At 33.4% G+C, this 55,767-nt stretch overlaps 4 protein-coding genes and 2 long non-coding RNA genes across 6 annotated transcripts; 1 reads left to right on the forward strand and 5 right to left on the reverse strand.

The window, feature by feature from the left end:
* Positions 1–11,404: 11,404 nt before the first annotated feature.
* LOC111380871 lies at positions 11,405–13,018 on the reverse strand. The gene is made up of 2 exons (XR_002700250.1): positions 12,655–13,018; positions 11,405–11,900 (listed from the first exon to the last, which is right to left on the reverse strand). It is a non-coding gene; the product is annotated as an uncharacterized LOC111380871 (long non-coding RNA).
* A 4,553-nt stretch (positions 13,019–17,571) lies between these two features.
* On the forward strand, positions 17,572–18,945 carry LOC111380873 (zinc finger MYM-type protein 1-like). Its single transcript, XM_023004534.1, has 4 exons — positions 17,572–17,956; positions 18,002–18,184; positions 18,516–18,609; positions 18,804–18,945. Exons 1-4 carry the CDS (start codon positions 17,572–17,574, stop codon positions 18,943–18,945), a joined length of 804 nt encoding a protein of 267 aa, XP_022860302.1.
* Positions 18,946–23,353: 4,408 nt separating this feature from the next.
* Positions 23,354–24,517, reverse strand: LOC111380874 (UPF0481 protein At3g47200-like). The gene has a single exon (XM_023004536.1). It carries the CDS (start codon positions 24,515–24,517, stop codon positions 23,354–23,356), a length of 1,164 nt encoding a protein of 387 aa, XP_022860304.1.
* Positions 24,518–36,367: 11,850 nt separating this feature from the next.
* Positions 36,368–38,767, reverse strand: LOC111380875 (peptide chain release factor PrfB3, chloroplastic-like). The gene is made up of 4 exons (XM_023004537.1): positions 38,667–38,767; positions 37,060–37,261; positions 36,669–36,869; positions 36,368–36,451 (listed from the first exon to the last, which is right to left on the reverse strand). The coding sequence occupies exons 1-4, from the start codon at positions 38,765–38,767 to the stop codon at positions 36,368–36,370; spliced, it is 588 nt and encodes a 195-aa protein (XP_022860305.1).
* A 2,493-nt stretch (positions 38,768–41,260) lies between these two features.
* LOC111380876 lies at positions 41,261–43,420 on the reverse strand. Its single transcript, XM_023004538.1, has one exon. The coding sequence runs from the start codon at positions 43,418–43,420 to the stop codon at positions 41,261–41,263; it is 2,160 nt and encodes a 719-aa protein (XP_022860306.1).
* A 9,376-nt stretch (positions 43,421–52,796) lies between these two features.
* Positions 52,797–55,266, reverse strand: LOC111380870. The gene is made up of 3 exons (XR_002700249.1): positions 54,914–55,266; positions 53,774–53,933; positions 52,797–53,112 (listed from the first exon to the last, which is right to left on the reverse strand). It is a non-coding gene; the product is annotated as an uncharacterized LOC111380870 (long non-coding RNA).
* Between the last annotated feature and the right edge of the window lie 501 nt (positions 55,267–55,767).

The raw sequence follows: 55,767 nt of genomic DNA on the forward strand, positions 1-55,767 counted from the left end.
CCCCAAAAAAAAAAAAAAAAAAAATCACTGAGTGAATCCATTAGCCAAATTAACAAAAAACCAATTATTACCTGTTTTGCATACATGCAAATAATTTGAAATTTCTTGAATGCTATAAAATTCAACAATTTAACGTACTGCTCTTTTCTGCAGCTGCATGTGCATTTACAAGTAATTGAGTGTTGAAAAATTGTTCAAAATCAATGGAATGATAATGAATTTATTGTTGGGCTCAATTGTGGAATTGGTAAAATCAAAAGAAATTGAAAAATGCAAATTTTGATTTTTTGCCTATGCGTAATTTTGTGCGTACGCGAGATGTGTTTTGGCAAAATCAAAATTAAATTTTGCTTTTACTATGCGTACACACGGTTTATACTATGTGTACGCATAGTGTTAAAAAATAGCTGTTGCCAGATTTTTCAATTTGAAACTTGGGAGCCGTTTTGGACTAAAAGTTATCACTTTTCATCTTGTTTTGACACCATTTCATGATGCATTGATTGAGACCTATAAATAGGTAATGAATGATTAATACAAACATTATTAGAATCATTGAAAATATCATGAGATCCATATATCATGACCCCAAAATGATTTTGGGATGTTTGCATGGCTCATCATAGATCGCACCATGTCTAACAAATTGTGATTCCTCCGTTCAGATACACCATTATGTTGCGGTGTATATGGCGGAGTCCACTGCGAGAGAATCCCGTTCTCTTTAAGATAATCTAAAAATTTTCCCTTTAAATATTCTTCACCTCGATCTGATCTTAGCGTGAGTATATTTTTACTAGTTTGTTTCTCTACTTCAAGTTTGAATTCCTTGAACTTTTCAAGTGCTTCATGCTTGAATTTCATCAGATATACATAACCATATCTAGAATGATCATCAGTGAATGTGATGAAGTAAGAGAAACCACCTCTGGCAGTTATTGACATGAGTCCACATACATCAGTATGTATTAGTCCCAGCAGTTCTGTGGTTCTTTCTCCTTTTCTAGTAAAAGGGAGCTTGGTCATTTTGCCTAACAGGCACGACTCGTATCTGTCAAATGATTCAAAATCAGTTGACCCTAAGTATCTATCTTTATGTAACTTGAAAATGCGTTTGTCGTTAATATGACACAATCTGCAATGCCACAGGTATGTATTATTTAGATTATCACTTTTATGCCTTTTATTTTCTATATTCATAATAGACGACTCAGTATCAAGAATATAAATTCCATTCTGTAACACACCACAACCATAAAAGATCTTATCTTTATAAAACGAACAACGATTGTTCTTAACATTAATTGAAAAACCACTCATGTCTAAACACGAAATAGAGATAATGTTTTTACTAATGGCGGGAACAAAATAGCAATTCTCTAATTCTAATACTAAACCTGAAGGCAGTGGTAAGAAGTATGTCCCTACAGCTAATGCAGCAACTCTTGCTCCATTTCCCACGCGCAAGTCAACTTCTCTTTTCTGCAGTGCTCTACTTCTCTTTAGTCCTTGCATATTTATACAAATATGAGATCCACATCCAGTATCTAATACCCAAGAAACTAATGAAGTAGATATATTAACCTCGATAACAAAAGTACCTAAAGTAGAAGTTTCAGAAGACTTCTTTCCCTTCAAGCTTGTGAGGTAAGCCTTGCAGTTCCTCTTCCAATGACCTTTCACTCCACAATGATAACATGGGTCATCAGATTTGGTATTGTCCTTGCCTGCTTTGTTATTGCCCTTAGCCTTTTTGGATGTTTTCTTAAAACTTCCTTTGATTTTCCTCTTAGTTCCCTTGGAGGAATGAATAGCTAAGACATGTCCAGTGCTAGCCTTGACATTGGGCTCCACAGTTTTAAGCATATTAAGCAATTCAGAGAGTGTGCATTCGATCTTACTCATGTTAATTATCGTCATCACTGTGTTTATTGTAAGCAGCCACCTCTTCCTAAGTGAAATTTTCAGTAGGCACCACTGGAAAGGACTGCTTAAGAACATATCCAATTTTCTCATGCTCGAGAACGATTCTCAAATTGCGGTGCCAATCGAGAAAATTTGGTCCGGTCAGTTTGTTGGCATCCAGTATGCCTCTCAAATTCATATGATTACTCATGATTCAAAAACTGTAAATGACGAAAAAAAATAGAATTAATATGTATTATAATGCATGTGCATAAATTCAATATGGACTTTAATTAAACGTGCTCCCACTGTCTAAAATAAATTCATGACCCTCATACATAAATTATTTGAATCCACACTTGATTCACAGTGGGCTGGGATCTCATTCGTTGTATCGAGATCTTGAGTGTACTCAACAAATCCTAATAAAATATTTGGGTAGATATTATTATCAATTGTATCTCTATACAACTCTCAGATAATTAAGCCGACAACTCTTTTGTCTTCACACATTTTATGTGTTAGCTTAACATACCTGTAAAACTTATCTCCTTGAGTGTACTCAACAAAAGATAAATTTTAGTTAAGTTAAACCCATCATTCAGAAATATCAAATATTTCATAGTGTCAAACATATCCCTAATAGACCAGCCTTGAGTGTACTCAACAAGTTAAGGTCGATTTAGGATTCTCGTTTTTCACTATAATGATGGAAGGCAAATAATACTAACTTAATAATTTTTAACGAGGGATTTAATGTGCAATGGTCTCATCAAGCAATTATATATATATACATATATTTAAACATACATCTACTATGCGAATATATATGGATGATTATGAACTTGTTCTATCTAGTTTTTCCGAGCCAAAAGGAAAACTAGCTGGTCAATTCCTAAGGGGTACAGTATTTGACCAATACCAATACACCATCTCCATGGTATCCACCTCTTCTTGCGCTTCCAATTAGCCGAACTTGCAACATGTATCCTATACTAGTTGGCACGCAGGCCTAAAAGAAATCGGACTCGCAGGCCCATAATAATAATAATAATAACGGACTCCCAGGTCCAATATTTAATAAGGAGCTCGCAGGCCCACAACAACAATAAGAAGTAAATCAACCATTCAACACATCCATATGGTCGAGTCCATAATCATCCACAAACATTCATCACATAAATATTTCCTATGTATAATATCTAATATTATATGCAATGTCTCATAAATCTAATAATTATGGTCGTCAAAATTAAATCAAAATTTTGGGTTCGAGATAATTAAACAATTAATTAATCATATTAATTAATTAATTTAATTGACGGGCCAATTTAATTAAAATCTAATTTTAACTAAATATCGAATTAGAGTCCAACTCTAAATCCATAACTATTGGGTGAAGTAATTTAATCAAAATCGAATTTTAATTAATTATTAAATTAGAGTCATTCTCTAAGTACTAATTTGCATGGGGAAGTGGTGCTAATTCAAAACAAAATTTAATTAATTTAATATTAGAGTCCAACTCTAATAAAATTGAATTAATATTTTAATTTAGGACAAAATTCCCAAACATAATAAAAATCCAATTAAGGGTCAAACTAAATATTTAAATTAAAATCTAATTTTAACAAAAATATAAAAGTCGTCAAATTTTTAAATAAATTTTTAATTCTGGGTCAAAATAAGGGTATGGGTCAAACCCAGCTTAAAACTCATTTTTAAAATAATTCAAAATTCAAAATCAAAACCCCTTTTGAAATTTTACAAAATTTGCCCAAATAGCAGACCCTTCCAAAATAAAAATTTACAGAACAGGTCCCTGATTTAAAATTGCAAATTGACCCATTTTTTGTAATTGCAACCAGGGGCCCCTAATTACATTAATTGCAACAGAGGCCCCCGTCTCCACCAAAACCCTAAACCTAAAAAAAAAAAAAATTTCTTTCTTTCTGGGGCGGCGTTGCCCGTCTGAAATAACTAGCAGCGCGAGGGGTTGCTGGGCGCTGCCGATTTGCAGCGCCGGTCGCGCCGCGCGGCGGCACCTCCCACCTCACGACCCAAATTTTTTTTTTGTTTTTCAAGAACAGATCCAAAAAGACCAAAAAAGATTAAAACTATATTTGCTAGATTTAGGAATGAACGTGATTAAACTAACGTTTAATTTGATCAACACGTTAAACAGTTCCTAACAAATACAAAGTTGGCTCTGATATCACTGTAGGGAATTTACTTAAACATGCACAGCGGAATTTAACAAATTTCAATTTTCATTCAAGATTCAGCTTTGTATTTAAATAAAAACTGTGATAAAAAATATACATTTACTTGTAATTTGCAAACTCCTTCGCGTTATTCCTTTCCAGCAGCTTGAATCTGCCTCCCACAGCTATCCAATTGTCCAGCCTCCAATGAAATCCACATATAGAATAGACTGCAACTGTTAGAGTTTCTCTCTTGTGCCAGTAAGAATAATGAAAACCTTATGGATCTCAAACCCTAACTATGTATATATATAAACCCAAACGGACCCGATCCGGTCCGGCTCAATATTTAATTAATCCAATTAATTAAATCCGGTCCGTGAATTAATTAATCCAATTAATTAATTTGGGAATATAAATAACAAATTCAATTAATTCAACGATTGTTAAATTAACCAATTGACAATTTGCAATCTTCTAATTCTCTTTTGTGTGCGACCCATTAGATTCCCGACTACGATGCCTAACGTCGTGAAATATTATTTTGATCTAATCAAAATTGATAAATTAATACACCCTTTTAATTTATCGTCAATTCACACTCGCCGTCCCTGATTGACATCTAGCAATGTGTCAGGGCAATACATGTGACGGGAAATGTCACGTGGTATGACAAAATCAAATTTGTTCGTTTACCTTGAAACTATTATCCCTTTGTCAATATGATCCGATCAATTACGAGATATGGAATTGTGTCAATCTCGATCATTGATCATATCTTTCACTCCACTATTAAGTCAATATAAATCGAAAACTCCTTTTCGACTTATGAGTACACCTTGGCCAAGGATTTCATCATCGACTTAATTGAATGAAACGCAGATCATAATCTCCTACTATCTAAGAGTGACAAATCCTTTATTGATCAATCACAACCTTCATACGATTCTTGACGTACCCGAACGATGTCGTATTGCGGCCCCTTTCAGAGCAACATCCAACACCGCAAAAGTATGACTGTCCTCATATAAGGTACCATGACGACCTCAAGTCAAAGGACCAATTCCACTACCGAATGTTAGATATTAGCCACTGACACTCAGATAGTTATCCATGTGGAATCTCTTAGCGGGTTTCCAATATTTTATTCTATAACAAAACATCCACGTGTTCATTTAAGTGTCATCACACTTTAACTCGTGAGATCAGCTACTTACTTCACAAGTAAGAAATGCCACACATGATGGTCTAACTGTATTAACGATATTCACATCTCGTTATTACTTACGACCATGATTTATTCAAGATCCAATTATATGTAATTTGTATCTCACAATCACAACTCCTTGTAATTAACAGATTACCTAAAAATTGGATCTTCGGATTCTATTATTTAATATTATTTATTACAAAATTAATTTAAATAAATAATAGATCTCACCAAAATCAAATGCATTAAATAAATTAAAAGCGTTTACAACCTAAATCGATTGGATCTAGGGCATAACACTTACACAAAAGAGCTTAGTACAATATTAAATTTCGACTTGAAAAAGCAAACATATTGAGGTGCATGTCACAAGTATATTCTTGTTCCAAAAGATCTCTCCTTAAATTTATTTTAATTTCACTATTTAACAAATTGATTACAAATTTTGTGTTCATTATAATTGACATCATATTATATACTCTTCTACATATTTGGTAAGGTAGAAAATATAAAATTAAACAAAATTAAAGAAAAAAGGAAAGTTGAAATTTTGACTATTATCAAATGCAGTCGAGTCTAGTAGTGCTTAATACATATTATTTATATAAAAAATGTTATGGTCTCCTTTGTTCATCTCGTTCGGTTACTTACGAGTAAAAAACTAATGGACCAAGCAATACAAGTAATGTAAGAGTTTGCCAATCCTAGTGTTGTATATGACACAAAAGGAACTATCTTTTTAATATCACAAGTTATCTTATATAAAATATGGTATGGGTCTCCTTTGTTCATCTCTAAACAACTTTAAAAAAGTTTAGAATTGTGCTAGGAACTATCTTTTTAATATCACAAGTTTAGAATATTAACACGCTAAACACGAGGAATTATGAAACCCAATAGACACACCATGAAAATCTAAAAAATTAATTAATTAATTTTTTATTTGATTTAGATAAAAATTAAAATTTTGGCTGATTTTGATAAAACTTGATAGAGAGTGATTGAAATGTTATGAATCCCATAAAATATGCGGTTAAAATAAATTCTTGATTTTGACTTGGATGTTAATCAACTTTTTTAGATAAACCTAATAAGAGATTGTTTTTGATGTTATAATTTCTGCTTTGTATTTTGTCTGAATTTTAAAATCCGAAGTACAATTAGGAATATTTCCTCTATATTATAGGAGGAGGATAAAAAAAAAAAATTTGAGATCTATGAGAATGCAACTTTCATTTATTGATTACATGAAGGTTATTATTAACTATACGTTCGTAACATATTCAGTAAAGTGGAGTAAATAATATTATATATTATTAACACAGAAAAAAAATATAATATTATTTATCGTATAATTTTATTCATATTGTATACCAAACTTGTCATTAGTGACGGAATTCAACAAAAATGGCGAATAAAATGGTTGTATCTTCCTTCAACTTGTTAAAAAAAAAAAAAAAAAGTTAGTTAACAAAATAATATATTGAACTTGAAACATAATGTGTCACAAATTAAATTGAGACCCGGTCATCTCTCTTTCCTTGGGAAGATTGGGGATTAAGTTGACTAGACTTATACAAGTGCATATAATAATGTCTTTCCATCTATAAGTCTAATTTTTTGCACCAATTATGCGACGTTGTTAATAAAGAAAAATAAGTTTAAGTTTTGAGAGGTTTACATGTTTGACAATAAAAACCTGACTAGATCTTTATTCGCCTCTTTACATGGTACTTATAAGTTAGAACGAGAAGATCAAACAACTCATAAATATAATGTAATAATATGTTGAATTTTCACTTGTAAATCCTAGAATTTAATATGTATCACAAAAGAAGTTATTTTAAACAACTTCACGCAAATATCACAAGTTAAGAATACCAACATGCTAAACACGAGGAATACTTTATAGCATAATCAAGTTTTTAGTTATCGCCACTTATTTACTATATCTTCAAAATTTTACAATTTCTCCAAAGTAAATATAGGAATATTGTTGTAACCATAGAAGAACAATAATAGAAATTCTAGATTTATAAGCTTACAATTTTAGTTTATCAAGTGCGTGGATGTTATATCAATGACTCACAAACACATTGAAATGTTTAGAAATGTGAATTTAACAGTATTATTCTAACAAGCATCATGCTTGCTTCGTGCTTTTTCAATTTCTCTTTGACATACCATCCTAATCCAATCCAATTTGGCCGAGAGAATAGGATCTAATCAGCTTCATAACAAGTTTTCGAAAAAGGTTGAAGAAAATTTGTTCTACAATGTTAAGATACAATTCAGAAATCATTAATTCACAAAAGGATTCCCTCTAATGGAGAAAAATATAGGCAACATTACAACAATATAACTATCATGATATTTCCAGTTTAATTAAAAAGTTGATTAAGGAAGATGAGAGTTGGAGTCTTGTTCTCAGTAATTTTCTGAGTAGAGACACGAAAATAATCCACTGTTCCATTCCGTTCGGTTCATTGTTATATCAACACGAAATCCAACCTAACTAGACCATTAACGCGCCCTTCGGAGCATATTCCAGTGGTGCAAAAGATAAGGGTGGAGTATACTCAGCCTTGCTGACAGTCGTAGTTTGGGGGTTCGATTTCTGACACATGGATTGAGACTTTTTGTGGGTACCAGTGTACAGGCGCTCTTGTCCCCTCGCCTGCTGGGGCACATCTCGCGATTAACCTCCCTCACGATACTCCAAAGATGGGGCGGTGGGGGATCCTTAAGTTGGAATTCAATCCTTTTTTTTAACTAGACCATTAACACTGTGGAAAAAGCAGTAGGTACAGGCACAGTGTACCGGACATTTTACAGGAATTTAAAATTGTATCAGGTGGCCCGCAGCTTCTGCGTTGACTAAAAAACCCCATGGAAACCAAAGCGACGCAAAAGAAAAGAAAAAAAAAGGGAAAAACGTTGAGAAAGCGGGAATTCTGTACGGACCAATTTGAGCACAGGTTTATTCTTTGATCCGGCACCCCAAGAATCAATAAAGCCTCCTGTACATAAAGGCTTGACAGAAAATTTCCAGAAATTTGAATTTTAGGAAAAAACGTGCTCCTAACGTGAAGAAGTCAGAGAAGTATTCTTTCCTTTATGTTTCAATTCGGTCATTTATTTGGAAGTCAAGGAACTCTACTCACGTGAAGAAGTCAGAGAAGTCCCGCCAAAGTATTCTTCTTACCCGCCCATTGCTACTCGTGAAATTAAGCCGGAAGTATGATTTGAGGATGAAGTCTGGGGAAGACAAAGTCCCGAAATCTGGTGAAGGTGAAATCGAAGCCCTCACTCCTCTACAGTCCTCGAAATCGAAGTCCTCACTCCTCTACATTCCCCAAAATCGAAGCCCTCACTCCTGGATTGTGAAGATGGTGATGCCCAACTCCGGCAATAGCGTAATCTACATTTTTCCTACACCGGAAAACCAAGGGGAGCCAATCTCAGGTAGCTGTCATTATGTTTTTAATGTTTTATTGTCCACTTAATACCTCTTGTTATTTATACCAGAAATAAGAAGTTTAAAACAACCTTGGCGCATTAGCTACTCTCCATAGAAGACTGTAATTAAGTTGATTTGCATTAAGTTGAACTTATTTGTGAAATCGTTGTTAAGTAAGATTTCAGTGCTTATAGCTTATATATGAGATGTTAGGGAGAAGTCTTTCAGAGTAATTTTTTCAGTGCTTATAGGTTATATATGAGATGTAAGGTGGACCATGTTCCAGTATCAGAACGGGTAATTTTTTCAGTTGTTAAAAAATGATGTGGCTTCTGTTCCTCATTTTGACCGTGTTCTGTTTTGGCTGGTTAACTCCTAATTGAAAAGTGTTTTGCTGAATGTTATTGCTCAATGTGTTACAGTAGAAGAAAATATGGAAGACACCCATGATGAATTTTTGGTGGAGAGAGATGTTGACGAGAATGTTGCGAACAATGTAATATCAGTGGAAGAGCAAACGTTAGGAAAAGATGGCCCGATGGTGTCGGAGGTGGGTATGACGTTCAAGGATGAGAAAAAATTGTGGGACTTCTATAAAGGATATGCATATTATGTTGGGTTTCTAGTTAGGAGAAAGAATTCGAAAAAAGGAGACCATGGAAAAATGAAATATGGCACCTTTACATGTAGTCGTGAAGGCCAAAGAACCACTAATACAAGCGGTTCTTTGAAGCCCCAACCAACAATTCATAACAAAGTTCACCTTGACCACAACCATACAACAAATTAAGAAAGCTCACCTCGACCACAATCATAAAACAAGTCCTTCAAAATCAAGATTGTATCGCTACAATTGGGAGATAAGTTCACATGTGAAACGAAAGCTTAAAGTAAATGATTTGGCGGAATTCCATTGCACAAAAGCTACAACTCCGTAGTGGTTGAAGCAGGGGGTATAAAAATCTTACTTACATGGAAAAGGACTGTCAAAATTATGTTGAGCAAGTGAGAAGATTAAGACTTGGGGAAGGAGATGTCTCAGCAATACAGTCCTACTTTTCCAGAAGGAAAGCCCAGTGCTCGAGATTCTACTTCAACATAGATTTGGACAATGAGTCTCGATTGAGGAATGTCTTTTGGGCAGATAATAGGTGTCGGCAAGCGTACAAAGAGTTCGGCGACGTTGTTACATTTGACACCACTTACTTAACTAACAAGTACGATATACCTTTTGCCCCTTTTGTTGGCGTTAATCATAACAGACAATCTACTTTGCTCGGTTGTGGTTTGTTGTCCAGTGAGGACACAAATTCTTTTTTGTGGCTATTTAGGACCTGGCTCTAGTGTATGTACGAAAAAGCTCTCCATGGAATCATTACCGATCAAGATAAATTCATGCAAAATGCAATTGAGATTACTTTTTCGAATACGAAACATAGATGGTATTTGTGGCATATTCTGAAGAAATTGCCAGAAAAATTTGGATACCATGTCGATAAGTCTTCGATTTTTTCGAGCATACATAGGTTAGTATATGATTCGTAGTTTGTTGAAGAATTTGAAGAGGGTTGGAGAGTGATGATCGACACATATGACTTTCATAGTAGTGATTGGTTATCGGGACTGTACGATAATAGAAGTCGTTGGGTTCCTTGCTATTTAAAGACCACATTTTGGGCAGGAATGTCAACAACCCAGGGCATTGAGAGTATAAATGACTTTTTCGATGGGTATGTTCATGCGAAGATCTCGTTGAAGCAGTTTGTGGAGCAATATGAATGAGCACTGAGGAATAAAGTTTAGAAGGAGTTCCAAGTTGACTTCAAGTCATACTCACAAATGGTACCTTGTACAACAACGTTCAAAATGGAAAAGCAGTATCAGAAGTGTTATATCATTTTGAAGTTCAGAGAAGTTCAAATTGAATTGTCTGGGAAGGTTTATTGTGACATCATATCTACTACGAAGAGCACTACAAGGATGACCTACGAAATATGGGAGGTTGTGATGTGTGATGTGTGATGAGCGATGAATAAAAAAAAATTTCTTCGTCTCATTCTAGAGAGATATTTGTGAAATCGTTTGTAGTTGCCGCTTGTTTGAGTTTCGGGAAATTCTATGCCGGCATGCTATTGTGGTATTGATCCGAAACGATGTCATGTCACTGCCTGAGAGATATATACTATGGCGATGGAGGAGAGATGTTTGTAGAGCACACACCAGGGTCGCAGTGAATTACGATGGTCTGGTAAGTACGCCAGAACAGTTGAGATACGACGATTTGTGTCAGATGTTGCAAATCTTGCTGCCGATTATGAAGTGCAGTCCCGTATTTTTCTCACTATTTTTGAAAGGAAGCGACTAATGAGATGATAAAATTCTTTCTACACGGTGATATGGTCTCCACTTTTCTTCCTTAACCTTGGCCTCCAGCACAAAATAAAAATATTATAAGTTCTGATGGTTTCTTTATCTGATGAAATATGGAGGCTGTAATTGTTGAGCAAAAGGCAGGCCTTTGATAGTTGTCGGTATTCACTGATTCTAACTAAAGAAAAATGCTACTGTAGTTTGATCTTTTCTTGCCAAAGGGAGGAAAAAAAAAAAAAAGTGCAAAACACAAAATGAAAATAAGAACGAAAATGGCATGCTTTCAAAATGAAAATTGTTCTTCTTCGATTTTCTTCATCGTCTCTCGGTATTACAAGCCCAAACACACAACTATTTTGGGAACGAGAATGAATATAACTAATAATCATGTCGGCCCCTTTCTTCTCCATTATCGTTCGAGAGCTCTTTTCCTTTGCGAAAGGTCACGTTCAATAAAATCTTGACGTTTCGTTTCTCGACAATTCGAGCTAGATGTTCGAACATACTTGGCAAATTGTCGACTTCCTCATTAGCAGTAGGATTCATCACTTCCTCATTAATGACACTCGACTCTCCACTTGATTCTTCTGTTCTTACCCAGTCAAAAAATTCGCAAGAGCTACTGCAAGTTTTGAATAGCCTACCTTTGTTACTGCCTTCCTTTTCAACTGCAAAACATTTCTGAATTCCAACTACACACTGTGGACAGCAAACTTTCCTCTTGCAATCTTCAAAGTAGTGCTTTGTGCTTCTACAAACGTGACAAACACCATAATTCCTCTCTCTCATCCTTACGTGGCAAAAAATATTTAGAGGATTTCATTCCAATCTTAAATGAAATAGAGATCCCGAAAAAACAGCTTCATAAAAACATAAGCAATATTTTATACCACCATAGGAATCCAATAAATAAATTCTACCATCCAACATAGAATTCAAAGAACATTCCAGCAACGGACCTTCAAAATCATCAAAATTGATTATGAAAATCATTCCAGCAATGAACATTCCATCACCAGAAAATCATTCAAAGAACATTCCAGCAACGACTTCTAAATTCGATAGGACCAATTCCATCAAAATCATCAAAATTCAAAGAACATTCCAATGTAGAATTGAAAGAAAATTCCATCAAAGACTTCTACTTGCACTTACAGGTATAACCGAAAATCATTAAAATTGAAATGGGATACTATCATCACCAGAAAAAAAGACCATACGAATCACAATTTAAATGTTCTCTCATTTCACTTTCTCTAGCCAAATACAGTGATTTAATACTTCTAAACAAATAGATTATGAAAGTAATTTATCATCTAAACTCGATAAGACCAATTTCAACAAACTATAAATGCCTCTATTTTTTTGTACATATCAAAATAATGAAAATTTCAATAATGAAAGTTTAAGTCGGAACAAAAAAATCCATTGCATACCATGTCATAAGCTGCAGATCAACAGGTTTTCAAGAGCATGAAGATTATATAAAAACCCAAAAAACATACCTTCCCAAGAAATGTGCAAAGGATATGAAACAAATAATAAACTTTACTCGCAAAATGGGATGGAGATAAGATCTGAAGAAGTTGGCCTCTCAATGGAACTGTTGAATGACGCCGGCCGGAGATAGTCACTACTACGATGGCAAAATGGGTAGGAGGTTAGGGTTTATGCAAGAGTAATAGTTATGTAGCTGAAAACCTTGGGCTTATTCACGGTTCAATTGAGCGAAATTTGCTGGAGATGAAAACCAAGTCGACGGCCTAATCTTCATGGGTGTGTTTCTCTCGGCAGCGAACTCTTCATGGGTTTCTTTCTCTGTTTGGCGGGGAGCATTTTGTGGGGTGGAAAATGAGTTTTGGTGAAAGAAGGGGTTTTCATATGGGACAATTGGTCTCTAACTTTTCCAATTTTTTTTTAATATTTTTTTATTACTGCTAGCTCATCTGGAATTTTTCTATGAACAAAAATCTGTACACATAGTATAATTGATTTCTCCATGAGACATGTGAAATTAAGGCCCTATTTATGGCCCTTTAATTTCAAAAATTGTAGTATGGAATAGTGATTAATGTTGAAATGTGTGGTTAAAAAAGAAGGAAATTTTTTTGATTTATGTATAATGTTATTTTAAAGAAGAATGTGTAGTTAAAAATGAGTATTGTAGAAAAAATAGAATGTAGGAAAGTAATTGACAAACAAGGGCTAAAAGATCACTTTACTAAAGTTGATAGCCTTGGGAATGGTGTTCGTTGGTTTGACAATGGATAGAAAGTCAAATTATTTCTTCTTCGATAGAAATAAGGATATTCTAATGCAAGTAAAAAATGTTGTACAAGATGCAAGAATACTTTCATTTGAGGTCAAAACCTGGTAACGACTCAAGACATTCACTTCAAATGATAGACCATATAAATATGCTTTCATACGTATACGTATAAATAAATACAAATATTTTCTAAACTTATTATCTTCACATTGAAAAGTAGAACTGAATAGTCAAAAAATCCATAAAGTGCTAAAATTGTTCTTTTGTCATTTGTGCAAATATATATTGGGCCACACCTTCTGTTAGAGAAACTTTATTGGGCCTCATAATCTTAGACTGGCCCAACCCAGTAAACAATAGCCCTCTCCCTCGTTCTCTCTCGTCTCTCTAAATTCCATTTTTGTAAAACCCGAATTTTACACTATAATTGTCCATTTTTATTTTATCTTTTTTGCATAAAAACCCAGTAAAAGTATTCATGTTCATTATATGGAATTTCAATAGAAAAAATGAAAATTCGCTTGGTCATGAAGTTTGAAGCTTATTATTCTATCTATAGTGAGTATTCTCCTCCCATTTTAAGAAATGAAAATTCTTTTTTTAATTTCTTAAATTCAATTAGTTTTTATTCTAATGATGTTAGCTTTTCCTAATAGTATTTAAATGAACTTTTTCCTTTTCTTTTTCAAATAAAGACTGTTCTATAAATTTTGCCCGATTATGACTAGATGGTTGTTTTGTGAGTTTTTAATACATTTTTTTCATCATTTTCTTGAAGTATTGCAACCCCCTCAATGCTATCACTGATTTACGTTAGAATTTTTAACTTTGAGTGTATGTGAATGTGGGTGAAGGATAAATGGAAAGTAAAGGAATTGAAAATTATAGATAATCCCCACCCAAAAAAACGTTCATCATGGGAAATAAATCCCTCTGATTGAAAATGGAAGATTGATTTGTGTGCTTACTAACACACAGATAAAGGCATTTTTATGTTCTGTATTTGCAGTTTCATATATTTATATCAGCGGTTTTTTAGGTGATATGGTAATAGGTAAATCAAGAAAAGTAATGGTTCTCGGAGAAAAGAGAAATGAAAATATAGTTACACGAGGTAGAATTCCAGGAATGCAGAATTGGATTGCGATTTAAATGTATTTAGTTTTGAAATATGAAAATGCGTGAAAAGTCTTAAAATGATATTTGCATGGTTATTAATTCCTTTATATGTTCCATGGTGGAAAAGTTAACTTGCATTTGCTATATGGTCAAATGTTGTAAATAAGAAATTTTTCTTTCCATGCAAAGGGTAGTGTGTAATTTAAATAGGCGTAATAGGATGCCGAGACACCTTATGAGTAAGCTTGGGAAAAAATAGTAAATAAGTCTCACATGAGGCGTAAGCCTTAGTAAATTGAGGTTAGCGCCAGACGTGAAATGCCCAATCCAAAACTAATTATCCAACAATCCGTTTATCCTTAAATCCCAACCCAACTTATATATCATAATCCAAATCCAATATCCACAACAATCCATTTGCCCAATATCTGAAAAATCAAATACGTATACGCTGCTCATCCTGCTATGTCGTCTCCGTTGCTTCGACTCCGACAGTCCGACTCTCCAGGACCACGATTCCGTCTCCAGTCTCCACCATCAGGTTAGTCCACTGTCCATTCGGCCATTCCCATTCAATTTGGCCTCATTTTCATCACGTTCATTTGTTTTTAGATTGACCTCTTTCCCTTTGCCTTCAAGTAGGGTCCTGAAGAGTATGATGTAATAGTGCCTGGGACGGGTCTCAAGGAATGCATTCTCATCGGTCTCCTCTCTGTTGATGGCTTTAAGGTTGATTTCCTTTTTTTTCCTGTTAATTTAATTATTTATTATTTTATTTTTTTGAGAAATCAAATGTTCGGACTTCGGAGATTATTGTGATTAGGATTAATTGTTATTTATTTATGCTTAGATACCAGGAAGTAGACAGAATGGTGAAAGGGAAATTACTTGGCAGTATTGGCCAATTTCTATCTCTATATTTACCCAGAGAAGTGGAATTGTAGAGGGTTCTAATTGATGGCTGCTATTGTATGCAGCAAAGGTATGGACTATCAATTCTTAAATCAGTTTAATGTGTTTCGATTTGATCTAATGTATGTTTACAGTTTACTCAATTGGTTTCTCATAAAATTCATTCTACTTCATATCCTCTATTCATTATTTGGGTGAAAATGGTTTAAAGATTTGATGGAATTGTTTGATTTCAATGTAAATGTGAAAAGATGGTGAATTTGAGAGTATTCTGGACATGACCCGAGTTATGGACATTAATTGATAGTAATCAGAAAGTGAAATGCATTCAATATCTTCACGTTAATAAAATATAATTAAGTTTTTCTTGTTATTGTTCTGTTACAAGTTGATTGTTTAGGTTGTCTACCATTCTTGTGTTCAAGTCTTTTTGATATTACAATCAATAATATCATCAAGTCTCCTTTTTCAATTCTGTAATTCCAAGATCATTTCTATTCAATTTCTGCTATTACTACTCCCCTATCCGTTGCTGTTTAGTGTGTGTGGAAAAATGGTAGGAGAGTGGAATATTCAAAGATAAAAATTCATTTTTAATGTGAATATTTATTATATTTTTTCTTTTGATATGGCTTTATGCTTATCTTTTGGCATAATGATGATATTAGTTTAAAGTAAACTAATTAACAGTGATAAAGGCGTGATTTTTTCAGGAATCAAGGAATTAGAGGGAAAAACTGGTAATATAGCCTGCAGTTTGTGCATTGAAATGGTGACACCACTGTGCCTCAATCAAAAGATCCAATCATTTCATTAAGCTTTAGTAAGTTTCTTTGGTACTAATTAAAATGGTGTTGTGGAGTGGGGGTAGGCGTGGGGGTGGGGTGAATTTTTATTTTCCTTCTCATTTTCTTGGTTAGCTTAGGTTAGCAAGGTGCTTGTTTTTGTCCTGCACAAAATTTTAATTGAAGATATTATCATGTACTGTGATATCTAGTAGGCTAGGGAAACAAAGTGGTAATTAAATAAGCTATATTTAATCAGTCAAAGACCAACCGATATTTTGGTTCTTTTTGCCATTGGCAAATTCCTAATAAAATATTTTGGAGATCCAATTAGAAATGGAAAAGGTAATGATAATTTTTTTTCCCGTCTAGTAAAGTGGTAATGCACCGCAATAATCTCCTAGATGGATATAAATATAACCAAACCAGGTTGCAATTTGTATCTCTAGCCAGAATCTCTGAATCTGAACCACATGCTTGATGCTTCGTGTTTCACGGTTTATAAATTCTTGTTGTGTTACTTATTGAATATATTGATACTATTATTAGTATTATTTTGACTATATTCTTTATAATATATTGATACTGTTATTAGTATTAATTGAGATATTTTGTAATTATTTTTTAGGTTAATCATTGGATATTAGATATACATTCCTACACTATGCCTCCTAAATATGAGTCTGGTGCTCAAAAGAGGAGAAGGAAACGAAATGAAAATGCATTAATTCAAAGTCAAGCAGGGAATATTAACAAGTACTTCAAAAGCAACCATGTGAATGCGTTGAATGAGGATGAAGTAGAGATTCAATATGCCGATGTTAATGAAGTAGATGATAAAGATGAAGAAGTGAGTCAACCTGCCAATGCTAACGAAGTAGATGATAAGGAAGAAGAAGTGATGAAGCCCCTCCTAATAATGAAGAAGATGATAGGAAGAAGAGGGTTGCTTTTTTCTAAATTTGGATGATCCCGGAAATTGGAAAATCATCGATCAAAGAATAAGAGATTACTTAGTTGAAAGGGGTCCAAAAAGAGTTGATGACATCTCCTTTCCGAAAGACTATACGAATAGACATTTCGATTCTTCACAATATAAGCGATTGCTACCAAATGAGCAAACAGTTAATAGAAGATGGCTAGTATATTCGATGTCTATGGACAGGATCTTCTACTTTTGTTGCAAGCTATTTAAAACACCAACAAATATGACCAAAGTTGGCCAACTAGGTAATGATGGATTCAAAGATTGGCATTATTTGTATCAGTCTATTAAAAGTCATGAAGGAAATGAGGAGCATTTACGTTGCATGACTAGCTAAATTGAATTGGAAAATATGCTGCGAACAAAAACTACAATTGATAAAAGCATTCAATTGTTGATTGATACTGAAAGAGAACATTGGAGACATATATTAACAAGGATAATCGCTATTGTGAAAAGACTTGCGAAAAATACATTTCCATTTCGAGGAGATGATGAGAGACTACATGTTGAGAATAATGACCTATTTTTACAAATGGTGGAAATGGTTAGTAAATTTGATCTAGTAATACAAGAGCACCTTCGGTGGGCTAAAGCAAGAGAGATTCAATATACGTATCTTGGCAAAAAAATTCAAAATGAGTTGATACAATTGTTGGCTAATGAGGTGAGAAGTTCAATTGTCAAGAAAGTTAAACATGCAAAATATTTCGAAGTTATGCTAGATTGTAATCCAGGTGCAAGTCACGAGGAGCAAATGTCTTTAATTGTATGATTTGTAGATGATTCGGCAAAATTACCTACAGTTGAAGAACATTGGCTAGAATTTTTGAAGGTAGATGACACAATAGGACTTGGAGTTGCAATCGAGTTTCAAAAGGCTTTGATAAAACTTGATCTCGATATTGATGACATTAGAAGGCAAGGGTATGACAATGAATCTAACATGAGAGGGAAGAACAAAGGTGTGCAAAGAAGAGTCCATGAAATGAATCCCCTAGCTTTCTATATTCCATGTGGCGCTCATAGTCTAAATCTAGCATTATGTGATATGGTGAACCGTTGTTCCAAAACTGTATCCTTCTTCGAAGTGATACAACGCATCTACACATTGTTTTTCTCTTCTACCAAGCAATGAAAAAATTTCAAAGATAATGCACAAGGGTTGACAGTGAAGTCATTGTCACAAATACATTGGGAAAGTCATGTTGAGAGTGTGAAGCCAATAATGGAGCAAACTGTACAGATAAAAGATGCATTACTTAATTTGGTAGAATGCATTACTTAATTTGGTAGAATGTAATGAAGATCCTAAAGTGAAGAGTGAAGCTGAGTCGTTAGCAATACATGAACTTCAAATTTTTGAGTTTTTGCTTGGCATGATAATCTGGTACATGTTGTTGCATGCTGTCAATATTATGAGTAAATTTCTTCAAAACGAATCGATAAATATTGATCATACTATCGACCTCTTGCAAGGACTTGTTTCATTTCTTGAGGAATATAGAGAAATTGGATTTGCTATTACAAAGGATGAAGCGACAAAAAAGACAAGCGAAATGGAAATTGAAGCTGTATTTATAGGAAAACACATAATTTGAAGAAAAAATTTGATGAAAGTTGTAGTGATGAGGTAAAGCAATCAGCAGACGAATCTTTTAGAGTTGAGTACTTTGTTTTTATAATTGATCAAGCTCTATCTTCTCTGAGAACCCGATTTGAATAATTCAAATAATATGATGACACATTTAGATTTTTGTTTAATTTGAAGAGGTTAAGGGATGTAACATTTTTAAATTTGTTGAACTCTTGTATGAATCTTGAGAAATATCTTCAACATGATGGGCGTTTGGACATCACTGGGGATGATTTATGTTCGGAGTTACAAATTTTGAGGTGTTATATACCTAGTGAAGCAACAAGAGCAATTGAAATGCTACAATATTTGAAGACATTGAATGTTTGTTTTCCAAATGCTTATATTGCTTACAAAATTTTGTTAATCATACCGGTTACAGTTGCATTTGTGGAAAGAAATTTCTCGAAATTGAAGTTGATCAAAACCTATCTCCGATCAACTATGTCGGAGAGATTAAACGGGTTGGTCATGTTATCAATAGAGAAAGAAATGGTTGAGCAGCTAAATTATTCAGATTTGATTGATGTTTTTGCCTCTAAAACAATAAGACGAATAGTACTTAACTAATTATTTCAAACATTGTTGGTTTTGGTAGTTGATAATATAAATATTTTTTATGATATATTTGGTAGTTGTTTTAATGTTAGTTTTTCAAGTTAGTAATGAGTTGCATAATACATTGTTGAAGTTTGCATTTATGTTGATTTCGTCAGGGGGTCTAATTTCCAGACTTCGCCTCAAGTCCTGAGAATCATAGGACCGGCTTTGGTTAGCTCCTCACAATGGCTCTTTAGGCTTATCCTTTTGAGGCTTAAGCCTCATGTGAGGTGGGATTGAGGGCAAAGATTTAAAAAGCACTTTTTTTCTTTTTTCTTTTTTTGTAAAAAGAATGGGCAGTGAAGTTTCATGGTTGTTGTCATCCCTGTTAGCAGTTTCGTGGAAACAATTTTACAATTGGGCCACTACGAAATTTTCGTGTAATAGATAATTTTATTTTTTCATGGTTTTGATTAAGATACTTGTTAGTAATTTTTCCACCGCTTCAAAAAAAATATAACTTATTGGTGGGTATTAACATAGGAAATGCATTTAATATTTTGTTGTAATGTGAATTGAGTAAATTGAGACGAAGATAGGTTAAGGTTTTAGAGGTAGGGATGTCAATGGGTCGAGTCGGCTCGGCCCGTGAACGCACGAGCTCGGCTTGCGCTCGTGGCTAGTCGAGCTCGCCCATTTTTTATTTTTTAAACTTTTATTAATAAAAACACTTTTAAAAAAAATAAAAAATGTTAAAAAATGCAAATAATATTTTAAAAAAATCTGTGTATAGTAATATTGTAAAAAAAAAAAAGTGTTAAAAAAAAAATTCTAAATGTGTTAAATTTTTTATATTTATGTAAAAAATGCATTAAAAAATATTATTTCATTTATTTGCGTTTAACACTTTAAAAAAAACATGCATTAAAAAGTCTTATGTTTTAAAAAATAAAAAGTGTTATTTAATGCATTAAAAATATTATTTAACACTTAAAAAAACACGAATGACACTTTTTATTTTTTAACACAAAATTTTCAAAAAAACACAAATAATTTAACATTTTTTAAATGAAGACACTTTTTATTTCTACCATATAGTAATATTTTCTATAAAGTGTTAAATAAATACTTATATAATGAAGTCATGAAGACGAATTTTTTTTGAAATACATTAAAAAAATACCATTTTTCAATTTATTTTTAAAGTAGATAAAATGTAAACCCTCCTCCTTTATCCAGAGTTAGGGTCAGCTATATCAATTTTAAGTAGATGGAATTAAAAATTGTACACGAATAACTTGTTGTAACGTATACAATTTTTTAAAGAATATAAAATTTAACGATTTAAAAATAAGAAATTTTGATTAATATAATTAAATTAAATATCACTTATCTGACGATATGCAATTTCAGCATATTTATCCTGTATTTGAAAATGAGCGTCCTGCCAATTCGTCAAGCACATTAAAGCTTCCAAAATATCTTCTTTCAGTCGACTTCTAACATTGGTCAAAACCTTTCACTAAAAGCAGATTCCGAAACAATAGTGTTAACCAGAGGTGTCAGCATATCTTTCGCAATTGCAGAAACAATTGGCCAACGTCTTTATATTTTCGCCAGAATTCAATTACTTCTTCTGAACTTTTTTTAATTGTTTTGTCTATTGGCATATTATGATTGAAGTAATCAATTAATTCGGCAGGTATCGACATAACATTTTGAGATGCAGATATAGAAAACATGGCACTAGATGAATACATTGCAGTTGTATCATATCTAAATGTATTAACGCCTTGAAATGAATTCATTATTCTGGCATCATCTTTTCCAATTTCAGCCAAATCAGAATGAGAAGTTATAGAGGGTACCCGACTAACATTTGTACCCATTCGTTTCACATATAAATCATACATTCCAGATAATGTTTGCTCTAAATTTTTATAGGTGATAGTTGTATCAAGTATTAAGACTTTATTGATTTGATCAATTATGTATTTAGTTCCCGATATATTATATTGGAGATCCATTGTGCATGCTCAAGGAAATAGCAGAGGCAGTTCAATTAAAGTATGATTGTTCTTATTTAAGGCACTATGATGACCTCAATTCAAAATACCAATTCCACTACCAAACTTAGAGATTAACCGTTGATACTCAGATATTTATCAATATGGAATCTCCCCAGTGAGTTTCCAATGTTTTATTATATAACAAAATATCCACGTGTTCATTTAAGTGTCATTACACTTTAACTTGTGAGATCAGCTACTTAATTCAAAAGTAAAAAATGTCATATGTGATGATCTATTCGTACTAATAATATTCGTATCTCGTTATTACATACGACCTTAGATGATTTAAGATTGAATTATATATAATTAGTATCTCACAATTATAACACTTTGTGATTAACAAATTACTAGGATTTGAATCTAAAGACTCTATTATTTAATTTAATTGAATATTAATTAAATAATAGATCTGCTATAAGATTGCATCAATTATATACTAGAATTGCTTATGTTTAAAATTGATTGAATATAGGGCATAACACTTACAAGGAAGTCTTATGTCCTGAGGTAAAGTGGAGAAAACAGTAAAATATGTCAAGGATGGAAAATTGCATCGAGAAAAGTCGAGGACGACTAAAACATGGATTAAAAAAGGGGGAAAAACCCAAACTTGAACCTTATTCATTGTTTATTTTTTTCTTAATTTGTTCTTTCATTTTTTTTAGAACATGGATTAAAAAGGGAAAAAAATCGAATTTGAACCTTATTTAATGTTAATTTATTATATTCTGTATATTGATCCGAAAATTTTTGACGTCATATCACATGTAAAAATATCTTAATAAAATGATGTAAATTCACGCAAAAATAATAAAAATTAATGAAATAATTGAAAAATATTAAAGAAAAAAAAGTTATGCGTCTCTTTTGAAAAGCTCGTTAAATTATTTTCAACGTTCAAACGATTTTTATTTGGATCAAATTATTTTCAACGTTCAAACGATTTTTATTTGGATCATTCAATATATCTACCATATAATTCTCGAAATGAGTTTCAATATGACATAAACGATTTATGAATTCAATTAGCATACGATTGTAAGCAAATATTTATAGTTAGCATGTATCTAAATCTTCATAGTACTAGTTTGTAATAGCTTATTTGACACGTCATATCTTTTGCTACGATTGACCGTTTCGCACGCTGTTAACAATGTGAGGAACTAGGTCGTGAGCATTATGAAATGGTATTAAGAATGCAATATTTCGATTTTGTTTGACATTCCATAATGACCTCGAAAATTGAGACAAAAATAACGATGCTGGTGTTGGGTGGGTAAAAAGGAGATGCGTGGATAAAAAGTTTAAAGGGTGGGGTGGCTGCAAGGGAGAAAACAAAAGTTAAAAGACAAACAAAACCCTACTATATGGCACATTGTTCTCCCGCCAACCATGGGCAGGAGAACAATCCTGTTAATATCTAGTGGAGCCAATTTCAAAAAGTGAGAGCGTGATTGATAGAAAAGAAAGTTCTTATTTATAAGGTGAGGCCTAAAAATGTGAGCACCAAAATCTGCCCAAGTGTTAAAATTTCCCAAAATGGCTCAATGTGAAAATTGTTACGAATTAAATTATACGAAAATTTTGATTCCCTTTGATTGTACAAGAATATGTAAAGCTAAGCATGTCTAAAAGCACGAGACATCATTCTTTTAATGATATTATTACCACTGTTCGATAATTTAATTTAAGTGCTCGATTAATTTTTTTTTTTCTAAATTTATGTATGACCTATTAGACTCCATCTAACATGGTATTGATGTGAAAGTAGATTAAACTGAAAGAATTAATGATTTTAGCGAAGTAAATAGATATCATATATTTTCTAAAACGTGCCAAAAATAACAAACTTTTGCAACTACAAATCTTGTATGGGGATCATTGATTTAGGAAGTCTTGTGTCCTGAGGTTTGGTGCGGAAAAACAGTAAAATATGTCTGTACCACGGTAAGGGCAATGACGGAAATTACACCTAAAAAAGCCAAGAAAGCCCAAGGACTGCTAAAATGATTGTGTATCCATTCAGCCATCCAGACTTGTGCATTACTGTCGCAATGGTTTTGAATCTGACTCTTAACATCTGCATATGCAAATCGATCAAATACCAAATCATTAGCTATCTCGTTAAAGAGTTGCGCCAATTCTTCATCACTGCCTAAATTGTTGACAAGAATTCTTCTTTTCCGGAGCTCTTTAACATCATCGGCATGATCGATGAATGAATCCATTAGGCAAATGTACGACATAATGTGATAATCAGAAAGGCTATGGGGACACATTTCATAAGCCGCCAAGTTTAACAGCAAATCTTTTGTTGAATCATCAACCACGATTTGAGGAAGTGTAAGAGTACTAGAAATAAGGTGAGATTTGAACTTCACATCAGTAACATGGTTAGTTCGACTTGATCTGAAATGAATTCCTGCTGATATGAGCTCTGTTACTGAACGATACGAATAAAATTTGGCAAATTTCTCATTGTTTTTGTCTTCAGGAAATAACGGTTCCCGATCTGGTTGTGGAAGGCGTTCGCCAGATTTCTTCTTGATTTTGTCTTCAGGAGATGACCCAATGAGCTGCTTCCGAAATAGATGTAGAAGGTGGGGTGCATCCATATCTAATTTCCGTTTCTCCTTTTTCTGAACACTGCATCCCATCATTTGTGGAATAAATTTTTTGACAGCATTATCGCATGAATTCTCCTGAGGTGGCATAATGGCTTCATGATCAAGGAAATTCTGAATCAACTCTGTCTCCCAGTCTGGTCTTTCACTTTTGAACAATAATTTCATCAAAACTTTTAGCGCTAGTAGAGGAATTTGATTCTCTAGCAACAGCAAGTCCCTCCGCACAAAACCCAGGTAGCAAATCCAGCCATGTAGTGGATCTGCTTCTTTCTGTTTTACATTCGTACGTTTAGTTTTAAGAAAGACGTATATAATAAAATAAAGTACGAAGCAAGCATCAAGAAACATCATTTTGTTGAACGATTCATTGTCAAACTCTTCAGTCGAGACTTTCTCATAGCATTCGCGGGCACTTTTACCCATTTTTGCCACCTCTTCATGTAATTGTTCGATGGATACTTCAAAGGCATGAACGAATTTCTGGGCGATTGGCTTCTTTAGCTTCTCAAATGCTTCGAGCTGTGGCTTCTTTCCATGATGATAAGGGCCTATCGAAACTAGGAGAGGATCATAACAATTTTTGTTGGATTGTTTCTCACGCAGCAACGATGGAATCCTTTGTATTTGGGTTTGTCTGTTGTGTTCTCTATAGTAATCAACCAATCATCCTCGGTAGCATTGTTGCTTTGTGCTTCTCTACATTCCTGTAATAATTTTGAACAAATTCGAACGAGTTCATCACATTCCGGGCCTTCTGAGGGTTCATCACATTCAGAAAACATTTCGTCTCTGAGTGGGGACGGATCTATGTAAGAACTTGAAGATAGAGTAATTAGTTCGATGGGTCCATCTGTTGTCATCCCCTGGATGTGAGCATGAAGTTGCTTAGATATAATTATTAGCAGCTTGTTTGATAAAATATCAACTTTTCAATTTGACAAATTTCAATTTTAAAAATATATTCACGAGACTCACAATTTTATGCCCGGAGGGTTCATCACGTTCAGAGACGATGGGTCGGGGCGGATCTATGTAACTTGCGGAATATGGAGGATATGGAGGAAGATCAGGAATTTGTAAGCTAGGTCCATCTGTTGTCATCCCCTGGATGTGAGCATGAAGTTGCTTAGATATAATTATTAGCAGCTTGTTTGATAAAATATCAACTTTTCAATTTGCAAATTTCAATTTTAAAAATATATTCACGAGACTCACAATTTTTATATTTTCAATCATACATTTTATAATGACCTAGGCTTAGAAATGCGAGTTTTTTTATAATCACCTAACATCTTTGTTTAAACCATTACATTATATGTACTATCTATTTTGGGAGATCATCAATCTACTCTTTTATTCATCATGAATTTTCATCTTGGCTCCTAAGACTCGAATCTAACATCTCTTTCTTATGAGATATTTAAGTTGAATCCTAACATCAATTTTTAACAATCTGGGTGGATTTTTTTCACATCTCCAAGACCTCAAGATTAAGTCTCTCAAAAGGTAGAGTTTTTTGAGTTAAAATCTTAGGTACATGATAGAAGGTGAAAGCTGTTTGGGGTCAAAAGATAGATGCTTTCTCAAAGTGGATGATACATAACGAGTTAACGGTTTGAACATAGAAATCTGAAATTTCTTGAAGCTAGAAAATTCAAGAATTTAACGTACTGCTCTTTTCTCCGGATGCTTGTTCATTTGCAAGTAATTGAGCACACAAACTCCTGAAATCAAAAATTACATTTCTTTTAAGGCTGACAAAGACAAAACAAAAAAATACATTTAAGTTAGAATAATAGATTTTATTTGACATTATTCTTGTCTAATTAAATAAATTTACATAAAGATAAAAATATAATATAGATTTTTTTAATAAATATATAAAAATAGTATATGAAAATAGCGGCTTTCTATGAAATTCAGCAAATAAAAGTCATCGTAATCCAGATGTAAACAAAACACATTTTGCAAAATAACAACCAAAAAATTGAAATAATATAATAATTAAAGACCAAGTCAACAAATTGTACCAACTAGCAAAGTCTAGTTTCTCTCTCTCGTTCGTCAAACTATTGCTGAATACGTTAAGAGGAATGGAATGAATCACTTCTTGGGTAAGCAAACACAATATTTATTAATAGGCTGCCGGTATCCAAGCCCATAAGGTTCGGTGTGTGACCGAACCTTTTGCACGAAAGTTTACCCGAACTTTATGCAGGGAAGTTTACCCGAACCTGCCGTCTGATTGACCACCTAAAGCCCCAAATTAAGAATTGTTTGGGAGCTCACACACTCAACTTAGGTACTTCGTAGTTCATACATCACTTAAATGAGTGATTGAGTTTTTAATTTATTTTAAAATGGCTTTGTGGTTCAGATAACCTCAAATGTGCTTGTTAAAAAGTGAAATTTAAATTTAAATTCTCAATCTTTAAATTCTTTTTAACTCATAGTAATCATACAACAATCTGTATAATAGAAAAATATATATTGAATATAACAAGTAATAATTTATTTTATTGTAAATATTATGTATTTTTTCCAATAATCTTAAAACACATGTATTTCCAATAGATTCCACCTCCTCTCCCAAACAAGCCCTAACGCTTCCTCAAATCAATCATTGTACATTAAGTCATTACGTTGTGATTGTTGTGCAATAGTTGTTACTGTGTATAATAGCGGGGAAAGGAGAAGCACAAATGAGCTTGATTAAAAAAAAATAAAATAGTTCGAGTCGACTCTACTCCGAGTTCGTTTGTATGGACCAAAACTCGAGCCAAGCCTCAAAAACAAAATTTGGTTTGAGCCTGGACCAGCTCACAAACCTCACGAGCCAAAATACGAGCTAGCTCGGGAAGGTTGTTTTATTTGCCTGCAAATAACTAGTAAATACTAGCAATTAAGAATCAAGGGATGCGTAAAGGTCCTGTACGCTACTAGGGGAACTAGATGTCCCGTTAGCAATGACTGAATAATCCAGCAATTAATTAAGGGCCATGCTAGATGGACAGAGGCATGCGTCGGGACAGGCGCCTTGCCTTTAGGGGGTGCCAATACACCAATTAATTAGCCTGAAAAGATAGTTTAGTTTCATGTGTACCTAGAAAGTGGTACACGTGTAAAGATTTTGATGACAAATGAACTTGCAATGCGGTCACCAATATTCGTCATCCTAACTACTGGTGGGCCATTACGTACATTATCTTTCATATTGAAGAATTTATGCAAATAAAGTAGAATTTTGACGGAGAATTGTTGAATATATGAGATAACAATAATCATATTAGATATGGAACTTGACAAGAAATTTGAAAAACTTTATTTTTATATCCAATTCTCCCTTGAAAAATAACCTATGATTATTAAATGCAACAAAAGATTAGATAAGATGTAATAATGATTAGTTGTAAAATGTGTCTATTTTAACAATTAGAGATAACTAGAAAAAATATATAAGGTAGAGATAAATGTAACAAACAGGAACAATATTTAAGAAAAATCCCTTAGGTGAGGTGGAGTGGGGGTACCTTTTGATTGATCGAGGATAAGCAGAAAACTTATGTTTGAGTAATAAGTTAAACGATGCTTCTTTATTGAAATGACATATGAAACATTTTCTTGTATTTATACTTGTCATAGAAAGAGAATACCTTAGACAAACTTAATTTTGTAGAATCACTTTAGAAAACTTCCTACTTAATTTTCAGCAGGTTATAAGCAATGAATAATAGCATTATGCTGTTCTTTTAATTTTTTTCCTTCCCCCCCCCCCCCCCCCCCCCCCTTCTCTTCTCCATTTTAAGTGCGTAAATGAATAGTAAAATTGTATATATTTAACTAAGATAAATTGAGAAGTCAAGCGAGATTACAAGCTTCGAGCAATACTTTTAGAGTTTGTTTGAGATATTATTTTTGAAAATCCTTATTTTCCAATTGTATTTTCAATCACATATTTTATGGGACTTATAATTTGAATTTTCTTATAAAAATTATTTTTACTTGAAAAAAATTTCTACTAAACAAGTTTTTAATTTGACCCCCAGCAAACAAAACATAAACTACAAATAGTATGATATGTACGAATTTAAGATACATTAATTTGGTAACTTGCTAAATAGATTTCAGGAAAAAAATTACAACATATGGAAAATTGTCCAAGGGGCTAAACCTTGAGTTTGAATGAGCAAAATAGTTCCGTTACATATATTGTCTAAAAGAATTATAGAATTGATTTCGAAAGAGCTTAGTACAATATTAAAACTTCGACTTGAAAAAGCAAAAATATTGAGGTGTAAGTCACAAGCATATTCTTATTCCAAAAGATCTCTCCTTAGAAATTTATTTTAATTTCACTATTTAAAAATTTGATTATAAATATTGTGTCATTATAATTGACGTCATATTATAGACTCTTTTACATGTTTGGAAAGGTAGACAATATAATATTAAAACAAAATTAAAGAAAAAAGGAAGTTGAAATCTTGACTATTATCAAATGCAGTCGAGTCTAATAGTGCATAATACATATTATTTATATGAAAAATGTTATGGTCTCCTTTGTTAATCTCTTTTTGTTACTAAAGAGTGAAGAACGAATAGACCAAGCAATATATGTAAGAGTATGCCAATCCCAGTGTTGTATATAACACAAAAGGAAATATTTTAAACAACTTTAAAAAAGCTTAGAATTGTGCTAGGAACAATCTTTTCAATATCACAAGTTTAGAATATTAACCCGCTAAACACGAGGAATTATAAAACCCAATAGACTCACCATGCAAATCTTAAGAAACAAATTATTTATTTATTTAGTTCTTATTTGATTTAGATAAAATAATTTTTTAGCAGATTTTGATAAAATTAAAGTTGATGGAGTGTGATTGAAAAGTTATGAGTCCCATAAAATATATGCTTAAAATAAATTCTTGATTTTCACTTAGATGTTAATCAACTTTTTTAGATAAACCAAATAAAAGATTGTTTTTGATGTTATGATTTCTCCTTTGTATTTTGTCAAAATTTTAAAATTAAGAGTAAAAATAGGAATATTTCCTCTATATTATAGGAGGAGGATAAAAGAAAATTTGAGATCTATAAGAATGCAATTTTCATTTATCGATTGCATGGAGGTTATTATCAACTATACGTTCATAACATATTTAATAATATTATATATTATTAAAAAAGGAAAAAAATATAATATTATGTATTGTATAATTTTATTCATATTGCATACCAAACACGTCATTAGTGATGAAATTCAACAAAATGATGAATAAAGTGGTTGGATCTTCCTTCAACTTGTCAAAAAAAATTAGTTAACAAAATAATATATTGAACTTGAAACGTAATGTGTAACAAATTAAATTGAGGCATGGTTATCTTTCTTTCCTTAGGGAGATTCAGGATTAAGTTGACTAGACTTATATGAGTGCATATAATAATGTCTTTCCATATATAAGTGTAATTTTTTGCGCCAATTGTGCGACGTTGTTAAGAAAGAAAAATGAGTTTATGTTTTGAGAGATTTACATGTTTGACAATAAAAACCAGACTATATCTTTATTCACCTCTTTACATGGTACTTATAAGTCAGAACGAGGAGATCAAACAACTCATACATATAATGTTATTTTCACTTGTAAATCCTAGAATTTTGTATGTATCACAAAAGCAATTATTTTGAGCAACTTTACGCACATAACAAGTTAAAGAGTTGTAGCATTATATGAGCCCACTTTGTACTATATGTCTCTGAAATATCACAAGTTAAGAATACCAACATCCTAAACACGAGGAATACTCAATCAAACTTTATAGCATAACCAAGTTTTTAGTTATCGCCACTTATTTATTATATCTTCAAAATTTTATAATTTCTCCTAATTAAATATAGGAATATTGTTGTAAGCATAGAAGAACGATAATAGAAATTCTAGATTTATAAGATTACAATTTTAGTTTATCAAGTGCGTGGATGTTATATCAATGACCCACGAACATTTTGACATGTTTAGAAATGTGAATTTAATAGTAATATTCTAACAAGCATTATGCTTGTTTCGTGCTTTGTCAACTCCTCTTCGATATCCCATCCTAATCCAATCCAATTTGGCTAGGAGAATAGGATCTGATCAACTTCATAACAAGTTTTCGAACAAGGTTGAAGAGAATTTGCTCTACAATGTTAAGATACAATTTAGACATTGCTAATTCACAAAAGGATTCATGAGGGTTGGAGTCTTGTTTTCAAGAATTTCTGAGCAGACACATGAAAAGAATCCACTGTTCCGTTCGGCTCATTCCTATAACAACATGAAATCCAACTTAACTAAACCATTAACACCCTTTAAATCAAAATATAAAATATAATAAGGGTATGAAGTCTGTCAAGTTTCTAAAGGAATTTTGTCATTGAACAAAGGGTATGTAATCAGTCAAATTCAAATCGTTCTCCCGATAACACTTAACTGACCCACGACTTATTACTAAGAAAAGGAAGAGTCACCTTTCAACAAAAGAATACTTGTATTTGAAACAGGCAAATTAAACTCAATTATTATTCTAAACAACACTTGACTGATAGGGTTTTCATTCCACTCAGATGGTTCATAATAAAAATGGTAAACTCATATGTTAGTGGTATTCTTGTCTTCTAGGCTATTTCTCTATCTTAAAAATCAATATTTATTTATCAACTCAACTCGAGACATGAGAAATCAAAAGATCACTTAAGTAAAGTTGATAGCCTTGGGAATAGTGTTTTTTGAATTGACAACTGATAGAAAGTCAAATTATTTCTCCTTCGATAGAAATAAAGATATTGTAATGCAAGTAAAAAAATATTGTACAAGATACAAGAATACTCTCTATTGAGGTTAAAAACTGGTACCAACTCAAGACATTCCCTTCAAATGATAGACTATATAAATATGCTTTCGTTCATATACGTATGAATAAATGCTAATATTACCCAAATTATCTTCATATTGAAAAGTAGCACTGAAAAGTCAAAAAATCCAAGAAGTACTAAAATTGTTATTTTGTCACTTGTGTAAATATATATTATATTGGGCTACGCCTTCTCTTAGAGAACTTTATTGGGCCTCATAATCTTAGACTGGCCCAACCCAGCAACCGATAGCCCCCTCCCTCTTTCTCTCTCGTCTCTCTAAATTCCATTTTTGTAAAAGGGAAAATTGCATAAGGGAAAATTAGACTAGCCCAACCCACCAAACGATAGCCCTCTCCCTCTTTCTCTCTCATCTCTCTAAATTCCATTTTTGTAAAAGAAAAAATTGCATAAGTAAGAAAACAAGAATGACATATTTCAAAATTAAGAAAACAAGTTTCAAACTTCAAAAATTATATTTTTATTAAAATTTATTTATGATTTAATTATTTAATTAATTAAATATATTTAGATCACAGATCTATACAATTTGAGCAAGAATTAACAATTTAATTACTAAATTATTATTTTTTGATCACAAATTAAAAATTTTATGCCACAAATTATTTTACGATCACAATTTAAAAATTTTGCAGGTCACAATTTGTTCATAGATCACAAATCAAAAAATTAATTAGTCACGGAATAACTTTTAGTCACAACCTATCAATTTAATGGTCACAACTTTTTTTTCGATCACAAATCAAAAATTTTATAGGTCACATATTATTTTTCGATTACGAGTAAAAATTTTTATAGGTCACAAATTATTCATTGGTCTCATAATCAAAACTTTTATTGGTCACAACTCATATATTCATTGCGAATTTTAGATTAATTGGTCACGATTAATATTTCGTTCACAACTTAATCAATTGTAAGTCATGGTCACAATTTTTAGGTCACATAATATAAATTTAGTCACGGAGATTCAGCCATGTATTATTTACCGATCATAACATAAGTGGTCACAAACACTCTTTTCCACCCACAACATATTTTCCAAAAAATTACTATTTCATAATGCATTTTATTCCAAAAATGGAAATTAAATGGGGGCTTAGTTTTGAAATATGTTAAGGTCATGAAAATGCGCAAGTTTTAAAATGATATTTGCATTGTTATTAATGCCTTTATATGTTCCATGGTGGAAAAGTTAAGTTGCATTTGCTATATGGTCAAATGTTATAAATAAGAAATTTTTCTTTTCATGCGAAGGGTAGTGTCTAATTTAAATAAGCTTAACAGGATGCCGAGACATCTTATAAGTAAGCTTCGAGACAAATTAAAAAAAAAAATCCAAATAATATAAAATATGAAATATGCTCATAATAACCCATAAACTATATTAAAAATATTAACAATAAAATAAATTAAAAAAAAATAAAAAGTCTAACTTGCAACAAATAAGAACTAGATCGGTAAAATAGTAAATAAGTCTCACATGAGGCATAAGCCTTAATAAATTGAGGTTTGCGCCCCACAATGGCTCTTAAGGCTTACCCTTTTGAGGCGTTTTATTTAAGCCTCATGTGAGGGCAAAGCTTTAAAAAACTTCCTTTTCTTTTTTTCTTTTGAAAAGAAAATGGGCAGTGAAGCTTCATGGTTGTTGTCATCCCTATTAGCAGTTTGGTGGAAACAATTTTACAGTTGGGCCACTATGAAATTTTCGTGGAATCGATAATTTCTTTTTTCATGGTTTTGATTCAGATATGTATTAGTGATTTTCCCACCGCTTCAAAAAATATAATTTACAGGTGGGTATAAATATGGGGAATGTGTGAATTGCGTAAATTGGGACGGAGATAGGTTAAGGTTTCGCAGGTATGATATCGTTTCTGGTTTATATCATTTAAAACTAATTAACATATAATTAAAGTAAAAATATATAAATTAAATCAAAAAATGGGCAATAATCCTAAAAAGGAAATGCAGTAAATGGATGGATTCCCTTGTTTCTCAAGGGCAACATTAATGGCTTGGCAAAGAGCTATTAGAAACCCAAAAATAAGTAGCTCACATAGAAAAGGATGATTTTATACCAACAAATATAAAAATAAAAACAAGATATACAAAACAAAATTGCGAACCGAAACTGGTTAAACGACATTATATGCTCGTCTAGTATTAATGTTAGTCACAATAAGAGAGTCAATATTTCCATTTAACACAGCATTTACATCAGGAAATTGGGTATCGGTTTTCGCATCTTCTACCATCTTGGTGGGTCGAAACACATACCTTCATGCCTCGGGACTCCGCATATCAACAAGCTCATCTTTCTTTATGTTACTCACACCAGATGTACGTTGATCCCTTAAAATAATGAGAAGTTTAGCCTTCAAGTGGTTAAAGGCCTTAATCTTGTCCGCAGCATGACACATTCACCTGTAAAGAGAACAGTCTTTTTCGTTGGCCTTTCTTTCTCTTGCTCATCTTCTCTTATTGATTGTAGAACATTTTGAAAATGTGGAATATAAAAATGCACATTTTAAACAAAAACTTGTAAGGTAGAGCAAGGTGCCTTGTACTTCTTTTCATCTCCTTTTGACATTTTCTGTTTTAGAACAAATAGGCAAATGCAATAGCTCATGAGCTCGGGTTGTGTACTATTTTGGTAAGGAAATACATACTCCCGAAGTTCAGTGAACAACAACCATGACAAGGAAGCCTTTTATTTATGACAGCAGCAAAAGCTGCAAGATGATTTCTTAAAAGTAAAAAATATGAAATTTCTAAAGGTACAAATATCGTAATTCGTTTACTTACTCATTTTTTTCATTATCCTCGAGGCACTTAATAATTGCCATCACAAGTCAGAAATTCTGGGTATGTTTGTGAAACAATGTGTATATTTGGTAGCGTTGCTGTCTGTGTGGAGTTCAAATGTGTATATTTATCAAAGAAATTGAGCCAAGTACATGCATCAGAACTATATTACTACAAAAGCAAGAAAAATAACGATATGAACTTAACAGAAGCTCTAACTATCCCAAGCCAAATTCTCACCTGTTGATTGGACTTCCACACCAGTTAAAATATGCTGAATGGAAACTGATGAAGAAATCTCGCCTAACTTCTTGGAAGATGATGGGCAGGAGACTAGTAGATCCTTCTCATCAATTAATAGTCTGAGTGATGATTCAAGGAACAAAGGAATCACATCCATAGCCGCAAAGCTAGCTTACAGCATATTAGCAATAGTGATGCAGCAATAGTATATAATATGGGCCTTCATATCAAGAGTTTAAGGGTCAATTAAAATTAGATATTAGATGTAAAAATGAAATTTCTTTCTCAAAATTTCCAAATTATGCTATAAACAAGGAATTGAAACTCTAGTACCAAGAAAATGAAGAATTAGGGTTCTATATGTTATATTATGTGAATATAGAATGGGATGTTAAAGGACCACTGCTTATTCAATAGCCAATTCTAAAACTGAACAAGATATTTGAAGATGCTGGGTATGGAACTGAGAGCCAAACTCACTAGCCAAAATGACAAACACTGCATGCATGTGTTTGGCTTAGCCTAAAAACTTCACTGAAAAGTAAATAAGTAGGTTATAAAATAAAATTAAAGATTTTTGTTGGGCAAAGTTGGAATAAGTTGCGCCTATTTTGAAAATAATACCCGCCTTACTGCCCAAATAACTTTTTTTTAGTTCTAAGTAAGAAAACTGTATCGAATAAGTTTGGAAACAAAACTTTACTTAGAAGTAAACTTGCCAAACATGCATAGATTCTTGTGGTTCTTTTGCCACCATTCTGACACTTTAGGAACACTATTAATTTCTCAAACCAAGATATGCCTGGCTATAACTTGTGGAAACTCCACACACAAATCAATATGCAGTATGTCATAGGTTTTTCCTTATTATCAATATCAATGTATTTATATGTTGACAAATCTGGTGAAGAGTGTTCACCTCTAACGTAATCATGTAACTTATTCTTATCTAAGGTATTAGTATACCAAATTTTTCATGAAATTGAAACACCTAATTGATTGTTCCCTACAATATATTTAGCCTATCCTTACCTTTTGATAACCATTATGTCAAAGCCTATTCCAGGACCCTATTTTCTATTAGAAATTTGCCCAACATTACATTAAAATAATTTTTATTTACCATGATACTATGTACAGTAGTGTTCTTCCATTGCAACCTGTCAAACGTGATGTGGTCATGGCCAGATTCCCTGTTGCTCACGAAATGATCCCAGGGATTGTAAGTCATTTTTCATGAGCACTACCATTTATCAATTCTGCCAAAAGATATAGTAATGACCTAAAAAAATGGCCAAAAAGGATTCATGTCCTATATTATCGGGAATAAGGCTTGGTTTATTATTGTTTTAAATAACATCTACCAAATAGATAATGCAGAAATTATTAATGAAAGTACGAAAGTGTTCTTTCCTTAGCAATCAATTGACAATAAAAAGTTAATCACAACTATGAAATTTCTGGGTCCTTTGTAATAGTAACAGAAATTCATACCCCCGGATAATTAAATTCACTCTTATGAGTTCCAATTATTCGGTGAACACCCCTTTTCCCTGATAGATAGCCATAAGCATATTTGAATTCGAATTCAATTGTTGCTGACTTGATACCTCCATTCTTTGTAGGACATCTCTTAACTAACCTCACTGCATGACCTTGCTTTTCAGCCCATTTCAGGCACATTCAAGTGAGTTATCCTGCCCATGTCTAAATAAATTTTACATCAAGATCTTAATGGAGAAGACCCTATTCCATTTAACAAATTAAAATACAGACCTACTGCTTATGAGATAAAAGAGCACCTTTTTTCCTAAAATATCAAGTAACTCGTATGCCTTGGTACATTAATGAAGGAAATGGTCCTTGTAAATACAGACCTACTGCTTATGAGATAAAAGCGCACCTTTTTTCCTAAAATATCAAGTAACTCGTATGCCTTGGTACATTAATGAAGGAAATGGTCCTTGTAAATCTAGAGACGAAGAAGCTGATTCACGTAGCCAGCTATACTAAAAGTCTACTATGGTTTAGAGGTTTGTTTCAAACTTATTCATACAATGAATATACGAATGATGCAAAAAATAAAAAAAATAATAAAAAAAATCCAATGAAAAAGCAATGAGGTATGCAGAATTAGTCACCAATTTGAAAAATTGTAACTATAACTTAGTAGAAACACCATAACAATTGATAAAGACATAAAGCCAAATTCGAAAAGAAGATAAAAGGAACTATGATTAGCAAGAATGAATCATAGACAATCACATTGACCATGTAAGAAAGCTCAAAGAAAGGATTCAACCGAGTCATTCATGTATATAATAGAAACTCTCTAGGAAATGCTCATGGACAGTCCTAATCTTGAAACTTGTAGAACCTTCATTAACTGACTAACAAATCAATAAAAGATTTGGTTTAAAAAAATAGGTTATGGCTACAAAGTAAAACTTTAGAGAGTCAAGATTAGAAGCAGATTATAGAATAATAAATATTTTTTACGAAGTTAAATCATCCCTCACTGATGAGTTATAAATGTCATTCCATTTAAAAGAGCCATTTAAAAGAACAGTGTCTCTACAGAAAAGCATAAAGTCTCAAACCACGAACCTCTAAGTAAATGTCTCCACATCTAGATTCAATTTTGGGACATGCTCCCTCCATGTCATATGACTTTTTAAGAAACTTAGACATCTCATACTTATTCAAAAACTTGTTTAAATCTACAGATGCAAAATATGCCTGCTTGAAAAGCTTGTAATTTACAGTATCCAGCTCTGCAAGCTCCTTAATCAGTTTAGCTTCCTCAGCCTGCAATAGATGTTTACAACTTCTCAAAATATTGAGCCCCCTTCATGAGCATCTTATAACCTTAAATAACTTAGTATATTACAGACAAATGAGCAAATTTACACACACACACATACACACACTTTCAAGTATTCTAGTTGGCAATTGTCTCCAAATAGACATACAAATACTTGCACGAGAAGCACACTACCTTATATTTGAGGTGTTTAAGGGCATCAACCACCTTGGCACTGTCGGCTAGTTTGATGAGGATTTCATTCGACTTCCCCGGGTCATCCCACAAGTCATGATCATGAATAATTTCTTCTTGCTTGACATGTCTTACTTCTTCATGGTACAAGGCTATTGGTGCTAACATCTCTGCACGGAGAATTGAATCTTCTATCCTTTTTCTTAAAGAAAACATACCTATATAAAACCAAACCATTACAACCAATCCAAGTGGCAAGCACTAGACTATTGTATGCATTTATCATACAAATATTAGGACTGGACATGGTCTGATTCAGTTCCCGTTAGAACTTAACAGGACCCGAAATTTTTGGGTATTTAGTAAGTAGAATTGTCGGGTCTAAATTTAATTATGGAACCGTTTGGGTTCGGTTCCATTCGATTTGGTTCGGTTTGGTAAACCAGGTTCCGTATTATAATTAATTTTTTAATATTTACAAAACTACATTAATTCAAGAAATAATACGTTTAATCTTAACTCTTACAAAATAAAGCAGTCCAATTTTATGTATCTTTTGTGTCTTTCTTTACTGAGTTCTTTATATATTTCATTGTTAAAATCTACCACGCGTTTTATATAACGTGATTTTATACCGCAAGTGCACGGTGTCAAGTTTTGTAGTATATTAAAGAATTGAAAAGTGTCGAACCCACAAGGATTGATATTCGACTTCCACTGAGTACTATAATTGTGTCCGCGTTTACTTTATCTAGACAATCGAGTGTTAAATTAATGTTTGAATACTAAACTAACGTCAATGAATTAAATAGTGCAATAAAAGTGAGGCAATTTCTAAAGACTAAATCAAATTTACGTAATGTCTAGGGAATGATTTCACCGTATTCTCGACATAATTCTCAATCCCTATAGATATTTCCATCAACTATTTCCCAAATTCATAGGCAAGAATCCTAAATTAATTCTATTTCCCCCTCTCGAGCGTCAAATAGAACCTATCTCTATATTTTGACCCCAATATCTCTATTCCGAATTAAATATATAAAGATTATCACGCACTTGGTTCTTGTTTTACCCTTAAAGATTCATACTTTCTCTTGAAACCTACAAACCTAGGTTATATTATTCTTAGATCACGCATAAATTTTCCCTCTCTCGAGCGTCAAATTTAGAACATCAATTCATTCAATTGGTGATCAGGCAACTGAGAGCATTAAGCAAGAACAATACAAATCAATTCTAGAAAATTAAATGGAAACACTATAAAGAAATTGAATCATGTCTCAAATAGGTTACATCAAACCCTAGATTTAACAACTTAGTTCATGATTGAGAAGAAGAACATGATAAAATACAAATTAAATTGCATGAAGAAGAGAAAGATAAGAAAAAACTCAGGTTGTTGCTCTATTTCTCAATCTTGTGGCTTGATTTCTCAGTTTCTCCCTTCTTTTTCTCCAAAATCGGGTCAATCTTCTCTCAATTGGTGCCTCTCTTTTTCTTGCCTCTTCAGCCGTCTAACCCCCTTCTCTTGTTCTTCAACTGGGTATTTATATTTTCTAAGGGTTCTCAAGGGTTAGGGTATGATTTTTGGGCCGAAAAGATACTTAAAAATTCGGGTTTTAGCGCCCAAGTCTTTGCTCGCTTTTTCTTCATTGGGCGCCATGGCGCCGCGGCGCCCAAGGTTCTGCTCCTTTTTTTTCTTCATTGGGTGCCATGGCGCCCAGGTTTCTACTGGAATTGCCTCTCTTTAGGGCGCCATGGCGCCAATGCCACTGCTTTGCTTCTCTTCTCTTTGTTTTTCCAAGCCTATTTTCCACTCCAATTTTATTCAATACTTGCTTATTCATGCTCCATTTCATTGATCATCATTTTTGCTCATCACCGGCTCCCAATAGTGGTATTTTCTCGAGAGTTGTCCAAACTGCAAAACAACACTAACACACACATCAAAACGTTCAAAAATGCTCAAGAACACATAAAAAAAACTTGATTTAGAAGCTTTAGTTTAATGAGTGAATTACACTTATCAAACACCCCCAAACTTAGTTCTTTGCTTGTCCTCGAGCAAACACAAAACTAAAGATAATTATTAACGAGCACAAAAACACGACTAAGACAGACAAAGTCACTCAAAAGAAACTTTATGTTAGACACCTTGCATTTATTACTCAAGATTAAGAACACAGCGTCAAATTCATGAAGTACTTCAAAACTATAATACAGACGTCAAATCCTTGCTCATTCAATGCAAACAAGTGTGTGTGTGTGGAAAGTTAAGCATAACGCTGTACAATAATAAATTGACCCAATTTTCGACCTTAAAAGTAAAATATTTCCTTGCCTCGCTCGTGGGATTCACACACTTCCAAACTTGTTTTCTTTTCTCTTTCCAAGGTGTATTCTAAAGTTGATTTTTTTTTTCAATGCTAATTTCTTACATCACTCAAGTTTGGTTAGATTTCACTATTGCAGTTCAACCTATCAACAGATTAAAATTCTCCTTATTTTTGACTGCTTCAACCTCTAGGAATCAACTAAGTTACTAACATCTCATCAAAGGTTTAATCCTCTAAAACAAGTGTTTGGGGCTTAATCAAAGTATGTGATATATAATTTTTTTTTTATACATGTATTCTTTAAACACCCCTTGTGTGGACGTCACTCCCTCAAGCTTTCTAAATGACCCTTGTAATGAGTTTTAGGCCGATGACTCCCAAATCAGACGACTTTAGGGCACCAAGTTTTAAACCCTTACAGGCTTAATTACTCGAGTCATAAAGGCTACGAAAAGACGATTCACAATGAGATTATTAAAGTTGTCCTCATTGGATCTTTTTTTATGCAATGATTAGTGCAATGCCCCTTATTAAACACCTATTCTCGAAAATCGATCTCTAACTTAAAGTTTTCATCCAATTTTCATCCTATTAGTCTCAGACAATCCACACAAAATTTAGCACACATGGAATCCACATTTATCTCCAAGTTTTCCTGCAACAGCTTAACCTACCAAACAACCTATATTTGGTTTTAGGGTATTATAGTGTTTAAAGGTTGTTTGGGTTTAGCATCTAAGTTCTCTTATTCAACCTATAAACATAGATCAACATACTCATGTACAACGCTACAATCAACCCACGTGCAAAAATAATTTCTGTTTCACACGAATAAGCAAAAATCTAACTCAGACATATAACTTATCCATAATCCATGAACCAATACATGTTCTTAATATTATACATCATTGTCGGCAAGGCTATCTAACTCACACAAGCATGCAAAATACGAAATGAAATTTTTTTTATTTGACAATGCACACAAATAAAAATTAAATAAATAAATAATAAAAAAAACAAATAATTAAAAAAAAACAAACAAATCAAAAAATTTGCACCCAAATCAGACAGAACCAAAATTTTTGGCAATTAGACAACTTATAATACACTTCCCCCAAACTTAAACTAAGCATTGTCCCCAATGTTAAATTAAAAGAAAAAGAGGAGGACTTCTCTGAATTGTCTGAATTGCCAACGATGATTTGGTGCACTAATGTTGAATTTGATGGACGTTTCTTCTAGCTTTTCCCTCAAACTTGAGATTTATCCAGCTTCTCCTTTTTCAATGTTGTTTGATTGATCTGCGATGTCATGTTCCTAAAAAATCACAATGTAGATATTAAACTCATGGAACAAGTGGTACTTAGCTCAAACATCGATAACCAACTTGATTTTTCAAAAACCTAAGGGACGGGTAGGGTTGATGAATTCCTAAATAACAACTCTGAAATAAAATAAATTATCCTAAAATTCAAAAACAGAATATTTAAATAAAGATGAAAGCTTGGGTTGCCTCCCAAGAAGCGCTTCTTTATAGTCACTAGTTTGACTCAACCAAGGTGTCTACGGTGGATCTTCGGGTGGAGCATCTTTCTTGTTTCTGAATTTTACCCTCGGCTTTGCATTCTCCTTCATCGTAGCATGGCCAATAAAATTAGGCGGTTTGAACCTCGATGTAGCCTTCAAAACCTCTTTTGGTTTGACAATGTTTGGAGGTTTCAAAAGCCTAGCCACATAGTCTTCTTTTTTGTCAGGTGGATCAACTTCTTGGGTGAATATGACATCCACTACTTCTTCGGCTCCTGAGTATTTGCCATCAGTAGATGCATCCCTTACTAAGTAATTGAGAGCCATATATTGTTCTAAAGGGTCATAGAACACTTCCTTTTTTCTCTATAACCTAAAACTGCTTCAGCCGATTGGGCCATATTGCAAATGTTGACTTTTTCTTGAGGCTTTTCTACTTGATGGATGTTGAAAGTCACATGCTCTTCATTAAACCGCAGTGTCAATTTTCCTTCCTGGACATCAATTAATGCTCTTCCAGTAGCTAGGAAAGGTCGACCAAGAATCAACGATATTTTCTCGTTCTCGTCCATGTCCAACACCACAAAGTCCACATGAAGGATGAACTTATCGACCTTCACCAATACATCTTCAATCATGCATTTGGGATATGTGATCGATCTGTCCGCCAGTTGCAAAGTGAGGGTTGTGGGCTTCACTTCTGCAAGACCCAGCTTTTTGAACACTGATAGGGGCATCAGGTTTATACTAGCTCCAAGGTCGCACAGTGCCCTATCAAATGTGATACCACCAATATTGCACGGGATGTTAAAGCTGCCTGAATCTTTCAATTTGTGAGGAAGCTTCTGAAGTATGTCACTACACCCCTCTGTTAGCTTAATTGTCTCGAACTCCTCCAGCTTCTTCTTATTTGACATCACTTCCTTCAAGAATTTGGCGTAGTTAGGCATTTGGGCCAAAGCTTCTGCAAAGGGAATGTTGATGTGGATTTTCTTGAAGACTTCTAGGAATTTTGCAAATTGGTCATCAAATTTCTTCTTCATGAACCTCTGTGGGAATGGTAGTGGGGGCTTCAAGATTGGTGGGTTGTCCGGAAATGAGAGCGAGTAAGGCTTATAGATCTTTGTACCCTCTGCCTCAGTTTTCTGCCTTTCACTCTGCCTTTCCTCCGTAACTATGACATCCGACGTAGGCACCACAATTTTCTTAGGTTTGCTTTCTTCAACCATTTTACCACTCCTTAGGATGATCGCATTGCAGTGTTCCCGTGGGTTAACCTCAGTGTCAATGGGAAATTTTCCTTTTTGCTGAGACTTCATTGAGGTAGCCAATTGGCCAATTTGGACTTCCAGATTCTTCATTGTGGCTCCCATGTTGGACACATGTGTTTCAATATTATCCCACCGTAATTCATTTTTGTTGAAGCGTGATCTTGTCTCAGAAATGAACGTCCCAAGGATGTCTTCCAAGGGTGGTTTCCCATCAGAATTTTGAGTGTTGAATTCGGGTGGAGGTTGAAGTGTGTTTCTATTGTTGCCATATGACAAGTTCTTGTGATTCCTCAGCCCTGGATGGTAGTGATTAGCTTGGTAGCTTCCTCTTTGATTGTAGTTTCTACTGTCGACATATTGGGCCTGCTCGTTTGTGACCTCTGTCTCTTGGTTTGAAGAAGAAGCACTCATGATTGAATCTACCTTCTGTTGATTTCCTTGAGTGGTAAGCGTGACTATCTGATTTGTGAGTGATGCAACCTGAGCTGCTAGTGCGGTGATGGGATCCACTTCATGAAATCCTGCTACTTTCTTTACACCCGATCTCTCACTTGGCCATTGGTAACTGTTAGTGGCTATGTCATCCAATAAAGCATATGCAGCCTCTGCTGTTTTAGCCATTAAAATGCCTCCCGCAGCTGCATCTACCATAGTCCTTGTCTGCCCATTTAGCCCATTATAAAATATCTCAATTTGCATCCATTTCTGGAACCCATGTTGAGGACATCTCCTAAGCAAATCTTTAAATCTTTCCCAGGCTTCATAGAATGGCTCGAAGTCGAGTTGTTTGAATTGGCTAATTTCACTGTGAAGTTGAGTTGATTTAGAAGGTGGAAAGTACTTGGTGAGGAATTTCTGAGCCAAATCATCCCAAGTTGTAATTGAGCCATACGGTAGTGATTGGAACCAAGCCTTTGCTTTATCCCTTAAAGAGAACGAGAATAGGCGGAGTCTAATTGCATCTTCAGTAACCCCATTCATCTTCACCGTGTCACAAATTTCCAAAAAGGATCCAAGATGAGCATTTTGGTCTTCTACTGCAGCACCCCCAAAATGATTTTGTTGTACCATGTGTATCAACCCTGGCTTCAATTCGAAATTGTTTGCAGCAATTGCTGGGTGTGCGATGCCGGAATAGTTGTCATTGACAACCGGCCTTATGTAGTCCCGAATAGCCCTTTGTTGGTTATCCTCATTGGCTGCTCTAACATCCTGTTCTGCCATTGCTTCCCGTTCGTTTCTTTGTATACCTCTGAGAATGCGAAATGTGCGTTCTGGTTCAGGATCAACAGGTAGTAGATCTAGATTTCTCGCCCTTCGCATAAACAGTTGAAAATAATCAAAAGGAAACTTTTAAAGATAGACACAAAAGAAGTAAAATAAAAATAACGGTAAAAATAAAATCTAGAGTAAAATGAACACCGATCGGTAATAATATCAACTGAATTCAAATGAATCAATCCCCAGCAACGGCGTCAAAAACTTGCCACGCGTTTTATATAACGTGATTTTATACCTCAAGCGCACGGTGTCAAGTTTTGTAGTAAATTAAAGAATTGAAAAGTGTCGAACCCACAGGGATTGATATTCGACTTCCACTGAGTACTATAATTGTGTCCGCGTTTACTTTATCTAGACAATCGAGTGTTAAATTAATGTTTGAATACTAAACTAACGTCAATGAATTAAATAGTGCAATAAAAGTGAGGCAATTTCTAAAGACTAAATCAAATTTACGTAATGTCTAGGGAATGATTTCACCGTATTCTCGACATAATTCTCAATCCCTATAGATATTTCCATCAACTATTTCCCAAATTCATAGGCAAGAATCCTAAATTAATTCTATTTTTCCCTCTCGAGCGTCAAATAGAACCTATCTCTATATTTTAACCCAAATATCTCTATTCCGAATTAAATATATAAAGATTATCACGCACTTGGTTCTTGTTTTACCCTCAAAGATTCGTACTTTCTCTTGAAACCTACAAACCTAGGTTGAGCGTCAAATTTAGAACATCAATTCATTCAATTGGTGATCAGGCAACTGAGAGCATTAAGCAAGAACAATACAAATCAATTCTGGAAAATTAAATGGAAATACTATAAAGAAATTGAATCATGTCTCAAATAGGTTACATCAAACCCTAGATTTAACAACTTAGTTCATGATTGAGAAGAAGAACATGATAAAATACGAATTAAATTGCATGAAGAAGAGAAAGATAAGAAAAAACTCAGGTTATTGCTCTATTTCTCAATCTTGTGGCTTGATTTCTCAGTTTCTCCCTTCTTTTTCTCCAAAATCAGGTCGATCTTCTCTCAATTGGTGCCTCTCTTTTTCTTGCCTCTTCAGCCTTCTAACCCCCTTCTTTTGTTCTTCAGCTGGGTATTTATATTTTCTAAGGGTTCTCCAGGGTTAGGGTATGATTTTTGGGCCGAAAAGATACTTAAAAATTCGGGTTTTAACGTTTTGGGAACAGGCGCCATGGCGCCCAGGTTTGGCGCCGTGGTGCCCAAGTCTCTGCTTGCCTTTTCTTCATTGGGCGCCATGGCGCCCAGGTTTCTACTGGAATTGCCTCTCTTTGGGGCGCCATGACGCCAATGCCACTGCTTTGCTTCTCTTCTCTTTGTTTTTCCAAGACTATTTTCCACTCTAATCTTATTCAATACTTGCTTATTCATGCTCCATTTCATTGATCATCATTTTTGCTCATCACCGGTTCCCAATAGTGGTATTTTCTCGAGAGTTGTCCAAACTGGAAAACAACACTAACACACACATCAAAACGTTTAAAAATGCTCAAGAACACATCAAAAAACTTGATTTAGAAGCTTTAGTTTAATGAGTGAATTACACTCATCAAAATCACAGGAAAAGGAAGATAGCGAGCTCACAAAAATTAAGAGAGGCGTTGTCGAGCTTCAATTCGATTTCTCCAGAACGGTTGAAATAACACTATGGTAGAGTAACAGATTTGGATAAAACTTAGATCAATTTGATTAAGTTGGCTTTAAACTGAAAATTAGAAATGGGAAAATCATATTTTTGGGTTTAAGCTAAATTAGCTAGTTAGCAAATTTGTTTAGAAAAAATAAAATAGTTTTGTTTATCAATTTAAATTAATTTAAAAAATTAGAGAGATTCAATTCTTATTCGGTTCTTGATCTAGAACCGAAAATTGAACTAAACCCGTCGATTTTCGATTCAAATACCCGTTCGGATATTTAACTTAAGAAGAACCACTCAGTTCGATTTCGGTTCTGGAGTTTTGTCCAGCCCTAACAAATATGATCCTTGAAGATATGCAGATCTGAAAATCTTGCAAGGAATAAGTATATTGTGAAATAATCTTTCCAGAAATAACCTAATGATTAACAGGCCTTATGATTCCTTTTTCCTTGTTCCCAGAATTGACGGAGAAGAGTCGATCCCTTTTTCAGCAATCTAAGGTTAAATTTGCCGCTATATATGATTTATAAACAATTGACACACGTATTGTGTTTGATATGAAGCTACATATTTATATAGGAAACAAAAGAGAGCTTCAATAATTCGTCAAAATTTAAACCATAACTTCATTGAGGGGATTATTATTCCTTAATTTACAAGGCCTTTTCTCTTGATAAACATGTAAATGCCACATACCCAGAATTAACCATTTCCTAAATAATGTACTACCCCATAAATAAATCGTCTTGAAGATAAATATCCAATGAAATTGTTATAAGAAAATTGTTATAAATTAAGTTATAAGAAATTTTTAAAATCAAAAAATTGATCCCCTTTGACTATACAAGAATATGTAGAGTTGAACCATGTCTAGAAGCACGGGAGAACGTATATTATTACCAATATTTGATAATTTAATTTAAGCGCTCAATTAGAATTTATTATATATTCTAAATTTATGTATGACCTAATATACTCCATCTAACGTGGCATTGATGTGAAAGTAGATTAAATTGAAAGAACTAATGATTTTAGCAAAGTAAATCGATATCAAATATTTTCAGACTACTATAATTAAGAGAATATTTGGTGGGGATTAAAATTAGATTTTTTTAATAGATTGTAATAAAAAAATTTGAAATGTGGTTGAAAAGTTGTGAGAACCATGAAAGATGTAATTAATATTGATTGTTTGACTTTAACTTAAATTAAAATCAAATTTTAATAAACATGTCCGACTACTATAGATAAACATCTCCAACAAGTAGTTAGACAAAAACTTGAGAGGGCCCAAATGTCAAGCTAGCACAAAAGTTATTACATTGTCATGCATGAATATTCTTTTAGCGTAAAATTTCTACCTGTCAAGCTTGTCTAAGTATTATTAAATAAATAAAATTTAAATATCGCGTATCACATTGTCCATAAAGTACATTATTAAGGCAAAAGAAAATGCTGCAAGTACCTAAGGACATCATCTACCCAAACACTCTCCAAGTCACTACACTCGACACCCCCACACTCATTTTCTCCACCACCACTTTACCACTACTTAACCTCAAGCCTAACCTCAAGTCCACCACCTATCCACCAGCGTCGTTGATCAAGAAACACCCCAACAACGACAGTTCCTTCAAAAACCAACTTCAACCCCAAAACAAAGTTTCCCTTCCCTCTACAATCCATCGTAGCGAACACACTCTCAAAACCCTTCATAAACACATTCCAGGTCATTCTCAAACTATCCAATGTCTCGAACACCACCGAATTATCACTCTTGACATCAATATCAAACCAGAAAATGCCATTCTTGTCGACCTCAAGTTCGCCAAGGGCTTTATAAGTATAACAATGCACAAGTGCATGTTTTTAGCATCAATAGCAAAGAATATATGTCGTAAAGAAATATGGGGCTGTTGAAAATTGAAATGTGGTACTCGGACAACATTCACAAGCGTATGAGATTGTTGATAAGTAATAGATTTAGTGAGTTAAAAGTATCATTCCACGAGGAATAATTGTAATTATAGTTTACTAGTTATAGTCAAATTCGATTTAATGTAACACAAAAGCGATTTGTTTTTATTATTACTATAATTTAAACTATGAAAGCAATAAAAGATTGATTTTTATCCAAAGATGAGATGAATTTATTGGATTTCAGAATTCACCTATCAATGTCTAATTCCAATTCTCTACTTACATAAGTAGTTTGATTAATGTGTTTATGACAATCAATAATCCGTTAGTATCTAATTTTCTTTTTCAAGATATATTAAATCTATATTTAACACAATTCGATCATATTCCTAGTTCGAATTTATATACAAAGCATGCCTTCAATTACAAGATTATCTCACACAATTGCACATGCCATAAATATTATTCTTAATATCTTCAATCGATGCTTAGACGCTGAAGATGATTGACATTGAGAAATGTCTCAATTGAGTTCAATTATAAACCATGAACTAAGTAGTTACTTAGTTCTGCAATTTTTGTCAGAGAAAGCTATTCATAACTAATTATGAATTTAACGTGAATAAGCTCGAATGCAAAATTATTGAGTTGCTTAACATGCTTAGAACTGTCATGCCCAATAACAAAGTTAGAAGTGGGCAAACCATTGATTCCTCTAAGGGTATTTAGAGGAAGTCTAAAGGGACTTTGGGAAAGTACCTAATATGGTGAAGACAGTCTAAGTGAAGGACAATACAAAATCTAATGACCCTTGTTTTCATTATAGAATAAAAGGTTATTGGAAGGAATATTGCGTGGCTTACGTCTACTTCACTAGTTTTTTAGGTATTTGATACCAGATTTAAATCTCATATTTATACAAATATGGAGAAACTAAAAAGAAGTAGACCACTGCGAAAGAGAGAAGTTGACATACACGTTGGAGATGAGCAAAGGTTCCTGCATTCCCTATATGAATATACTTCTTGTCATTGCCTTTTGGTTTAGTATTGGAATTAAAGAAACGTCGTTTTATACTAACCATAGCTGGAACATTAAAATAAATTTCATGTTCCGACATGAACTATTTTAATGTTAAGGACAATAGTTGTTCTTGTTTATCATGATAAAGATCCTAATGGCTATAGTAAGTTACAAAACGACGTTTGTATTCTTTAATACTAAGGATTCTAAAATGAGTATAGAAATTAAAAGGTATAAATGCGATAATCTAATTGTTACCAAAACCTGGCATGACAGACTTTGTCATTTAGATGAAACGTAATTCCAAAGTTACATAAAGATGTATACTTGGGATTAATTGATTTTGACAAGTACAAATTAAGTATGTCTGGCACAATGATCAAATTTTCTTTTACTTGAAAAGAAGAAAGGTCAGCATAATTACTGGTCTAATGCATAGTGATGCATATGGACTCGTGTCAATTAATGTCAGGTAATGTTTATCTTATTTCATCAATGATCATGTATACTTGATGAAAACTCAAACATGAAACTCTTGAAAAGTTCAAGGGATTCAAACTAGAAGTAGAGAAACAAATAGGTAAAGATACCCTCACATTAAGATTCAATCAATTGAGATTATCTTAAAGATAAAATCTAGATTATCTAAGAGAGAATGAGATTCTCGTGCAGTGGACTCCTTCATATATACTGCAGCAAGCTGGTGTATCTAAAAGGAGGAATCGTTAATTATTACATATAATGCGATTCATAACAAGCCATGCAAATCTCCCAAAATTGTTTTGGAGTCATGCATTGATTGCAGTGTGCAACACACTAAATCATGTCCCATCTAAATTGGTTAACAAACTCCATACGAGTTATGGAAAAGCAATAGTCCCAATTTATCTTATATGAAAGCTTGGAGCCATAATGTTTCTTTGAATCACCTTGAATCATAAAAGTTTGACACTAAATCTGATAAATACGTATTTGTGGGAATATTCAAAGGAGACATTTGAATATAAATTCTATTATCATGAAGAAAGTCTTCGTCTCACAACATATCATCTTCTTAGAGAAAGTGTTTACTCTAAGGGAGGACAGTGGGAGCAAAATAGAACTTAAAAGAGTTTAAGAGTCCACAGATATAATTAACCAATTAGATAAATTCGAGTTTGATCCCATATCTGATATGGGACATACTTTGGATCAGGAAGTAAAGACTCCTGAGGACATGACAACTCTATGTGAATCTAGTAGGATCATTCTACCTTCAAGAAGGTGCAAATCCATCATCATTAATCAGGTATTAGTGATCCAGGATAAAGAACTTGCTAGTTGCAACAAAATAAAGTCAAGTGTTGACTTAAAAGAGATAGCAAGAGGCCATGATACTCAAGATGAACTCGGCGTATGTGAACAAGGTTTGGACCTTAGTCGAGCCTCCTGATTGAATAAAACCCATAAGGTTTTGTAAATAGTTTACAAGGGAAGGGTCGATGTGGATATGAATATCCATATATACAAAGCAAGGCTAGAAGCAAAGGTTAAGTGTTGACCTTGGTGAAACTTTTCTCTTGTGGCATTACTGAAGTCCATTCGGGTTTTATTTGCAACAGTTGCATATCATAACTAAAGGTTAAGATAAGTCTCTATGGAGCTGAAATCTTCGATTTGATGGAAAAAGTCAAAGTGTTTGATTTTATCAAATTTGAAGACAAATTGTGTATTTACAAGAAGATAGTGGGAGCATTGTCGTATTCCTAATATTATAGAAAACGACATCCCTATGTTTCAATCGTTGAAAAAATGGTTGTTAAAGAATTTATTCTTGAACAATATGCGAGAAGCAACTTGATCTATAGAGATAGATCTAGAAGGTTGCTTAACTCGTCCCAATCCATATAAAATATTGAGAGGATTTCATATGGAGAAATTTGTTTACTCTTAAGCGGTATGTTGAAAAGGTTCCAAACGTGAAGCAACCGTTAATTCAATAGTAGAAACCTAATACATGGTTACTTCAGAAGTAGCAAAGAGTTGCAATATGGATCATGATGTTCAAAATGAACTTGGAGTAGTTCCTGATATTGTTGATCACATACCATTGTATTGTGATAACAATATAGCCATTGTGAAAGCAAAGGAACTAAGGTCTCATCAATGATCCAAACATGTATTAAGGCGGTATAATCTCATCAGAGAGATAATACATAGAAATGACGTAAAGAGAAGAACAAATTCCCGCATTTAACAATATTGCAGATCCACTGATAAAGAGTTGTCGTAGCATAAACATGATCGTCATATAGACTTATGATATTGGATACATAAGCGATTGGATCTAGTGCAAGTGTAAGTTTGTAAGTATTATACCCTAGGTCCAATCAACTTTGGACATAAATACTTTTGATATATAATTAATGTAATTTAATGGCAGATCTATTATTTAATTAATAGACAATTAAATAAATAATAGAGTTCGTAGATTCAAATTTTCGTAATTTGTTAATCACAAGGAGTTGTGATTGTGAGATATAAATTACATTTGATTGAATCTTAAATCGCCCGTGGTCATAAGTGATAACGAGATACGGATAGACCATCACGTGTGGCATTTCTTACTTGTGAAGTAAGTAGCTGATCTCACAAGTTAAAGTGTGGTGACACTTAAATGACACGTGGATGTTTTGATATAGAACAAAACATTGGAAACCCGCCGAGAGATTCCACATGGATAACTATTTGAGTGTCAGTGGTTAATCTCTAACGATCGGTAGTGGAATTGGTCCTTAGACTTGAGGTCGTCATGGCACCTTATATGAGGACAGTCATACTTTGACGGTGTTGGATGTTGCTCTGCAAAGGGCCGCTAATACGACATCGTTCGGGTACATCAAGAATTGTATGAAGGTTATGATTGACCAATAAAGGATTCATCACCCTTAGATAGTAGAAGATTATGATCAACGTTTCATTCAATTAAGTCGATAACGAAATCCTTGGCCAAGGTGTACTCATAAGTCAAAAAGGAGTTTTCAACTTATATTAACTTAATAGTGGAGTGAAAGATATGATCGAAATTCGGGATTGACATAATTCCATATCTCGTAATTGATCGGATCATATTGACGAAGGGATTATAGTTTCACGGTAAACGAATGAATTTGATTTTGTCATACCACGTGACATTTTCCATCACATGTATTGCCCTGACACATTGCTAGATGTCAATCAGGGACGGCGAGTGTGAATTGACGATAAATTAAAAGAGTGCTTTAATTTATCAATTTTGATTAGATCAAAATAATATTTCACGTCGTTAGGTATCGTGGTCGGGAACCTAATGGGTCGCACACAAAAGAGAATTGGAAGATTGCAAATTGCCAATTGATTAATTTAACAATCGTTGGATAAATTAATTAATTGGATTTGTTATTTATATTCTCGAATTAATTAATTGGATTAATTAATTCATGGACTGGATTTAATTAAATGGATTAATTAAAAATTGGACCTAGGGCATAATACTTACAGAATTTATATTTTAAAATTGTTAATTAGTCTGTTTTGTTTCCATGAGCTATTCTTATGTTCCGTAATGAAATTGGTAGAATACGAAATGCACATTCATTTTTTTCCCCTGTTACTTTGAGGAGAGGAAATCGGTTCTAGGATTGTTGTGTCCATTTAGGTGCTTGGCATTCTATCTTGTAATCTTGCTTTGTCCACATAAGTTATAAATGCTAACCATCTGTATTTAACTGGCTTGGGGTGAATACATCACTGCCACATAGACCCCTATCATTTTTGCTTGATCTACATAACTACTGAGACTTTTGACCCTTATTGAATCTTTCTATCAGTTATGTTTTACATTGCTACCTGTCCAACACTTGGAAGGGATTAGCGAAGTTGGAAAAGTTTATAACTCTTGGGACAAAATAAGGGCCGGTGATTAGGCGATGACTTTAAAATTTTGTTCAATAGATTAATAGACTTCATGCATTTCACCCGATATTTGATGACGTCAAGTTGAACATCTCAGCATTTTCTTGACCCTTGCTTTTCCCTTAATCGTGGTTCTGCTAGTGCTGTGTAAGCATAATTTATTGCTGTTCATCATTTGTTGCAGATGGGCAATGCATTGCAACTGTTTCACAGGATCGTACAATCAAGCTTTGGTCAAGCAAAGACGACGAGAAAGAGAAGACAATGGATATTGATTAACAAGACTGCCGCTTGATTGAGGAAGGCTACAAGGTGATTGAGCTGCTTTCTTTTTAATAAGCAAGCAACGTTTTGGATTAGTTTTGAAGAATTCCAAAACATTGAAGGCTCTAGATTGAAATTTTAAAGCAATATTGCTTTCGTTCCTAGCCAGCTTCGACTTGACTGAGCATTATTTCGCTTTGCATAACAGATGTATTGTTCAATACATTTATAAATAGACTAAACATATAATTTAACATTAAAACTACTTGTTCAATTGTCGCATTATATATTGTGCCTATTTTCAGGTCGTCCTAGTACTTTTTCTAAAAGCTCGAATTGCAATAAATTAAAACTTCTAGGTTGATGTGAGAATTCGTACTAGATCCCGCTCAATCTTTTGGTTTTAAGAATACTAATTTCGAGTATAAACAAGAGGGGAAATTAAACAACTTTCTAAAATCAATCCAAAGAACATAAAGTTCATATACAACAGGCCTACATACTGTGCAAGAAAGATTCACCAAATTCTCTATTAAAACACGAAAATAACTTGCTCTCAAAATCGGCCCTTGAAGGTGCTCATTAGTCTACCATTTTTGGAACACAAGACCATATAAACCAAAACAGATTGTCATAAATTAGCTTCAGAATCCAGCTTTTACGCTTTGGATATGAAATTAGTCGTCTGGTCACTCCTGAGCCTAAAGCTTGAGAATGAGGCCAATTGGACTCTGATCGCTTCCACTAACATCAGGGAGAATATATGAGTCGTGAACCATGTCTGATATCGATTCGGAGACAAGGAAATAGTCAAGCCGCCACCCTGGTTCAAAACAAAAGACAAGTAAAGAGCAAACAGAAAATTTAAAAAGGGAGTATCAGAGCAGCAGTACTTGGAAAAAGAATGCTGAGTGTGTTTGGTAAGCTTAAAAAATTTAAAGTTACTCTTTAATTTACTTTTTCTATCCGATTACTTAATTATATCTTACGTCATTTTCGCAATAACTAACTTATTTCTAACTTTAACCAATAAAATAGATTGTTTATTTCAAAAATTAATGCTTCGCATGAAATGCAGCGATTCCAGATGAGCCCAAGAGAATAGTTCTGTTCTTTTCGAAATTTGTCTCATGGAAACAGAAGAGTAGTTACCATTAGTAATCAAACTAGTAGCTTTTAAGCTGACACACAAAAAATATAAATTTTTCTTTGACCTGCAAGTCTAAAATTTCAAGAGGAAAATCATGACCATGCTGTGGTGATGATAGTAATTTCTAAGTCCTCCAGATCCTTTCGTTATATGAGATTAGCAAAACCTAGCCATTCAGCTCATAAAAGTAGCCGTTATTTGTTTAAATCAGTATATGACAAAATCTTATCTTTTTTCGTTTTTCGAGGGTGGGGGAAAAGTCTGGAGAGTAACTCTTAATATTCACAAAGTGAATTGAAGCAGCAAAAGACGCTACAAGAAGTAAGAGCGATACCCCTGTTAGTTTTCCGTTCACTGTGTCTGTAGCCCCAATAAGTATAACCCACAACATCAGGGTGCTGTTTCCTAAAGGTATCCACAAAACCCTTGTCTAAAAAGTTTGTCTGAAATGATTTCCTTTCTTCATCTATAAAACCTGCACTTCTTCTATTACCCTAAAAGGTGATGCAAAAAATCAGGCATCTGTAATAATAATAAGAAGAAAATTATCTAAACATTCTTAACAGGGGACAAAAATAAAGCTCCTACTTCGACCAACAGAACTACTAAAAACCTCAGATCGATATCACTTTTACAACAACTAAGGCACTTAGGCCATCTCCAACCCAGCACCAAATTTTGCACCATTTTACACCAAATTTTGCACCAAATCTTGCACCAAACTAAAATTCATCTCCAACCATTACACCAAAAATTACACCAAATGAACAGTATTTAACCATTTTCTTCCCTTTTTTTATTCTTTATAATCTACTTATTTAAAATATTATTTATTTAATTATTTCAGAAATACATAAATTACTAAATAAATAATTAATTAATCGTGTTTGATGTATTTTAAATTATTTTCGTCTTTTAATTAATTAATTAATTATTATGTCTTACATTTAAAATTTATTTTAAACACAAATAATTATTAATATTAATAAAAATAATAATAATTTATTGTATTAAAAAATATATAGCACAAATTACATAAATACCCTCAACAAATTTATTTGGGAAATGTAAAATAAGGGTAAAATTGGCATTTTACACTTGCACCATTTTGGTGCAAAATGGTGCAAAGTGAATAGTGTTGCACCATATTTGGTGCAACACTATTCACTTTGCACCATTTTGCACCAAAATGGTGCAAAGTTTGGTGTTGGGTTGGAGCAATTTTGCACCAAAAAATGGTGCAAAATGGTGGAATGGTGTTGTGGTTGGAGATGGCCTTAAGCAGCAATGGTTCACCATCCACCGTGTCTAATTGTAGGCCACTCCAACTACAGCATTACAAGTCTCCTTAATTATTTAGAACTAAGATATTAACTAAAAGATACGCACTCTTCCTCCTTTCTTTTTGTAGGTTGCATCTCCTTCAGTTGAAAATAGAATGAAATTATATAATGCTAGAATTGGAATTACATACTGCTGGATTGTAGATGTCTATTTCCTGATGAGCACAATTCAAGTCCCCAGTCAGAATGACAGGCTTTAATCGTTCTAGATCCTGTCAAGCACAAGAACAGGACGTCCGTATAAGTTCCAACATTTAATTATGAGCAACCCCTTTAAAATTCACCAAATATAATAAAACTTGATCTACAGTGAAACAAGACCAGAATTTATCCTTGTGCATTGAAAAATTGTTTTTCTTTTTTAAGGGATGGAAACAAAGAGACATTAGATCCAAATAATATAAAAGAAGCAATTGTAAAGGTAATGACAAAGTAAAATTATTTTGAAAGATATTTACATCTAGATATAGTGTTAGAACTTGTAAAACATGCCTAATTTTATGGAGAAATTAACAACTAAGCAAGATCCAATTAACGAAAGCAAGGCAAATAAATTGAATATGTCAGTTGAGTTCGCAAGTATATGAAGAAAATGAAGAATCAACTTAGGAAAGTGTAGGAAACGAAGTTAACTTATACTTTAGATTACTGTGCATTTTATTATCCATTTATTATAACCAACTTAATAATAACCTGTATATTTATTGACAAATAAAATTGTAGAACATCTTAATTACAGTGGGAAGAAAAATTATTCCCACTCCAGTTTGCTGGAAGTACACCTAATATTTAACTAACCAATTTTTCTAATTTGAATATGACAATAGTTCAACATAGAGGGCAAGTAATTGATAGCGTACGTGCATGTGTTGAGTAAGACTTAGTTTCATGTAGTTGCTAAGTGAAGGATCCCACTGACTAATTCTGTATGACTAGCAAAGGAATTTTGATCAGTTTTCTAGAAAGCAAAATGACCGAGGGAAGT

This window comes from Olea europaea, unplaced genomic scaffold (assembly GCF_002742605.1).
Source record: "Olea europaea var. sylvestris unplaced genomic scaffold, O_europaea_v1 scaffold2221, whole genome shotgun sequence".
NCBI lineage: Eukaryota > Viridiplantae > Streptophyta > Magnoliopsida > Lamiales > Oleaceae > Olea > Olea europaea.

What these genes read in the sequence shown, in the direction of transcription:
- LOC111380873 (XM_023004534.1), top strand. Translation starts at nt 17,572, where the DNA reads ATGCTGCGAACAAAAACTACAATTGATAAAAGCATTCAATTGTTGATT. An exon ending in TATGCTAGATTGTAATCCAG is followed by an intron (nt 17,957 to 18,001) that starts GTGCAAGTCACG and finishes TATGATTTGTAG; the next exon opens with ATGATTCGGCAAAATTACCT. An exon ending in CATGAGAGGGAAGAACAAAG is followed by an intron (nt 18,185 to 18,515) that starts GTGTGCAAAGAA and finishes TTAATTTGGTAG; the next exon opens with AATGTAATGAAGATCCTAAA.
- LOC111380874 (XM_023004536.1), bottom strand. Translation starts at nt 24,517, where the DNA reads ATGGGTAAAAGTGCCCGCGAATGCTATGAGAAAGTCTCGACTGAAGAG.
- LOC111380875 (XM_023004537.1), bottom strand. Translation starts at nt 38,767, where the DNA reads ATGAAGAAAAAAAAGGAGCAGAACCTTGGGCGCCGCGGCGCCATGGCG. An exon ending in TTAAACACCTCAAATATAAG is followed by an intron (nt 36,870 to 37,059) that starts GTAGTGTGCTTC and finishes CATCTATTGCAG; the next exon opens with GCTGAGGAAGCTAAACTGAT. An exon ending in GTGGAGACATTTACTTAGAG is followed by an intron (nt 36,452 to 36,668) that starts GTTCGTGGTTTG and finishes TTGATTTGTTAG; the next exon opens with TCAGTTAATGAAGGTTCTAC.
- LOC111380876 (XM_023004538.1), bottom strand. Translation starts at nt 43,420, where the DNA reads ATGGCAGAACAGGATGTTAGAGCAGCCAATGAGGATAACCAACAAAGG.